Source organism: Cryptomeria japonica, chromosome 8, assembly GCF_030272615.1.
Source record: "Cryptomeria japonica chromosome 8, Sugi_1.0, whole genome shotgun sequence".
In the NCBI taxonomy this organism is placed as follows: domain Eukaryota; kingdom Viridiplantae; phylum Streptophyta; class Pinopsida; order Cupressales; family Cupressaceae; genus Cryptomeria; species Cryptomeria japonica.
Genome location: NC_081412.1, coordinates 474,873,839 through 474,945,927, shown reverse-complemented (window position 1 = coordinate 474,945,927; position 72,089 = coordinate 474,873,839). Strand labels below are relative to the sequence as shown.

At 35.0% G+C, this 72,089-nt stretch overlaps 1 protein-coding gene across 1 annotated transcript; it reads right to left on the bottom strand.

Annotated features, from left to right (window-relative positions):
- Positions 1–36,033: 36,033 nt before the first annotated feature.
- Positions 36,034–38,793, bottom strand: LOC131056721 (probable disease resistance protein At1g61300). The gene has a single exon (XM_057990979.2). The coding sequence runs from the start codon at positions 38,740–38,742 to the stop codon at positions 36,034–36,036; it is 2,709 nt and encodes a 902-aa protein (XP_057846962.1). The 5' UTR covers positions 38,743–38,793.
- Positions 38,794–72,089: the final 33,296 nt, after the last annotated feature.

Sequence of the window (72,089 nt, the reverse complement as noted above, 5' to 3'; positions counted from 1 at the left end):
ATAACAAAGAATTTTTTTTCCATCTTTGATGGAGGAGAGATACTTCTCAGGGGGAGTAGTTGGTTATAACAGTTGGTTATTATAATTGGTTGTATCTGGTATTTGTATTGCTTTGGAATTTGATGTCAAATGGGGAGAGATATCTATGGAAAAAAAAATTATCCTTTGGGGAGAGATTATTCATTGGTGGAGATATTTTTACTCTCTGCATATGTATTTTTATTTCTGGTATTGATCTATTATGGAGATTGTTGGTTTTTTATTTTTGGCATTTCTGCTTTGGTACTTAGATGGTTTTTCCATATTGTGTTGTCATCAATGCCAAAGGGGGATATTGTTGGTATTATTGATGTGTTGCATTGGTTTTATCATTGATGTCAACACTTATCAGCACATATCCTTCTATATATCTTCTGTTATGTTCACCGACAAGTTAAGTGACTTATGCATAGTCACACGTATTTGGTTTATGGACAGGTTATATTGTTCACTGGCACTGAGGATGACTTGTTATCATCTTGAGATCACTTGGTTATGTTGAAGGAATGGTTTGGACACTTGGTTTTTGTATTTTGGTTATTGGAACAATCGTCTTAACATATTTGTTGTTACCGGCAAACTGGTCTAGGTTATGGATCGACATTATCTATTCCAGAACAGCATGACATGTTATGGAGATGATTTAATCATTTGGTTATTGTTGTAATTATATTGAGCCGACATGATGCATCACAACTTGACTTATTTGTAATTGATCAAATTGTAATATTCTTAGTGAGCTAGCCTACACATTTGGTCCTAGGTTTTGGTATATATGTAAGATCTCATTTGTGAGATTAAGATATGGTATGCAATATGGTTTGGTAAGGTTGTGATATTCGATATATGTTGCGAATATAAGTAGAGATATTCACGCAGACATCATTTGAAGATTCAAAAAAGGTTTGAAAGAGATTATAAGAGCATTATCAGTACTGAATCTAGCATTCAAGATGCTACTTTGAGAAGTACATTATCATTGGATTTAATCATCCAATTGTAGTCAGTGTGACTCCCATCTTGTGATTGAGCAGTGAGCTCTAGGAAGTTGGCATTTCTGCATGTGCAGATTCCATTTGCACACACATCTGTAGTAGTATCATCTGATTGTGGGTAAGGTTTCCCACTGTGGTTTTTCCCCTTACAAGGTTTCCACTTACAAATCCCTGTGTTATGTGTTATGGATGTTGTTTCTCTTTTCGTTTCATGCATTAAGTATCACCGGTATTAATATTAACTATTAACTACTATCCGGCATTAAGTTTGGTATACCGATATTAATTATCAAGTTTGATTAAGTTATATTTGGATTAAAATTAATAGACAACTGATTCAGCCCCCCTCTTAGTTGCCTTCGGGTCCTAACAATTCTAACTCTGCTAAATCTTCTCTCCCTCTATTCTGCTGAATTCAACTCACACATGGTCACTCTCTATCAGTTACTTTTTCTTCCGGTTTGTCACCTTTGCATTCTATGTTCACTCTGTCAGCTTGTTCCTTACACTAATTTACCCTAGTTCTCCTTACTGGTACAATCTTCACTCCCAAACACTTCAGATGCTTATCTCTTTGGCTCTCAAACATCAATTTGACTCTATCCTTCACACTTTAGCAACAACTACTATCTGTCTTAGGTTGCCATATTTAAACTGAAGCTTTCCCGCCAAAAACCAATTCAAACAAAGGGCGGATAGGGTTTTCCTCCACCCATCAAATCTTATCCGATCTTCCTTGGATCGCTCACCTACTTTGGAAGGATAAATCATCACGCATTATTTATCTTTCAAAGCATGTTTGCGAAAAATAGTAAACCTAACCCTCATTTTTGGCCTTGAAACCAGTAGACACATTTTTGATCTAGTTGTTTCTTGTCTGAGGTCATCCTGCAATCAGATTTCATGCTTTGATCATGATGCTAACAACTGTCTACTTTTCCTCTGTCATGCAACCTTCATTGAGTAGCAAACACCTGCAATCAATCTATGATTTTTTTAATCATATTAAATGTTGACCTCTCACACCTACCATGCCTTCACGATGCACACACAAACCTCTGTCTTTTTTCCAACTGGAATCCACCTATTAAACACATAGGCAATTGACCCACGGGTATTGATTCGATTCATGCTCATTCATTCAACAAATCCTCATATCGACACAAACCCTTATAGGTAAAACCTTCCCCTGCTGCTATCCGGTAGCATACACTACACTGGTAGCTCAACTTCACCTCCGATGGTTTGTGATCTCTTTGACACTCTGCCTTTTCATCACAATCATTATCACAAACCAAAAACCAACCTACATACCAGTTACAACTTGTCATGCCAACACACAACTTCATATCACCTCTTACCGGTGTTGTCATTGACAATATCAGTACCTACTTGTCCTCGATGCCTTCATACTGGATTTGTCTTCATGTTAATCCTCCTTATGTTGTGTACATCCTCTTGCATGCTAGTAGACACTTAGTTGACATTAGTTGACCATACCAACAAACTCCTACTCACTGGTTGACATCAATGACAACTCAATACCAATAATATCCCCCTTTGGCATTGATGTCAACACACACTATACTAATCTTTCTCCCCCTTTGAAAACAATGGAAAAGGGAACCTTAGTCTAACACCAAATGTTGACATTGTGATTAAACAAGTTCATCTACTTGAGATGATAGTCGATTTTAGTAGACAACTATAAAAATCAAAACTTATGTGTGCAACCGGTAGGACACATTCTTCCCCTATGTCCATACATCATGATTCAAGTGTCATAGGATAATGACAATTGACTCCCTTGAACCATATACCTCTATACTCATTTATGTGATGTATGATGATGGGACAACTCCCAATTTTTGTCTCAAGTACTCAAATATGCTCAAAGGAAGTGGCTATGAATATATCAGCAATCTGCTCACTAGTTGGAACATACTCCACCATTACTTCCTTGTCTACTACCATCTTCATCAAGAAGTTATACTTTATTGCAATGTGTTTTGTTCTTGAGTGCATTACCAAATTCTTGGAGATATTGATTGTACTTGATTTATCATGCCGGATTGGAACAGGTTTTGGTATCTCCACCTGAATGTCTTTTTGAGTTTGTTTCATCCACAATACCTATGAACAACATGTAGGAACTACTATATACTCTGCCTCAACAGTAGATAATGACATTGAATCTTGCTTCTTGTTGTGCCATGAAACGAACCGGTCTCCTAAGTAAAAATTACCTCCACTAGTACTCTTTCAGTCATCAATACTTCCTACCCAATCTGCATCATTATAAGCATGCAAAGAGAAGTCTCTTCTCTTTGGATACCATAGACCATAGCTGATAGTTCCTTGCAAATACCAGAAGATTCTCCTAACTGCATTTAAGTGAGACAATTTAGGAGCAATTTGGAATCTTGCAACCATGCAAACAACTTGTACAATATATAGTCTAGATATTGTTAGATATAACAAACTACAAATCATAGACCTATACAGTATCTTCTCTACTTTTGGTGACTCATCTAGTTTGCTCAGCTTACAACTGGTAACCATGGGAGTACCTATCAGTTTGTTGTCCTCCATTTGAAATTTCTTCAACATGTGTTTAGCATACTTGGTTTGTGAGATAAAAATTCCTTTCTCCTATTGTGAGATATGCAAACAAAGAAAATAGGATAACTCACCCAGCATGGACATCTCAAATTCTATCTTCATCTTATCTGCAAATTCTTTGCACATGATGTCCTTGTCTCCACAAAAGAGAATATCATCCACATATACAATAATTATAATCATGTGATCTCCATTTACCTTGACATACAAGTTACTATTTGCATTCCCTTTCCAAAATCCTTTCTCTTGGAAGTATTTGTCTAACCAAGAATACCATGCTCTGGGAGCCTACTTCAAACCATACAAGGCTTTCTTCAACCGGTATACAAAACTCTGATCATCGTGTAATAGATATCCTTCCAGTTGTTCCATATACAATTCCTCTTCAAGATTACCATTCAAAAATGCAGATTTGACATCCATTTGGTAAACCTTGTATCCTTTATAGGCAGAGAAAGCTAAAAACATTCTTATTGCCTCTAACCTAGCAATCAGTGCAAAGGTTTCTTCTAGTTCAATACCTTCCACTTGAGAATACCCTTTGCAAACTAACCTTTCTTTATGTTAGATTATCTTTCCTTTCTCATTCATCTTATTCTGGTAGACCCACTTGGTACCTACAACAATCATGTATGTCGGTTTAGGAACAAGTTCCCATGTTTGATTTTTCTCAATTTTTTTCAACTCTTCATCCATGGAATCTACCCATTTCTCACTTTTTATTGCTTCATCAAAAGTTTTACGTTCTAATTCTACCATGAGGCAAAAAATTACCTCCTCATCATTCCGAGATAGTCTCCTTCTGCTCTACACACCTTCATTTTTATCTCCTATGATTTGTTCTTCTAGATGGCTCTTCTGGACATACAAATTGGAGTTCTTGCTTGGTGCTTCTTCTATTGGTCCATTGATAGATTGATCTTCATGCTCATCATCTCAAAAATCAATATAGGGTGCTAGTGCAGATTCTTTCTTATGTAGGTCTTCATCTATTCTCACATTTATACTATCAACCATTTTTCTAAATCTCTTACTGTAGCATTTGTAGGCTTTTCTATTGGTTGAGTAACCCAAGAAGATTCCTTCATCACTCTTATAATCAAAACTTCCTAATCCATCAACATCTCTCTTGATGAAGCACCTAATTCCAAACACTCTAAAATGCTTGAGTGATGGTTTCTGGTCGTACCATAAATCGTAAGGAGTCATCCTATTGTTCACTCTAAGTTGTACCCAGTTTAATGTATAGAAAGTAGTGTGAATTGCTTCCTTCTAGTATGTATCCGATATGCTAGCCTCATTGAACATTGTTATAGCCATTTCCTTTGCCGTCCTATTCTTCCTTTTCGCTAGACCATTTTGTTGTGGTGTTCTTGTTGCTGAATATTGTCTCTGGATTCCATGTTTCTCATAGTAGTCAATAAACTCATTTGAAGAATATTCTCCACCCTAGTCTAATCTTAAACACTTTACTCAGTGTCCACTATCATTTTCAACCATCCTTCTACAAATATTGAATCTTTCAAATGCCTGTGATTTTTCATGCAAAAATGTAACCCAAGTCATCGTTGAGTAGTCATCAATGAATAGCATGAAGTATCTCTCATCAGTCAAAGTTCTTGTCCTTAATGGCCCACACAAATATGTATGCACTAATTCCAAAGGTCTTCAATTATTGTACTCTTTTGCAACTTACTTTGATTTTATTACCTTTGATACATTCATCACAAAATGTACTTGCAGGTTTAGTTATTTGTGGAATGTTTCTTACATACCGATTCTTGCTTATCTTCACCAGATCGTTAAAGTTCACATGGCCTAATTTACGGTACCACAACCAGATTTCATCAACCTATCCCATAATGCATTTGGACTCATAACATTTATTCAAATTGCTGACATTACCATCTATTCTCTTTCCTTCTTCCATAACCTGACCGATACTCTTCTTTCTTATCTGACAATCGGTAGAGTCAAATGTGAACTTCTACCCTTTGTCACACATTTGACTTACACTCAGTAGATTATTCTTTAGTAGTTCCACATAGTACACATCATGAGCCTTAAGCTTTCCATCAATATTCAATGTACCATGACCTTTAATCTTGATGGAGGAGTTGTCATCAAATCGGACAGAACCACCATTGCAATCATCAAGCTTGATAAACTTTATCTTGTCTCCAGTCATGTGATTTGAGAAGCCATTATCAACTACCCATAAATTCTTCCTTTTAGTATGTAGAGCAGTCTGCACAATCAAGCTTGACTCTATCTTGTTCTTCTCCTTCTCTATCCAAACCCGTTTCTCTTCTTTCTTCTCCTCTTCTGTCATCTTGTCTTCCATTTTAGTCTCTATCTTCTAATCTGGTATTGTTTTCTTTTACTCGCCAATTCTCAGCTTATAATGCCTTGCTATGTGACCAAAATTTCAACACTTGTAAAATTTTACATACGTACTGAAATATATATCGAAAGAATTCTTGTAGGACATCTACACATTTCTCCTACACTCATAACTCTTATGACCAAACTCATTGCAATTATAAAATGCAATATTTGTACTTTGTAATGCAAAAAATGAGTTTCTACTTTCAAAACTAGGGTTTACATTCATTTTCCTACAATCTACCATTCTATGACCGAGCTTATTACATCGGTGACAATAACCATGAAAGTTTGGAACATGCCAGTTAGATTGCTTTGGTCTTGCAAATGACTGCCTCAACGAGGGTCTTCCTTTTGTGTTGTTGAGTGTGGTGAATCCTTCATGATCGACTCTTGCAATTCTCCTTGAATCTCCATGTCGGTGCATTGAGTATGGCCTCTGGTTCATTGATTGTGTATACCGGTTTGTGTCGCGGTTTTTAATAGCATCTGCATAAGTCTTCTTATTGGTATCCTTGATTATTGTGAATGTCTTCTTCTCTTCAATTTCAATTGAAGAAGAAGACTATATCTCCTTACCAAATGTATCTTTTCTATTTGAACTTTGACCCTCTTCAAATCTGAAGCCACCAGTATCTTTAGATTTCTTTTGTTTCTCAACATCTTGTCTAAAGATTCGGTGTTGCCTTAATATTTGCTTCTCACTTTCATCTCTTCCTTCTCTTTAATTCCTTCCGAAGCTTAACAATTTATTCTTCTAGGTTCTGAAGCTCCTTATCCTTATTACTCAAACTGGTACTAGTAGCTTCACAAATCCTCTTGGCCTCTTCCAATTGTAGTTTTAGATCTGCAATTGTTTTCTTGGATTCTTCAAGAGATTTTTCCAACATCTCTTGTTCTTCAGTTGCAACCTTTTTCACCTTCTTCAGATCTCTTCTTGTTTTCTTTAGTTCTTCCAAGACACTGATGAGCTCTGCTTCAATGTCTACTTCTCCTTCTTTCTCTTTCTTCTTCTTCTCCTTCTTTAGGTATTAGAACCTCTTGAGACATAAAGAGGTTTGCACTGACTTCATCTTCACTGCAATAGTCATCTAAGACACTCTCCTCATATGTGGTATCATTTTACATGTGTGTAAAGACTTCTCTTCTTTTGGTTGCCTCTTCTACCATGTCAGTAGACATTCTTCTTCCTATCCTTACCATATGATCTGATACCACTTGATTGATCATCTTTATTCTTATCACCATAGGGACATTTGGTAGCAAAATTTCCAATCTTTCTATAGTTGAAACATTTCAAGGGAAACTTGCCTTTGTATTTGCTTGAACCTATATTGAGTCTTCTGATAAATTTTGCCATGATATCATCAGAGTCTTCATCAGTTCCATCATGAGAAAAATATTCTTTTCCTTTTCTTGATGTTTTGAATGTAGCTTCTTATTTCACAGCCTCAAAACTAGCAGTCTTCATTTCATAAGCAGTTAGGGAACCATACAACTCATGAATTGTAAAGACTTTCAAATATTATGCTTCTTCTATTGCTAAAACCTTTTTATCATACTTAGGTGTGATGGATCTGAGTACTTTCTTGACTACCACCTCATCTTTAATTTCTTCTCCAAGCCCTCTAATGGTGTTTGTTGTTTCACTAATCCTTTGGAGATAGTCAGCAATCTTCTCTTCATCTGGAATCTTCAAACCCTTAGGCTGTTCTCTCAATGTCTGTAACTTGGCTTCCTTGACTTTAGCATTGCCTTCAAATATTTTTTGCAAGTTATCCCAAGTTGCTTTGGCAAATGAGTAGTTCATGACCTTAAAAAACTCATTACTAGATAGCTCACTAAGAATAGAATTTTTTGCCTTGGCATTGTTCTCATATTCCTTCTTAGCATCTCGATCAGTAAGAGGATTATTAGGGATTGTATACCCATTCACAACTCACATCCATACATCACAACCTAGATAAGACAAATAGGTTTCCATTCTTCTACTCCAAAAGGCATAGTTGATACCATCAAACATAGGGGCTTTTAAGGAGGTCGATTGATTTCTTGCCATTGTGAAAACTTGATAGGATCTACCCAAGCTAGAGAATGCTATGAGAAAATAGGGTACCTATGCTCTGATACCAATTTTTGGACACAATGGATCACTGAGAGGGAGGTGAATCAGTGATTTAAACATTTTTTACTTAATCAGAGCTATACTATTACAATATGAAATAAAAAATGCAGACCACTTACCAAAGAAATGCAAACAAGGTGTGTAGGAGAAATATCTAGAAGAATAATACAACACACACATGAAGATGCAACACATAACACCAAATGTACAAGGAATACCCGATGTGGGAAAAACCTCCGTGAGAATAGTTGTTGGAGATCTTGTGCTTCAATCTAGCCACACAATGAAAAGATCTTATTACAAATTTTAGGGCACCAAACCCTAGACAATTTATAGGCTACAACCTAAAGGAGATACAACCCCTCCACTAAGCACCTACTCAATGAAAACAATATGAAAATTTTGATACACAAATGAGATCTCTACTAGAAATGAAGTTTTTTCATCCCTTCAAAGCTTTGCACTACTAGTTTCTATCTGACCGATTTGTGTTAATTAAACACACACTACAACTTAGCCTTTTTGCTAGTTCAAACTCTGCTAAATATTTTCTCCCTCTATTCTACTAAATTCAAGTCACACTTGGTCGCTCTCTATCAGGTATTGTTTTTTCTAGTTTGTCACCTCTGCAATCTATGCTCACTTTGTCGGCTTGTTCCTTACATCGGTTTACCCTGCTTCTCCTTACTGGTACAATCTTCACTCACAAACACTTCAAATGTTTATCTCTTTGGCTCTTAGACAACAATTTCACTCTATCCTTCACACTTTAGTAACAACTACTATCTGTCTTAGGTTGCCATATTTAAACTGAAGCTTTCCCGTCAAAAACCAAATCAAACAAAGGGTGGCTAGGGTTTCCATCCACTGATCAAATCTTCATCAAATCTGATGTGATCTGCCTTGGATCTATCACCTACTTTGCAAGGATAAATCATCATGCATTTTTTATTTGTCCAAAACATGTTTGCTAAAAATAAAAAACCTAACCCTTATTTTTGCCCTTGAAACCGGTTGACATATTTATGATCTAGATGTTTATTGTCTGAGGTCATCTTGCAATTAGATTTCATGCTTTGATCATGATGCCAACAACCATCTGATCTTCCTCTATCATCCATCCTTCATCGATCCACGAACACCTACAATCAATTTGTGATTTTTCCAATCACATTAAATGTCGACCTATCACACCTACTATGGCTTCACCATGCACACATCAACCTCTGCCTTTTTTCCAACTGGTATCTATATATCAAACATGTCATCAATTGACCCATTGACATTGAGTCGGTTCATGCTCAATCATTCAACAAATCCTCATACTGGCACAAACCCTTACTGGTAGAACCTTCTCCTGCTACTATCTGATAGCATACCCTACACTAGTACCTCAACTTCCCCTCCTGTGGTTTGTGATCTCTTTGACATTCTGCCTCTTCATCACAAACATTATCACAAACAAACATCAAGCCTACATACCGGTTACAACTTGTCATACCAACACACAACTTCATATCACCTCTTACCAGTGATGTCATTGACAATCTCAATACCTACTTGTCTTTCATGCCTTCATACCGGTTTCATTTTCATGGTAATCTTCCTTATGTTGAGTACATCCTTCTGCTTTCTTGTAGACACTTAGTTGACATCAGTTGATCATACCAACAAACTCCTACTCAATGGTTGACATCAATGACAACTCAATGCCAACATATGTTCCATATATGTTTCAGTGTTGCAGTTAGATTAGGTGAGTTGGTTTAGCCTATATGTTGCAAATGAGTTGATTTTGTTTAATGAGTTTCGAGATACTTATGTCTAGTTGATTCAGTAGAAGTTTCAGAGGTACACGTGTTAATTTGATCGAGTTATATGGTCTGGTATTGTCACTTCATTATTAAGTTATTTAATATTGTTAGAGTTTGGTAAATCTATGTGTATTTCTCCAAACTTGAAATATGTTTGTTTTTCACATTGATGTGTCCCTAGTTCAAATGATTTTATGATATGTAAATCTACAAGCAAATCTTTTAGGTTGACAATCGGTTTTGTTGATGCTCTTGAGCTTCGGTAGAGAGATGATGATGATTCTAGTAATATGAGTTTTTATAGTTGTTATGGTGTAATTCACATTTCTTGTGAATGTTCCTAGACTGTGAGCTATGTCTATTAGTGGTCCGCATTGATCGTTGTGTGTGTTATTGAAGATTTTCCTTATCTAGTGATTTTCTTCATGTTATGTGACATTCATGGTGTTGTAGCATGTTGAGGATGATCGAGGCATAATTATTGGAGGGTTTTCATATTTTTGATGGTTGTTTAGGTCCAGACTATGTCTTAGTGGACACTATTTTGGTCTGCATTCATTATTGTAGCGTGTGTGATTATATATTTTTTATTATATAGCATGTGGTGAGGTAGCCTTTAAATATACGTCGATGTCTTGTATAAATGAATGTAATAATCATTGTGTGAGGTATCTATGAGTTTATTCAAATATGTGTGATTGAATATGATAAACTTATAAGGCACTAAAAGGGGGGGTTGAATCAGTGCAAGCAAAAGCAATACAAGTTTGATCACCAGCTTAAAACTTATCAAGCAAAAGAGGAGTATCACCACATAAGCTATTCCCCAATAAAAAAAATTACACATAACAAAAGAGATTATATGTTGAAACCCAAAAAGGGAAAAACCATAGTGGGAGTTAACACCCACAAGATTCACTATCTACAGAATAGAAATCTTGACCAGTTACGGTCTTACAAATATGTCCCGTTAGGAGTAGACCTGGTTAGGAGTCACCCTGTTAAGGGATTTAAATGATTAACCCTATTAGGAGCTTTGACCTGTTAGGATCAACCTCATAAGATGATTTAACACTCTAATATAGAGCTACCCTATTAGGGGATTTACAGGTTAAGGCATGTTAGGACCTACCTGGTTAGGGGATTTTACTACTGCAAACTGTTATGGAAACAACAACCAAATGATCTTCTTATAACACCTATATATCTAATAAGATCTACTTTAGATCCTCAAAACATCAATAACACATCAATACAGAGCTTCACTAATCACCGCATAATCAACTTAACAATATTCACCTTCTATCTCATCAACATACTCATGTCTATCTCATAACTCACCACACTTTTTATAGACATCAGCTTAGTCGGCTACAACCTTGCAAAAATTTCCTAGGTTCAATGAATCTAGACAAACTAAAATTGCATGTCGAACTTATGTCGGCCATTGACATAAGAAATCAAAACCTGTATCGTTTTACCGATTTAAGTGACTATATCACTACCTATTGAGTGTTCATTAGAATGTCTGCTCTATACATGAAATCTCACTTGTCCAGTTGAATCTGCCAATGCGGTTATGAACATAGCTCCAAATACCTATCTCTATCATCGCTGTAAAACCACATCATCCAAATCTTCATGAATCGCCTGTACTGGTTGTAGGAATGCAGCTTTGTTCATAGTTTGCCAATTAACATCCGAATTATCGGTTCTCTGCTAAAGTGACTTCTATACTGATTAGAACTTACCGGTTGGCTTCCAAGACTTAGATGACCACAAAAACATTGTTTCCATCAATAATAACACAAGACATAGTCATCAAATATTAATCTCAATATCTTCATCACATTCACCAATCAATCATTTACCAGTTGTATATCACCAATAGTCTTTATCGGTTCAGTCAAATGCCAACAGAATAAGGGTGTGAACAAGTGATTGATCCTTTGGTAGTGTGGAGAAGTGTTTTGTAGAGAAAATCAAATAGGAAGCTTAACCAAAATTGTACTCAGGCATGTTGAGATGCTATTTCATTAGTTTATGATTCTCCAGATGTAATCTGAATGTTTTTGTATGTCAGTGAGACTTCTTATAAGGTAGTGAACCTTCCCTAAGGTTTGTATCCCTTTGGATTTTTTATTTTAAGAAGTGAGTTCTAGGAAGTGTGCCCTAATACATGTGTGTTTCCCATTGTAATATTTCACTTACTCCTAATAGGGTATTATCTGATTGTGGGTGTGTTCCCACCATGGTTTTTCCCTTAATAAAGTTTTCCACATCAAAAATCCTTGTGTTGTGTGTGTTATTGATGTGGTGTTGTTTCATGCTTTTACTATTAATTATCAGATCTATTTTATGGTCTAAGTTGTAGTAAAATGTTGGTGCACTGATTCACCCCCCCCCCCTCTCAGTTTGTTGCATTTTTGCCAACACTCCTTATAGTTAAAAATAATATATATGTCAATTTATTTTGTAATATGATCATATATAAATCCATCTTCAATCTCACAATATTAACAACTATTTAAATATTAGTATTTTTCACCTCTTAAATTATTCGAGGAACGACATTAGTTAAGATATGGATTAATGTTGATGAGAACTTAAAATGGTGTTTTTAATAACTAAAAAAAAATCATTATATGAGGAGGATTATATGATTTTTATAGACATTATTATCACATAATAGTTGGTAAAAATATTAATACGATAATAGCCAAATTTAATGTTCTACACAGTTACTATTGGAGTCAAGTTGATTTTTTGTTAAATTTGAATCTCTTTTGAAGTGTTTAAGTTTTTTGTGTCACCTTTTCTTGTGAAAAATTACATGTCACTCATTGGTAGTATTATTTTAGTGTAAAATTAGGGTTAGGGTTAAATCAAGATAATAAAATCACAAACATGACCTACTTCACCATTACATTAGGTGAAGATAGAATCTAATAAATTTGACCTTGATAGGTCAAGTTTCTAATCAAATTATATGCCTCCTAAAGGGGCTATTTCTTCCCTAAGTTGAATTGAATTTTATTTATTCAAGACTAGGGAAAGATAGTCAATTATTCAAGCAATATAATAGAAACCATGAGCAATAAATATTGTATAGGGCCACCAACCTAGATCTGAGTGAAATAAAATGATTTGTATCTGCTCCCTGAATTTTGGCTTGATTTTTCGAGACCATTTTGATCCAATTTTAACTGATCCTTTCAATTAATCATCATTAAAATGTGAACCTATTCACCTTTATGAATCCTATTGATCCTCCCAAATGCAACTTTGTGTCTTTTTCCTACACATAGAAAGAAGGGGGGAATTGTTAGGAATAGGGGTTTGACCTACCCCAATTTTGAAATTATCCATGAAATTGAATTGAAAGTGTAAATGAAGTACTATAGTAAAGTACTTTCCTTTTGAGGGAAAGGTTAAGAATGAATTAAAACCTAATGATATACCTTTAATGAATTTTCATTTGTCTCCACCAAGGAATTAAGGTTTCATGTAGATAGTCTTCATAAAACATAGAACATGAATGCCATCTCCAATGCTTGAATCTTGAATTCACTTATGCTCCAATGCTTGATAGAAGACAAATTTCTTGCTCACTTGAATGTAGGGTCTCAATTTTTCTTACTTGACTTGATTATGAATTCCAATTAGGCTTAAAATAAGAGATGTATACCTCCTTTTATACTTGTTGATCGAAAAACAAATTGAATTTCTCACTTGAGCTAACATGAGATCTAAGTCCCCACCAAAATCAGGTGATTGTTCTGATTAATTAAAAAATAGGTTTTCAGGACCCGAAACCTTTATAGCATAGATAGAGAAAAAAGAACAGTGCAATAGAGTCCGCAAACATAAAGACTGGCCAAAAGACTAGCGAACAGAAAGAACAACTTAACAAAAAAACAACAAAGAAACAGGGAAGGCGCTACACAACGATTTTCTTTAGCAAATCCTCCGCCTTTGTCACTAGCTCATCATAGGTGGCCCCAATAGCTTTCAGGTCTTCCAGATCCTTATTCAGTTTCTTTTCCTTCCTCTTGCCTCTGGTGCAGATTCTTGGACTTTGAGCTTCCTCTGTTCCTTTAGCTTCTAGTTTTAAGTCCTGGATTTCCTTTTCATCATCCATCTTGCTAATGAGGGTGTGGGTGCTGTGGGCCGAGATCTTCAAGATACTTAGGCTCTTTTCAGCGATGTTCTTCAGGCACTCCTCAATTTTATCAACTTTGGTAACAGTGTCCCAGAGGGTTTTTTCGCTAGTGTTCATAAGGCTTTTTCTGTCCAACATCTCCTTTTCAATCTTCTCAAACGTGGGGTTGAAAGCATCTTTGATGTCTTCAGCTTTGGCAATGGTGGTTTTTAGGTCCTCAATATAGTCGGCCATTGTATTCCCCTCCCCAATATTAATGGTTTCTAGAATCAAGACTCTATTATAGAGTTTCTTGTATTAATCTACAGCTTTCTTGTAACCATTAATGAGCCACTCCATTGTTTCCATGAAACCATGCAAACCCTTGGGAGGAGGACTAGATGGGGGAGTAGCTTTTCTAGGGGTAACCTGTTCTTCTTTGGGGATGTGGAGGGTGGAAATTGTGTTGGCAGCCCTGAGAGTCTCTTCCATAGTCTCCTTTTCTAGGTTGTGCTCAACTTCCAGGGTCCTTGCTTGCTTGTCAGCTTCTGGTTCCTTGCCAGTCTCCTCTTTTTTCTTGTGCTTTTTCCAAGTCTGGGTTTGGATTTTTGTTTTCTTCTTTAGAAGCCCTTTAGGGTTCTCCTTCTCAGAATCATCCGAGTCCTCCCCTTCTGAGGAGATGCTGATCAGGGGTTTGCTTTGAGGCTTTTTGCCCTTGGATGAAGAGGGTCTTGTTTTTCTATATTTCCTCTTCTTCCCGCTTTCATACTTTGAGTCATCAAAACTATCCTCTGTATCAGATGAAGAGTCACTAACAGATTCCTCCTCCTCAAAAAAGGTAGAATCAGACATCTCTTCCTGAGAATCCACAGAGGGCTGCATTTGAGCAATTTGAGTGGCCTTTAAATGGTCATAAATTAGGACCATTAGACCTTGGTGCATAGTAGTATCACCCAGAGGATTCTGTTTGTAGGCCTTAAGGGATGCATTCATCGAACAAAGCAGGAAATAAGGGAAATTAACCTTATCATTGTGCTAAAGTGATTTAACAGAACAAAGTGATGCCCATAAACTCTCATAAACCTACCATCTAGAGTGATATATTGCATTAAAACAAAGAGAATCTCCCACCAGGGTTTGGCAAAAGCCCTAGGTGGGTAGTAGGTTTTGCTCAACTTTACCAGTCATTTTCTCTCTTTCTCAATTACTGGGTACCTTTCAATAGCTTCCCTGCTGACCTTCCTATCTCTGTAGAAGTTACAACCTTCCCTGGTGAGGCCTGTAGCTTGAGCAATTAAATCTTCATCGATTTCAACCATTTGATTGCCCATTTTTAACATGCCCTTCTTCCAGTTCTTGCAGAAAAGACTGGTTACCATAGCATCTCAGCTGTGGAGTCTCTCCATGAAGTTCGAGAGACCACCTTGCTGCAGAATACCCCAAACTTCTTCCTTCTGTTTCCATTCTTTACAACTACTTGGTTCATATCGCCTCCTATTTCTGCCCATGTTGTCACTACTCAGGGCCAAATTTTGAAACTTACAGAGCTGATTAAACTGAGAGCTTTTTGGAGCTATAACAATTACCCAGAAAGCGTGAGAGTTTATGGCATTGATGTTATAATGAGTGATTTTCTCATTATTAAAATAACTCAAAGTACTCATATTAGTACTTTTCATAATTATCCTATCCATCAAGAGTCTTTGGAGTGCTTCTATATCTCTCATTACCAATGATTTGTCTGACATCTTCGGGGAGTCCGCATTCACCCGTCCATGTGGTAATTGCCTCACTTTTAACTGCCGCATTGGCAGCCCAGTCAGTAGAGTCGTTGGCCTCCCAGGTAATTGTTATGTGGCCTCAAGATGGACCATTTTTAGAGGACCAGGGTACTGGGCACCATGGTCTGAGAAATTAGGGCTATAGGATCAAGGGGACACAGTAAAGACAACTTGGAAAGTAGTGTTGGATAGCTAGTGTGAGTAGAATATGTGCTTCAGACAGATCTTTGACAACACAAGGGACAACAAATAAAATAATTAAGATACAAATAGGAAAATATCACAAAAATATTCAGACTCTCTATTACCTCATACCAGTGGAGTGAAAAGGGTCATCCAAAGAGAACCTAACATATAACATCATGGGGAAACACATTACAAACAATCAAGAGAGGAATGATAATGTACTACACAAATGAAGCTAATCAAGAGAATTATCCACCTCCCAATATTGCTGAACTTAATTTTGGGAAGTTGGACACGATGCAAGAGGAGTAAATTCGAACATAGTAGATGGACCTACCACAAGTTGCAAACAAGGGCCATGCTCTAATGATGAATCACTTTGTCTATCACTAGAAGCTAGGATTAACTCTTTCTAAAACTATTTAGAAAATCTATTGTCAACATTAATAAGCTCATAAATATCATTTGAATCATTAGAATAAACATTGTTAGCATGAACAACATCATTACCCATTTCTTCATCAAGATTAATAAAAAAAGGATCTCTAATATTAAAATAGCATGAACCATCATTTTTATTAAGCATTTTTAATCTTGGTGATCAAGGTTGACCATCGTCCTTGAGATTAAGTGAAGTCTAGAAAAATGAGACCAAGTCAAAATTTTGTGTCTTTGAGGAGGAAATGGTTTGTGAAGCAAGTTTGCGAGCCTTAGCACAAAATTATCTCACACAATGGTTTATTTTAGCTTTAGACAAGGGTTGTGAAGGTTGAGGATCAATGGACATAGGGTTCTTTTCTTCCTTTAAAGCAGGAGGAATAGGAGAAGGTCTAATACATTGTGAAATAGGAGATGCTAAGCACTCTCCCTTGTAAGATATAGGAGGTGGGACTATAGAACATATAGGATGAATAGGGGTAGGAAGGATATTAGTTCCATCATGAGGAGGAGGAATAGGTCTAGTGTCTCTAGGCTTAAAGATAATATCATTTCATTCTTTCACTTTTGATACGATGCAAAGAGAGTATCACTTTGAGGCTTAACAAGATCAAATTGTTTAGGCAAAATGTAATCAAGGGCTAAATTTCCATGCTTCATCGTGGTTTGGTGCATGCTATGATTAATTGTTATGATAGTGCTATTTTGAGGAAATATATTTAACATTTATGAATGGTAGAAGGAATCTCTTTCATGGAAGAGAGCCAAGGATGTCACAACTTCACACGAAATTGATCTAGTGTAGGAATGAAAACAAAAGTCACATTAAGAACATAGTACCAACCTAATTGGGAAGAGTAATAGAACCAATTGTAGTGTAGGAGAAAACATCATACACCCTAACAATTAAAATAGGTTTACTATATGTTACTTGATTAAATTGTAAAGTTTAGAGATATTCGTTAGTGATCACATTCATCATACACACTGGATCAATGAGAAATCCTCATGAGAGTTTGTCTTTCATCTTCACAGTTATATACAGTGGTCCATTGGGTGCATCAACAGTCTTAGTAGGATCAAAGGTAATACATAGGTCCTTAAGAGGTGTAGGTTTATCCACAAGATTCACAACATTGTTAGACTCAACACCGACGTAATCAAGAGAATATGGAAAAGGCTTAGACTCAACCACATTAGAAAAAATAGGAAGGCAAAGGATTAGAAAATATTTGGAGGTTTTGATTAGGATGAGATATGATTTTTTTCCCCTGTCACTCACACCAACTAGAGTATCATATTGTTATCAATGAAGTATTTAGTCTTACTCCTTAAGATATAACACTTCACAGTATCATGATTGGGTTGACAATGATATTGCCAATAGGATTTAGGATCATAATATGATGGAAATTTTTGGAGGAATCAATTGGATTGATAGGAGGAAGTTTCAACATATTATTATTTATCAATTCTAACATTATGCTATGCAAAGAGTCAGAAAGAGGAGTAAATTATTTTCTAAAGTATTTAGATAAAGGGGCCCTACCTGATGTCATGGCTACCACTTGAGGTTTGATGTTGTGATTTGTCTTGATGTATCCCTTGTTTGGTTTGAACTTTGCAAAATATTTTTGAGCACTCTCATTCTTATCAACCAAAGCCATTAAAGAAGATGATTCAAATTGAATCACTTGAAGCTCATAATTATGAAGAACATACAGAATTGTGTAAATTAAGTAAACCATTAAAGAGAAGCTTATCCCTAATGTCTTTTAATAAATTAGAAATAAAAATTAATTGAACATCTTGATCAGGCATAGGATAAGAGAATTGAGAATACAATTGTCTATATCTACCAATAAATTTAGTCACTTTCTCTTTAACACCTTTCTTAAAATGAATCAAATCTGTCAAAGTAATTTTAGGACCAAAATTATTTTAAAACTATTGAATTAAAGCATTAGCTAATTCTTGATATTATGTAATAGAATAAGGAGGCAAATAACAATACCATTGCAAATATTTATCCCTAAAAGTTTGTGTAAACAATTTAGCCATAAGTATTTTGTCATGAATAAAGTCACCTCACAACTTGTTTGAAATGTTTTCACATGAGTCAAGGAACCACTTTTTCCATTGTAATGGGCTCACTACATCAAATGTAGGAACATTAAACATGGATTGGGTAATGGAAGCCAATTATTGTTGTGGGGATGAAACAATTTTGGCTAAGTTATTGATGGATGCTTTAGTGGATGGATTGAAATTGGACATATTTTATTGTGATGGAGGAGTAACATTTTTATATGTAGGTAGAGGTTGACAATAAGGTGGTCCAAAACACTATGATATGTGGGTATGGGAGATGATTGGGATACGAATGTAAGACTCACATAACGAGATATATAAGAATTTTCAGTAACAAGGTTTCCCAATTGACTAACATGTGTAGGATTAACATTTTGTGTGGAAGTAGTTATGATACAAGATGTAAATGTAGGCACATTAGGCAAAGATGTAGGATAGGAATAAAATGATTGGATTTACTAGTGGGTTGAGAGTAGTCAAGGATTTTAGCACAAATTTTTATAAGAATGATATTAAAGTCAATAATATGAGCAAGTCCACAAAAAAAATCAACAACGATTTTATCACTTTGCACCATTCTTTTTAATCCTTCAATCAATGGGATTCCCTCAATTTCATTGTTTATACTTGTCCATTGTTGAATATTTTCAAATTCATTGTCAATCTTCTCTAAGTCAATGGTAACCCTAGTTAGTGATTCATCCTCACCATAAGAATTATGAAAATAATGGGGATCAATGACACCATTTGTTGGGTTGGAGGAAGGACCAACATTCTCATGAAATAAGTTATCCAAATTAGGTTCCATATCTCTAGTAATTAAACCTTGGGAAGCCCTAATTATATAATTTATTCTCATGATAATATTGTAGGTGGGTCTAAATAATAAAAACCATCATGCATAAAGGAGAGATGTTTGATTGCAAAAATTGAAGATTGTGATTAAACAATGGAAAATTTTGTAAAAGTAATTAATTAACTAATTAATTAAGCAGTTTGATTTGTGAATTTAAGACATAAATGCCTCTAAATAATAACATAGCATATCATAAATATCACATCTAAAAATAGAGATGAAAAATTGGGCAACCCACAAGTTAATTTTAGAATTATAAACTAGGGTTTGTGTGAATTTAACCTCTAAATTTATGTAATTCAATTGAAAATTAGATTTATGAGTGCAAATTTGAATTTTCAAATACGTAAAAGCTCTTATCTAAGCTAATGAATCTAAATTAGGAAACTTACAAGTACAATTTTACAATTATCAATTAGGGTTTGTGTGAATTTAACCTCTAAAATTATATAATTCAATTAAAATAAAACTTGTAAATGTATATTTGAATTTGAAAATGCATGCAAACTAGATAAGATAACACAAATAAAAAATTAGGGTGCAAAATGCCATGTTCACCAAAATGTTTTGGTATAAAATTAGGGTTAGGGTTAAATAGAGATAATAATACCTATAGCAAGACCTAATCCACCATTACATTAGTAGAAGATAGAATATAATAGATGTGATCTTGATAGATCAATATTCTAATGAAATTCCAAGCCTCCTAAAGTAAGTTATTTGTTCCCTAAGTTGAATTGAATTTGATTTGTTAAATGTTAGTGCAAGACAGTGACTTATTGAAGCAATTTGATAGAAATAGTGAGCTATAGATATTATATATAACCACCAACTCTAATTTGAGTAGAAGAAGATGATTCAGATCTGTTCCCAAAATTTTGAACTTATTTTTCAAGATTGTGTTGCTCTAATTTGGCCTGATCCTTTGAATTTCTTGTCGTAAAAAGCTGAAGTTGTCTATCTCTACGAATCATGTTGATACTCGTAAATGCAACCCTATACCTATTTACTACACACAAAAAGATGGGGAAAATTATTGGGAATAGGGGTTTGCCCTAGGTCACACCCCAATTTTATATTTAACCATGAATTTGAATTGAAAATGTAAATGAAGTACCATAGTAAAATACTTTCCTTTTGAGGGAAAAGCTAGGAATGAATGAAAACCTAATGATATATTCTTAATGATTTTATTTTGTCTACAATAAGCAATTAGGGTTTCATATAGATACTCTTCATAAAATATAAAACATGAATGTCATCTCCAATGCTTGACAAAAGACTAATTACTTTCTCACTACAATGTAAGATCAAAATTTTGATCTCTTGAGTTCATTATAAATTGCAATTAGTTTTGAAATGAGAGGGGTAGACATTCTTTTATACTTGCTTGTCCAAAAATAAATTGAGTTTCTGACTTGAGTCGACATGTGATCTAGGTCCCTGCCCAAATTAGGTGACCATTATGGGGCCCCAAGATGGCCCTTTTTCAGAGGACCATGGCCTTGGGTGCCATGGTCCTTATTTAGGACCATGGTGCCCAACACCATCGTCCTAGAAATCGGGATTTCAAGATCAAGTTGAGATAGTGTAGATAGAGAAAAGTTGTGATTGATAGCTAGTGTGAGTAGAATCAATGCTTTAGTTAGGACTTAGAGGACAAAATGCTTAAGTGAGGACAATATGTAAAGAAAGTACAATTTAGAATGCTATTGTTGGCAATTTGGAGGAATTGATTATGTCTTGCATTGATGTTTGTCATTGATGTCAACACTAGTTTGTTTTGCTATCTACCAGGTTCTGGTAGAATGCTTGGATTGTGATGTTGATCTAAAGACTATCTCTGATATTCTTCGGTACGTCCAGATTGGTTGAATTGGTTTGGTTTTGTCATTCATGTGCATGTAAAATTCAGTTGGTTTAGGATTTGGTGATCCGGAAGCTATCATTTGTTCTAGTAAGCCTTTTGGTTACTGGTAAGGGTTTTACCAGCAGAGCTTTGTTGAAGATCTTTTGATGGAATTGAGAAGTGTTATTGGTATGACTTCCAGAAGGTTATCTGGATGCTAATGGTTACTGTGTTCATGTTCCAATTGATCGATGGCATTTCATTTGGCTTATGGCGACCCATTTTAGGCCTGGTCTTATTCTGCTATGTTATGGACCAATTTATGTAACGTGTTGGTGGATGCTCTTGGTGCATTACTGGTTGGATTTATTAATTGGTTAATGTTGTTTTAGTCTTAGGCCAACTTGGTTTATCATTGGTTTGCAGGTTTATGTAATGGATTTATTGTATTATATTTAAGGTGTCTGACCTAATTGTTAAGGTCTCGAGTTTGTATAAATACTATGTAAGATCTCTTTGTAGATCATGGCATGGGATTATGGTTATGGGATTATATGTGTGTGAATAAAGTTTTAATCATATGCAGATGATTTGGTCAATCATAAGTGATTGAATTAGGTTTGTGTAAGAGGTTTAAGACCTCTGACATTAAGCTTAACCAGAACTGTACTCAGGCACAGGAGATGTTATTCTTGCATTTCAATCTTCATTCTGGATTGTAGTCCGATGTTTTCTATAGTTAGTGAGGCTCCTTTTGTAATGAGCAGTGTGCTCTAGGCTATTGGCCTTCTTGCATGTGCAGGACCCTTATTGTAATATTTATTCATTTGATCAGTGGATAGATATTGTGGTCTCCAATCCCACTATGGTTTTTCCTCTTTAACGTTTTCCATGTATAAATCTATGGTGTTATGGTGTTCATCTTTGTGGTTGCATTATTACTTATTATTATCTACTTTTATGTATACCAGTTGTCGAGTTGTTGTGCTAATAAGGTTAATTTTTTTCATTCCAACATAACACTGATTCACCCCCTCCCTTCTCAATGTTCTCGGACTGCAACAATTGGTACCAGATCTAGGTGCCTTGCAATAAGTCTAACATCTTGAGGAATATCCTCTATCCGAAATGTATGGAGATAAGGTTGAGGAAGGAACTTCAAGTAGCACTTGAAGACTATGATGTTGAAAGGTTGAGGAACATGAAGCTGGAAGATTAGTTGAGATCTCCGAAGAAATTCATTTTTACTCTGAAAGAGAGGTTGTTTTCTACACAAGCTAAAAGGAAAGAACTCTATGATCAATTATAAATTCAAGATGATGGAGAGAAGAATGGTTTAAAGGAACTATGTCAGAAGTTGAGTCAGGAGAATGGTGTCATGAAGAATGAAATGCAAGCCCTAACCATGAGGATTTCCAAGGAGATTGAAGATCGCAAGAAGAATGAACAAAATCTTGCTAAATCTCTGAAAGATAGATCTGATGAATGCATTTGGTTGGTGCATGAGAATGATGTATTGAGAACTGAATTTGTACAATCACAAAACAATGAGCAAGATTTGGAAAGAATGGTAATAGTCCTAAGAGGTGATCTGGATGTTGCAAATGAGTAAAAAGATAAGTTCAAGGTCAGTTCTACAAAGCTTGATGAATTATTGAATAATAGAAAGGACAATGGAGACACTAGAGGTATTGGATTTGAGCATGGACAAAGCTTCGGTACTACAAAGTAGGATGACACATCTAGTCAGAAGCACAAACAGGATAATCTACTAGTCAACTAGAATCAAAGGTCATCAGTAAGGCAACCCAATGTACATAAATTTAATGGTAGATACTTTGATTGCAATAAGATTGATCATATGGCAAGTCAATGCAGAAATAGAGTCAATCAGAAAAACAATTAAGGTATCAGTCAGTGCTTTAATTGCAAGAAGTATGGTCATAGGATAGGAGATTGTAGAATGAATGCAAAATGTCATGCATGTGGAAAGTTTGGGAATATGGCTAATCAATGTAGGTCAAGAAATAATCAAGGTTATAGAAAGGCAATTCAGAAGAACAATGTCACTTGTTATGCATGCAATAAAGTAGGACATATTGCTAAATTTTGGAGAAGCAAGAACCTACCTACAGGAAATGAAAAATCAAATGAGAATGGAAAACAAAAGGTTGATGACATTCGGAAGGAGCATGAGAAGAAGTGGGTTATGAAATCTGAGGATCAACCAGCTGAATCATATACCCTGGTTACTCAACCAATAGAACTGAATGTTATTGCACCTACAGGAAACTCATCTAGAAACTAAGGCATTAGCCTTGGGGGAGACAAATTATTGACAAATCTTGCATTGCCCCTGGTAGTGGACTGAAAGCCTATTTCTGACTTTGGAGAAGTCGGTTTGAAGGTAAATCGGTGAAGATTTGTTGGATCTTGGATCTAGTTTGGTTTACCGGTAAGTCATCTTATGAGTTATGGTTTGGTCATACACCTACAGTTAAGTATTCAGAATCTGTCATACTAAATGTTGTATCAAAAGAGATTATTCCATTGGAAAAGTTTGATCCTAGACGTGACAAAGGAATACTTATTGGTTATTCAAATGAAAGGAAATCATATCTAATATCTAATGCCCAAAATGGGAAAAATGCTAGAAAAATGCTCTGGTCCTATATCATTAATGCTAGAATGGCTTTCCCAAATGAGAAATGGATTCTATTGGGGGATTTTAATACCCCATTATCTAGTATGCAAAAGGCTAGTGGGATGCCTATTTCAGATGAAAGTAGGTAGGACTTGGCGGATATGAATAATTCTCTGGGCTTGTTAGACCTGGATGTCCTTGGGGCTAAATTCACTTGGTCCAATAGAAGAAGTAGGGGGGGGGGCTCATCCAAGTCATACTGGAGAGAGGTATTATTTCTCTTGAGTGGATTTATGATGCTTCTTGTAGATTAAATGCGTTATCTAGAATTGGATTTGATCATTTCTTGATTTGTCTAAGTATATCCCCTTTGATTGGGAGGAGGGCCTTCCCCTTTAGGTTTGAGAAGATGTGGCTTTTAGGTCCGGATATTCATGACAATATTTCTAAATGGTGGAATGTTGACATTCAGTGAAGTGCAATTTTTATAGTGGCTAAGAAACTAGCTAGTGTCCTTGAGTCCAATATCCAACTCGAGAATAAAGCATGCTTTGGCAATATTATTTAGATTAAAGAGAACCTCAAAAAAGATTTGGATGATGGCCAGTCTTAGATTTAAGATTTGGGGTATGATCTTGTTGTTATGGAAAAAATAGTTGAGTTACTTACCAAGATTCATGATATCGTCTCTAAGGAGGATAAATTTTGGAAGCAGAGGTCTAGAGCTCTATGGCTCAAAACTGGTGACAAAAGCATGAAGTTTTTTCATATGACTACCCTCAAACATAGGTCTTCAAACAGAATAAATTAATTTTGGTGGATCATTGTTGGATTGATAAGTGGGAGGAGTTGTACTAGGAAGCCATTAGATATTTTTCTGCTCTTCTTTCAGATGATGGCCCTCTTGATGTTAATGCTCAAGATGAGATCCTACGGGAGTTTAGCAGTACCATATCATAGGACATGAATAAGGAGATAACCAGAATCCCATCTCATGATGAGGTTAGAGTTGTGGTCTTCTCCTTTGAAGGTAATAAATTTCCTGGCCCTAATGGCTTCCCTATGTTCTTTTTTCAAACCTTTTGGCTCATTATTGGTTCATATGTTGTATGTTGCTAGAGAGTTCTTTGGTTCTAAATCACTTCTTAAGGAACTGAATGCCACCCTTTTTGTCCTGATCCCTAAGAAACCTAATGCCAATTCCTTTCAGGACTTTAGACCCATTAGTTTATGTAACTTGATATATAAAATCTTTACCAAGATCATTGTGTTTAGGCTTAAAAAATTTTTGCCCTCTTTGATTTCGAAGCATAAGAATGGTTTTGTTCCTGGTAGATAGATTTTGGATTCTATTATTGTTGTTCATGAGAATATCCATTCTTTGTCTATCAATAAGAAGTTGGTTTTATTGTTGAATTTGGATCTCCTCCAGGCTTATGATTGGGTCAATTGGAATTTTTTATTTAAAGTGTTTCAATCCTTTGGTTTTGGTAACCATTTCAACCAACTTGTCTATCACTATGTTAAAACTCCCAAATTTTTGGTTCTGGTCAATGGTTCAGTGTTCGGTTTCTTCTTGGCATCAAGGGGTATTAGACAAGGGGACCCTCTCTCCCCATTTCTCTTTATTCTGATGAGTTAAGATTTCAGCAAAATTATCCAAAGAGATATCAGGAAGAGCAATTTGATGGGTTTACGACCTTCTTCCCAAGGTACTATTTGCTCCCACTAGCGATTTGTTGAGCATACATTATTGATGGGGGAAGGTTAGATTAAAGAAGAAAATAATACTAAAGCTATCCTGGATACCTATGAGAATGGATCGGGGCAAAAATCCAGTCTATCTAAAAGCTCCATTTTCTTCATGAATACTCCTAAATATAGAAAAATGAAGATTGCCAATATTTTGGGCTGCAAGATGGGTGCTCTTCCTAATTCATATTTGGGTTTGGCCTTGTGTGTGGGACCTGCCCTGAAATCCTTCTAGTCTAGTTCGATTGATAGATTTCAAATAAAGCTGGCAGGGTGGAAAGGTACATTGTTAAGCCAAGCGGGTAAACTTTAGTTAATTAAGGCATCGCTTCAGAACCTTCTCGTCTATGCTATGAGTCTCTTTAAAATCCCAACCAAATTTGTTGATAAATGGAAAGAATACAGAAGCACTTCCTATGGTCAGTACTGAATCCAAGAGTAGGCTTCATTTGGTTGTCTGGGATCAGGTTTGTTTGCCCAGAAATAGGAGAGGCTTGGATATTATACATTTGAGAGACTTCAACAGATATTTAATGGCTAAGTAGCTATGGAGATGTTTAAAGGAGAATAATGAATGGATTGAAAATTTCAAGGACAAATACCAAATTCATGGTTTCCAAAGAATGCTAGAAAATTATAATCTCCTGACTTCAACCTCTGATCTTTGGAACAACTTCTTTAGCTCCACTCCTATTATCTCTCAGGGAAGTCTATGAGATCTAGGAAATGGTAGAAATATAAGGTTTTGGGATGATTGGTGGAAAGGAGAGCGATCGCTGTCTAATTCGATGTGGGCTTCACAATTCCAAGAGAAATGCATTAATCTGATTGGAACTTGGGTTGTGGATTATATCAATAATGGAGTTTGGGTGGATATCAGAAGCCTCAATGCTTCTCTGTCTCCTTTGCATTATTGGTTGAACCTGATCATTATTCCACCATCTCTGGTGGAAGATGTGGTCATTTGGAATGGTTCTACCTCTGGGCATTTTTTGGTGGCAGATGCTTTCAAAATCATCACCAGGCCTTTTTCTCCTCCCCCCTTTTGGGCTAGAGTTTGGAATAAACTCTTAATTCCTAAAGTTAATATCTTCTTCTAGTTATTCATGCAAAACAAGATCTCTACCATTGATAATCTTTGTAAACGTGGGATTGCCATCACTAATAGATGTTTTTAATGTAAAGAAGAAAATGAAAATGTAGATCACCTTCTCTTACATTGCTCCTATGCTAGGAACATTTGGGCCTTCTTTCTCAACCTATGGAATATTAATTGGGTCCCCCCTGATTCTAGACATAACTTCTAAGACCAATGGAAGTGCCCATATGGAAACCATGCAATTGGTATTTTATGGAACTTATCCCTGCCTCACATTGCATGGGGTTTGTTGAAGGAAAGAAATAATAGGGTTTTCAGAGATATGGAGTCCAATGCTCTTGTTGTGGCTATCAAAATAAGGAATTCTATTAAGGAAAAATTTCTTAATTACTGTCCTAGTAGGAAAAAAGATCCTCCATTTGAGTCTAGCCAGGAGGAGTGGGACACTATCAAGCGGTGGTAAATATTCTAGAGTGTTTCTATCTATATGTATAAAATTAAACATTCCAAAGAGAATGTTTCTTGGAATCTGCCCCTTCCAATGTGGATAAAAATTAACATTGATGAGGTAGCCAAAGGAAATCCTAGGCTGACTAGTTGTGGGGTAATGGCAAGGAACCATTTATGTTTGTTGGTCTATGCAATGGCGCTCCCTTTGGGCACCCATACTAACCATTTCGTGGAGACCAGTGCCACCTACATAGGACTACACATGGCGAGCAAAGAGGGGTTCAATTCGGTTTGACTGGAAAGTGACTTCCTTAACATTGTCAAATGCATTAAGGGATATATGTTACCTAGCTGGACTATTTCAAACTTAATTGAGGATTTCCTTGAAACGATTGTTAGCCTGGAGGATTTCAAGATCTCATACATTTTTTGGGAAGGAAACAAACTAGTGGATAATCTGGCTAACTTGGAGGTTGATAACGTGGTGGTTAAATGGTGGAGAGGAAGGGAAACTTTCTCAAAAACTCTATGCGACTTGGCAAGAAATGATGTCGAGATCTTCAACCTTTCTAATAAATTTAATGATAAAAGATTATGATTGGATTGGAGTCGTTGGTGGGGTATTTCGAATTATTACAACTTTGAGAAGTTCTAGAACTCTCAGTCTGCCCTATTTTTGGTTTTATTTCCTCATAGTTTTTCAGTAGTATTGTTGCTCGAGCTACAAAATGGGAGGTGATAATAATAGGTTTGAACCCATGACCTATGATAAGTGGTAGAAGATTAAGGAGGTTTTGGAGGAAATTTCTGATGATGGGATTGTGTCATTTTTGGAGAGACTACATTGTCATTCTACCATTGTTACGGAAAGATTTGTCAAAGGTTGGAATAAGGGTGTGCTAACTGCCTTCGGTGCAGAGTTTCAATTTGATGAGACCCTAGTTGCCACTGTTTCTGGTCTGGATATGAAAGGCAAGAAATTCTATAGAGACAGGAAGTCAGGTGAGGAGTCTATCACTGCCTTTTATGATAAGAAGAAGGAACAATAGAGGGTTATGGAAATGGTGGACAGTGGCTATAAGAAGAAAGAGTTGATTTCCCTCTGGGCTGATATGGTGGAATTCATCATGAGGTACAACACCCTAGATGGTAGATAAGATATAATTTTATCGCATCATTTTACTATCTTAAATCATTTTAAACATGGTAGAATTATTTCCATCCCCTTCTACTTGGTTTCATCTTTGGAGAATAGTTTAGTTAAACATTTTGAAAACTAGGATAACTCTTTGATTCATGAAGGGCTTATCTTGTTGATTATGAAATATGCCAAAGCTCATAAAGTGAAACCCTCCCCCGAGGACAAAACCCGCATTTCCTCCTCTAACCCTGATGTGCAGTTTGTTTCTGACATGGAGATGAATGAGGATGACAATGGTACTGCCATGGATTGGTATGACATCAAGGATATAGAGGACCTTGAGTATAGACCAAAGAAAGAAGGGGAGCTTATGGTAATCCTGAGAACTAACAGTAGCAGGAAAACCAATTCTCCAAGGTGGGCGACAAGTAAGTTCAAATCTAGAAATAGGAAAATGCAAGACCTAAGGCCCCCACCAAAAAGAAAAGAAAATTAACCAAATCTAGTGGGTCCAAAGTCTTGGACCATGAGATTAGGCTGGACATCCCCATCAATGTGGAAAAGGAGAAACAGGGGTTTGTTAATAAGGAAAATAAAGTCGAGAAAAAGGAGGTGACGTTGTTGGGAAACTTGTGTCTGGAGGTCACTATAAGTCAGGAGAACTGCTGGAAGTGGGTGGATAAGAAAATTGGATCCCTGAAGGACGGGATTAAGGGAATTATTGAAACTTTCATGGATTCCCCTAGGCCTAGTAAAATTGAGAAGATCATGAGCATGATCCAGAAGATATCTCAAGATGTTGAAACTATGAAGGTCTTCTATGAGCGCATCATTGAGAAGCTGGAAGAGTATGTGAGTGATATCAAGAAAATCTTGAACAATCTAGTGGAAATCAGTAGGGAGGCGATGAACAATAGTGTTCATGGTTTAGAGAAAATTAATTCCATGATGGTCGATTATAAAACTAGATCCATTGCCACTGATCCTCCTTGGGGGAAAAGTAGAAAAACAATGCCTTGGAGGGTCGACAAAGTGTTGCTAGTGGGAAGACTAGCTCAAGTCCTTGCACTCAAATGAGGAGCCAGAGCGAGGACTAGGAAACCTCCAAATTCATCATGGAGGACTTGGAGAAAATTAACAAGAAGATTATTTAAAAAAATAATGAGTTGGTGCACTCTCTTAGTTGAGTGCTTTGCCCTGTTTTTTGGTATTTGGTTTATGTGGGGTTTGTCCCCTATTTTTCTTAGGTGTTTTTATCTGGTTGGTTGTTGGCCTTGGTCTATAAAAATTTGGGTTTCATGCCCTTGTAAATCCTATTTATCTTTATCAAAAACAAAAGATTACGGAGAGTTGTGGAGAGTATTAATGTCAGGATGGATGAGCAGTACAAAGGTCAAATCAGAACTTATTAGAGGGAACCAGAAGTGGAAATGGTCATAGCTGAACTAGTAGCACCTGTACCAGAATAAAATGTTGAACCAGTTACCCTGACAGTATCATAAAATTCAACAGTAACAGAAGATCAAAGTAGGGAAATAGAAAGTTGGAAAAATCTTAGGCATGTAAGGTTGAATCATTCAGAAGATCAGATAGCTAGACAAAGAGAAGGTTCACAGATGATGAGGTATCCTTAATTTTTCTCAAATTAAACTGGCATCAGTAGATGAAGCATGTAAAGATGAATCTTGGATGAAAGCTATGGAAGAGGAATTGAATCAGATAGAAAAGAACAACACATGGGTTTTTAGGAATATATTGAATAAAGATGGACAAGTTGTGAGGAACAAGGCTCGATTGGTTTGCAAAGGATATTTTCAAAAGGAAGAAATTGATTATGATGAATCCTTGCTCCAGTAGCTAGGATTTTTCAGGTATGGTTGATGATTTATGTCAACTTCACACTATGTGCATATATAGATGTGGATTGGGTTGGAGATATAGGTAAGCAAAAAGATACATTTGGTGAAGCTTTCTTTCTTGGAAAGAAACTTGTTTAATGGATCATAAAGAAAATATCATGTACTTATTTATCTACTACTAAAGCTGAGTATGTTGTTGCTACTACCAACTGTACATAATTTCTATGGATGAAGCAAATTTTGAAGGATATAAGGTAGTTATTCACTATGATAACTCTACTGGTATTGGCATATCAAATAATCTGGTATTTCATCCTAAGACAAAGCACATATGAATCAAGTATAAATTTTTTGAAGGAGAAGGTGGAAGCAAATGAAGTCAGATTGGTTTATATAAACACTAAAGAGTAGATTGCAAACATATTCACCAAACTTTTTCCCAAGGAATCATTTGAGTATTTTAGAAATGGATTGGGGGTTTCTACCCCTCTGGTAAAGACTTGACTCATATTGATTGGCATCAGTCCGATGTACATTTATCAAAGTTATTATTCATTATGGATTGATGTGATGGTACTACTACTTAGGGGGAGTAGTTAGTTGTATGGTTTAGAGGTTTTATGTTTTTTCTTTGATGTTTATGCTAGATTTCAAGCATTAATGTACAAGGGGGAGAGATATACATGTGAAAAATAGATTTTAACAAGGATATCAGTCAAATGGGGAGGAGAAGAATATCAAATTAGTTGTATCCCATTGGGGGAGTTTGGTTCAGGTCTATGGATGGTTAATTGGTATAGAGATAATTGATTCAAAACTTCATTGATATATCATTTGTGGGAGATTATTGGATGTCTTCCATTGGGGGAGACTTGTTTGGCATTTCTTGGCACTTGGATGTTTTCTGCATCTTGTGTTGCCATCAAAGCCAAAGGGGGAGATTGTTGGCAATTTGGAGGAATTGATTATCTATTGCATTGATGTTTGTCATTGATGTCAACACTAGATTGTTTGGCTATCTACAAGGTTTCGGTAGAGTGCTTGGATTATGATGTTGATCTGGAGACTATCTTTGATATTCTCCGGTATGTCCAGATTGGTGGAATTCATTTGGTCTAGTCATTCATGTGCTTGTCACATTCAGTTGGTTCGGGATTTGGTGATCTAGGAGCTATCATTTATTCTAGTAAGTCTTTTGGTTACCGGTAAGGTTTTTACCGACAGAGCTTTGTTGAAGATCTTTTGATGGAATTGATAAATGATGTTGTTGCGGCTTCTAGAAGGTTCTTTGGATGCTGATGGTTATCATGTTTGTGTTCCAATTGATCGGTGGTATTTCATTTGGCTTATGGCGACCTATTTTAGGTCTCATCTTATTCTGCTCTAAGGTTATGGACTAGTTTATGTAACGTGTTGGTGGATGCTCGTGATGCATTATTGATTGGATTTATTAATTTGTTAATATTGTATATGTCTTAGGCTGACTTGGTTTATCATTGGTTTGTGGGTTTATGTAATGCATTTATTGTATTATGTTTTAGACGATTGACCTAATTGTTTAAGTTCCAGGTTGGTATAAATATGATGTAAGATCTATTTGTAGATCATGGCATGGGATTATGGTTATGGGATTGTCTATGTGCGAATAAAGTTGTAATCATATGTACAGAATTTGGTTGATCATAGGTAGTTAAATTGGGTTTTTGTAAGAGGTTTAAGACCTCCAACATTGAGCTTAATTGGAACTATATTCACACATAGGAGATGTTATTCTGGCAGTTCAATCTTCATTATGGATTGTAGTTCGATGTTTTATGTAGTCAGTGAGGCTCCTTTTGTGATGAGCAATGTACTCTAGGTTGTTGGCCTTCTTGCATGTGCAGGCCCCTTATTGTAATATTTATTCATATGATCAGTGGATACATATTATGGGTCTCCAATCCCACCGTGGTTTTTCCTCATTGAGGTTTTCTATGTATAAATTTGTGGCGTTATGGTGTTCATCTTTGTTGTTTCATTATTACTTATTGTTATCTTCTTTTATGTATACCGGTTGCTGAGTTGTTGTGCTAATAACTTTAAATTTATTCATTCTGGCAGAACACTAATTCACCCCCCTGCCCTCCCTTTTAAGGTTTTTTGGATCCCAACAGCTACAAGTATGCTATTCTATTCAAAAAGGTGTAAAGGAACAATCAATTATATTTAAAAGCAATTTTTTATTTTCTAAAAAATTTCAATTTTCCATTAAATTTTGATGGCTAGAATTTTGAATTCAATCAAGATTCATACCTTTTGAGGGTTTAAATTAATGGCTAGGGTTTTCACATTTATTATTTAGATTCTTAGATCTAAATAACTTTCAATTCTTCATTAGATGGTATCTTTTTCTTATTCTACATTCCTTTAAGTTTGTCAATTTGATTGTATCAATTTCGACAGGTGGATACAATAATTCCTTAGATTCTAATATTTTGTGTATTTATCTATTTCTTGTATGTTTCATTATAGTCATTAACTTGTTGTGAGTTATCACTTTTTCTATTCAAAAATATTTTCCATAAGATAATGATTAGTTCTTTTCGTTATTATGTTTTTCCTTCCATAGGACTATAAATGATTATTTTGACATGCTACACTTGAAACATTAGATTCTCTCAAAAATGGATTCAAAAAAAAAACCTATACATTAAAGTTGTTGTGTTTCTTGCTACATAAGGACCTAGAGTTAACTCTATATCTATTCTTGAATTGAATAGAGGGATGCACTTTTGTGCAATTCTTTATAATCAACAAGTCTAGGTTATGACTTTTGGTGTAAGTAGGGAGAAATTTTATGCTCATAAACTTGTTTTGGTTGCATAGTCACAAATATTTAGAGAATTATTATTTGATTCTATAAAGGAGGATAAAAACAAGCTTGTTATTGAGTAAATAGATCCAAAAGTGTTCAAGATAATTAATTCTTTTTAAATATATAATTTTAATGAATGTTTATAAATATTAAGTGATATTATTTCTTAATGGCTAATATTGGAATGCGTAAAAATTAAAAATAGTAATCTATACAGGTTGAGTGTTTTAGACTTGTGGTTTTTGGTACAATCTATGTACCTTGTATCAAGGTTTGTACTGTATATAGAAATTATTTGCATTTTTCATAATATAATGGTAGTCGTATGTAAACATAATAAGAGTATTGCATAATGAAACATGTTTTCATGGTATTTTTTATGTTTTCATTGTTATTAATTAATATATCATTTAATTTTATTTTTAAATTAGCTAACATTTATTATATTTGTACTTGTGACCATTTACAAAGTATACCACATTTTTTTTTACAGAGACACTCTTCCTAATGAAGATTTAATATAACAAATTCATTATCATTACCTTAAAAAATAGATACATTAGTAGAATGTTTACATGCTATAACACATACATCCAATTTAAAAAGACTACGACATTTTTTGTTGGACATAATGTTCTCATTCATGTCAAAAATAGATACATTGGTATAATGTTTTTATGCTATAACATATATCTACTGTTTAAAAATACAAAGGCTACTTTTGTTGGACATAATATTCTCATTCGTGTCAAAGGCGTTGACATTGATGTCAAAGGTGTTGATAGTATTGTCATTGATCTCAAGGTTTTAAGAGGATTTTTCAATTATTTCTTACTTCTATCATGTCATGTAAGACTATTTAACAATAGTGAATGACACAGTAAAGAATTTATAATAGATCTCTTAATGTTATTATCATGTATCAATATTCATGTTTCTTGATTGTATATTACCCTTGCATAGTTCCATAAGTGTTTGCGACATGTTACTAGGGTCTATTGCTCAAAGATAGTGTGTGCACCTAGTTGGAATGTCATGGATTTTGTTATTGCATTATACCACAATCATGTATTATGGCTTGCGGTTTTGAAGTATAGTAAAGTTGTATATGAAGTATCATATGCCCAAGTTTCATAGGTTGTGGTCAAGTGGACAAAAAGTTATAAGTGACAGAGTGTTCACTTTGTTAGGTTATTGATTGTGTTAATGTTTCAATTGGATGAGCCAGAGAATGGTATGTGTACTAATTAGAGAAGTCTCCAAAATGAGCTGAGGAAGTTTTGGGTGATGCATAGTGTGTTTCTACTCCTTGTGTAATGGGTGGGCTTTAGGAACATACCAACTACAAGTTTGTTTTGTGTAATATACTTGTGGCCAAATTGTACATGTTGTAAATATGTTCTAGGATAACTTGAGGTTGTAATTACTAGTGAAATGCATATTAAACTTATCTATAGTCTTTTCATGTGATAATGAGAGGTTGAAACTGATAACTGTGAAATAATTTGTCCAAGTTGTCTACTCAATTTGTGTTGACATGTGCAAACTAAAATGTACATCTCATGCACATTGTGAGGGTTCTTAGAAGAATATCAAATTAGAGTGATCTTGAAGGATAATCTTTGAAAGTACACATGAAATAATTTTCATAAATCAGGTTGTAATTTATGTTGGTTCCTCATTATCTAAGTTGGTGCTCACTTCTTGAGTTTAGGGATCAATGTCTCCTGAAGGTCAGTGCCTACAAATATAATTGGGGATTAGTGTCTACGTTTGAGATTGTAATTCCTATAGGTTGGTGCCCACATAATATTATAAGTTCTTTGTTATCTTTGGTAGGTTGGATTTGGGTAGTAAATCCAAGAAACTATTCTGATTGTATTTTTCCCCTTTTGGGTCTACATGTATATCTAGTGTTCCCGTGTGTTAATGTGTGATTGTGTTTTTCATTTACTTAGTTTCTTTAATGTTAAAATAAGATCTATTAATGATCCTAATCAAAAATTGGAAGTAAAGTTGATATTTTGCATATACTAATTTGGCCCCACTCTCAATATGTCTTTGTGACTATCGACTATGTGAATCAAAATTATGTAAAGACATATATGTGGATATTGTTGCCTCTAGTCTTGCTTTTGTAGATAGTTACAATGTTAGTAAATTGAAAGATGCATGCCTCTAATTTGGTACAAAAAATATTGTGGGTTTGGATTTCTTCCTTCATTTTGATTGTAATTTGTAATACATGCTTGTGATTTTAAAGAAAAAATCACTAAAAAATTCATTTCATATTTTTTTCCAAACATTCATTATTATCCATCCTTTATACGAACATTTATGTTAACTTCATCAAATAAATTTTATATTGACTTATGAATTTTCTCAATTAATATCACTTTGATCATAAGTTAGATGAAATGGTAACTTTGTATCTACAAATAAAAACAATCAAACATTTTGAATCCATTTCCTAAGTTGATTGGAATGCTAACTAGTAACTTCAAATTAAAATAAACTTTTTGAATTCATAGTTTTAGATAATTTTATTACCCGTAAGAACTTAAAAAAAACATTTGAACTCCGAGCCCTGTGTTTCGTAAAAGGAAATATCTGAAGCTCTTATGAAAGTGGTTTTCTAAAAGGCAATATTACTCTGTTTTGTTGGCATATCTAGAGTAACGAGCTGAAACTGTCTAATAAGTTAAATATCAATACATCATTAGACACAAGCAATACTTTTTTAAAACAAACAGCGTCTGAGTCATCCAAACAATTATTCCTTGCTTCTTACTTAGGGGGAAACTGTAAGTTAAACTTGATAATTACACATGGAAGCAATACTTTGCGAAATAAATAGCGTCTGATTCATACAAGCAATTATTTCATGCTTCTTAGTTAAGGAAAACTATGTGTTAAACATGACAATTATCACGGATTTGCACAATTTCGACATACTTACCATAAAGATGGTTCTTCATCACTTCATCTTCCCAGTTAATTTCATTCCACCATTCCTTATATCCTCTGATCTGTTCGAGAGACTTGAGATTATCAAGTCCGCATGGAAGTACTTTAAACTTCATGCAATGGAATATAGCCAAAGTCTGCAACATGGGCAAAGCCCCCTCTTCCACAGAAGTAGACAGACTCTCCAGAGAAGGTAACATCCACAGTTTGAGCTTGCGCAGCCTTGGAAAGCAGTCTTTCCTCCCAAATTCTTCTCCCAGCTCTGTGAGTAGAAGGCATTCCTCAATCTCCATTTCCTTCAAACTGGATAATCTGCCCAACCCTAATCCGGAAAGAGTGAGCAGTAAATTAGAAGATTTCAACTTTATGTAGTTGAGATTTTGCAATTCTGAGAATAAATCAGGGGTTCCCTCAAGGTGACAGTCATACAGGTGGAGCTTCTCCAGGTTGTGCATGGCCCGCATGTCAGTGGGCAGATGTGTTTGACGGACTTGGGGCATCCAAAGTAGCCAAAGTTCTTGAAGCTCCACTAGATTCCCCACTGTCCGTTCCTCAATTGGCGATTTTAGGGTTAGACGGAGACGCTTGAGACGATGGAGTTTGCATATATCTTGCAAAGAAGCCTTCTTTATTTCTTCACCTGTTTCCAATTCCGGCGAAAATGCAAACAGGGTCTTCCACATGTCAAGCTCTTCCAAACTAGTTAGCTGTGATATGTCGGGGGAAACGAACTCCAAATCATAACAGTGGGCTAACTTGAGAATTTGGAGACTTTTCATCTCCTTTATCATGGATTGAATAGTGATGAGAAGGGAGAAAGAAAGATCTAAAAACTGCACTCTATTCAACTCAAATGTTTGATCATGGAGTACCCTAATCTGGGTATTGGAAAGCTGGAGATATTTGAGATTATTCAAAAGGTAGATGGACTTTGGCAAGAATTTGATGGGCGTGTTGCTGAGATCAAGCACCATTAACATATCCAGCTTATCCAGGAAGCCCTCCGGAACCTCTTCAATTGTATTCGAGTTCAGCAACAGAGTCATTAGCTTCCTGCAAACAAATTTGTCTGGCAGAAAACTGATACGTTTATGGATCAATGATATCCTCACCCATTGTGGATTTGCAAATAAAGAGTACCGAAACTCTGTTAAACTCTGACCTGCACGGAACAAGCTTTTCTGGTCGATCTCAGCGATGTGTACCGCCATATCTCTGAGCAAATCATGGATTTTCACTTTCCAAATATCATGGCCGTTTTCCTCTTTAACCTCAATGTCGACCAAACATCGGTCCGCCAAGATCTTGAGAAAAACGTAGCGCCCTTCAAATCTGCTTTTCACTAGACCCTCTGCCAACCACAACTGTATCAATTGATCCGCGTCGATTTCTTCGTGTTCTCTATAAGCTGCCAAGTACAGGAAACAAAGCCTGAGCTCATCTGTTTCCAGAGCATCGTAGCTGTGCTTCAGTGGCTTGAACAATTCGCTCAGAATCTCTTCGTGAATGCGATGAAACTGGGGATCAATCTCCTTTAGCTCCTTCAGAATGTTTTCCCATGCCGACGGGGCAGTGCTGTGAAGCGGCGGCGTTGTCCGAGCAAGGGTTTTAATGGCCAGGGGATGCCCTTTACACTCCTTTGCAACTGATCTGGCCAATTGTTCTATCTCGCTATCCATATTCTGATCCTCGCCAGCTACGAAGGCTCCTCTGCAGAAAAGATCCCAACCTTCTTCCTCCGTCAGATGCTTCATTGCGATCATCTTGTCTGCTCTCATGCTACTGCACACCTCTTTATCCCTGGAGGTAAGTACGACTTTTTTTGTATTCTCAGAGACAGAAATCCCCAAATTAGAAACATCTATGCTTCTCCGCACATCGTCCAAAATGAGCAGCAGTCGCCTCTCCTTGAAAACCGAAAGTAAGACTCCTGCAGCTTCGTCAATGCTCAAATTGGATCGCCAAGGCAACTCAATTGTCTCAAAAATACGCCTCTGGAGCGCGGAGATATCGGATTCTCCAGACACAGTAACCCAAATCACAAGCTTAAAGAAATTGATTACCTTTACATTGTTGTTGATTTGTTTGAGCAAGGAAGTCTTTCCCAAGCCGGGCATTCCATAGACGCCAACCACACGAACAGAGTCATCTTCCAGCACCCACGTCTCCAGCTCCGACAGCTTCTCCTGAACAAACGCGCCAACCAGCTCCTTCCCCATGGGCGGCATCAGCCTCTCCGGAGGCTCTTCCAGGTCTCCATTCTTAGGAAAATCTGAATCTTTCATCTTCAGAAGATCATCTATTTCCGCTAGAGCATTACGGATCTTTCGACTGGATCTTTTGACAAGGAAACAGTGAGGGCAGCAACAACAGAAGCGACGGTGCTTGTTTTCAACGTACTGGAGAAACACCTCTTCAGCAGATTGGACGATTTGCTCTTGTGTGCTCACCCAAATACTCACCACTGCCAAAGGCTGTCGACCTTTCCAACTTAGCCGACTGTTAATATGATCGACTATACCCTTCACATGATCTATCTCCACGCGGAGGTGCTGGGCATCGTTGGGCACACTAGTTAAATGCTTAATCTCTTTCGCAATTGCCTGCAAGCGATTGCTTATAATCTCTTTCACTTTTCCACTAATGGAATCCATTTGTCCAAAAACAAACAGGCTCTTAATGCAAAAGGAAATTAAGAGAACTGATCGAAGCACTGTTATATAAGTGTAGATTACAACCAAACATATCCTGCTGTGCCTGTCTGAAGATCAACCATGGATCTTTTTTCCTTGAACGTATTTTCTACAGAACCTGACATTCCCTACTTTCTTGCTTTATGCCATCTCTACTATGGACGATTTCCCCTTCTATTCTTTTGCAGTCTCGCAACATTCGATGGTCGGCCCACATTTCGGTTTAAATAATCTCTCTTTTATAGAATGCGTATAGAGATAATAGAAGCATATTTGCAATATTATTTTTATAATTTCAGTCTTGCATTTATCATCATCGCACTTTTTTAAAGATGAATTTCACTAGACGGTTGGTTTAAGAATAGCCAAGAAAGAGGTTATTTTATGTTACTAGATTTCTTCGATCTTAATTTGGGTTTCCTTGTTTTGGAAGTGATCATAAAAAGTAAGTTATTATTCATATATTGTATTGACAAACAACAATTTTATTATTGCAGTTGCATGTTCTTGATCAAGAATAAAGTTACTGTTTATATTTTTTAACTTAGAAAATGTTGTTAGCTTAGAGAATGTTTATTGTTTATAAACTAGAAGGTTTTAAAGATGGGGAAGTAGAGTAGCGGAGGAGGAGGTGTTAGCGATTCAATGTATCGGGAAGGAGAAAGTGTCGATGGTGACTTAAATGAGGGTGGATCTGCCTTGTACTATGTTTCCTTGGGCAAGGCATGTGTGTTTGTGGTCTTCTTTGAGCGGAAGGCTCTCTCGTGGTACCCCTATTTGTGGGGTTTGTGTTTGTGACAGTTTTCTCTTGTGGTTGGTCAAGTCTGAGATAGCTTCCCTTCAGATATGGAAAGGATTCTCGTGGGTTTTTCGTTCAACACAGAAGTGACTATTCATGCTTGATCGGATGGGGGCTATTTCTCCTTCCACTCTTAAATTATAAAAGGATTCTCATGGGTTTTTCGTTCAACGCAGAAGTGACTATTCATGCTTGGTCGGATGGGGACTATTTCTCCTTCTAGCTAGTGGGTTGTTTATGTAGGCTTTCTTTGGGGAGACCTCATAATCTAATTGATAGGGGTGTTGGAGGCCTTCTTCAGGATGTCCTATTGGGGTCATGGAATGGCGGTTCTATTTCATGCTATTGATGGGGTGTATGTTGGTCAATATGGGCCCTGGCTTTAGTGCATGTGGGCTATGGGTGTGGCTTCCATTGTATATTTTGTCAAGGTTATGCTTGCCACTTCTACAACCTTTGTTTGTTGGTGTTTTCTGCACAAGGTCTGTAATTTATGAATTGTTTATCAATAGGTGTGGACAATCGTTGTTAGAGCTTCTAATTTAGTGGAGCTCCTTGAGGTGGTTGCCCCTTGTGGGATGTGTTTCTTTTCCTAGTGTTTGTTGATTGCTTGTGGATTTGAGGCCTTTGTTTCATATTGTTTCTCGCTCATTTTTGGGATCCTCATTCTATGCCTCCTATATTCTGTTTGAGTAGACTATGGACTGTTTTGGCGATAGTTATTGTGAAGGTGTTTGACACCCCTTCTACTAGCATGTGGTGGACCACTCAAAATAGTGCCCCTATTCTGCTATATGCCTCCAACGTTGGTTGTCTTTGGTCAAAGATGGTGAGTATTCAGGATCCCTTTTCTAGAGGGGCTCTTGAGGTGAGTTTCCCTCTTTTTGTTTTGATGGATTTGGGATGAAATATTCTCCACCTTTGGTGGGATTTGATGTGGGGGTTGGTTTAGGTCCTTGGGGTTTTGGGGTATGTGCAATTCTTAGGGGATAATGATCTTCCTTTTGAAGTGGGTTTGGTGTTGTCATTTGTGGGAGGGTAGTGGATGGATGCTGAGGGCTGGCTATTTGAGGAGCATTTAACAAGAGAGAGTTGTGCTCCTTTCTTACCCATTCCTTTGGCGGTGTCAGACCTCCTTTTGGGGATATTGTTTTCTTCTTGGGCTTGTGCTTCTTTCCCTGCACCCCCTCATCCTCCTATGGTTCATGTGGTGAGTTAGTCAAGTGGTCCATTTGTGGGTTCTTACAGCTCCTTTTGGGTTTCTTCCTTGTCTAAGAAATTATTGGCACAAGGTGGTCCTCTAGGTAAAAGGTTGTGGAAAGCCTTTCAAATTCATTATTTTTTTCTGCTCGTTTGATTGTTTTAGATCTAGTGCAAGGGGTATTTGTATGACGATGGTTTGAGGTGCTTTTCTGAACCCCTTTGTTATGATTAGGTGATTTTGTGTTGTAGGGAACTTTGTTCCTGCTAGTTTGGTGTTCTGATCAAAAGCATTTGTCAAGAAAAGGTTTGCCTTTTTTGGTTTTTGTGTCTTAGTGGGCTCATTACTAGTGAGTTCCCCTTTTTGTGTCCTTACATGGTGGTTATGTAATGGCTCTGACCAATCCTTGTTTTATCTAATCAAAACTTAGAAAATATTGTACCAGTAAATATTTTTTTATTAAATAATTAATATCAATTTATTTTTATTAAATGTTAAATGAAGGTTTAATTTAAAGTTAAAAGTGATAAATATTTATCTTATTTTTGTTAGTCAAAATCTACCTTTGATTAATAAATTTGGTATTGTTTAGAGTAGTCATTTAGAAATATGATAAAGACCTTTAAACATTGTGAGGTCCACCATAGCATGCCAAGATTATAGTTCCTATTGGATGGATAATTATTGATTCACTAGGTCTTAAGTTTGTTATTGGATGAATAATATCTCAATTCTAGGGTATTAAAATTAAATGTTCAATCAAATGCTTTGATTATCTATGGTGAGATTATTTTTCGTTTCGAGCAATACCTGTAAAGTTTTTACTTATTGAATGACTTTAAACAACTAATGTATTTTAAATATATTAATGCAAATAATATAATTATTAAATTCTATGTTAAGGTTTCATTAAGTTTCTAGATGAAATTGATCAAATCATGTGCATGATTGTATGTGTTTAAAGTTTGTTTCTCTAAATGTTATCGATACATGGATATATTAATGCATAAAATAAAGTGTGTAGGTTGGTTCCATGCCCAGTGGAATGAAGGTCTTTGGGTAACCCTATTGTGAAAATGTTTGAATTGTTAGAGTTCATGTTGTGAAAATAACAAGTTCCATTAAAGAATCCTAAATTGAGGGTGGCTTGTAAGAAAGCCAACAATTGAGAGGTGAGCTTCCTATTGGCTTGGAAGAAGTTTGTGTTCTTATGTAGGTCAAAAAAGAATGAAACCTTATGTCCTTGGAAAGATCTCATCTAGCCCTTGTTTGAATTTATTTTGTCGTTCTAAGGTGTGACTTATGAGTTTTACCACAACCATTAACTCTTTATTCTCTCACCAACAAAAATTATATTGGTACCATGATAGTACTATAGCCTACAATGTACAAGTTCCTCTATGTCATTGGTTTCCATTCTACAAAACTATCATAGCTAGGAATGAGAAGAATTTGAAATACTAGAACCACCCCTATTTGTCATAACAAAGAAGAGGAAAAAATAAAAGTTAAAGAAGAGTGAAGTTGTGAATGAAAGAGAAAGGGAGAGGAGGAAGCATTAAGGTTTTACGCAAAATGCCTTGACTTCAAGATTGGGCCATCTGTCTATCTCTTTCCACCTTGATCAAAAGAATAAAAGACACTCAATATATTTTTAATGGCTCTTTTGATATCAACAATTTCTTGTTGGAATTTCTAACCTCTGAAGCCAATACCATAACTACAAGCACTTCCACAAGAAGAGAGAAATAATGTTCACTAGAAAATGAATTGTATTGAGAAGTTTTACAAATGTACAATGAGCTTGCTTATATAGGCAACTAAGATGGAGTAGGTGCAACTACTCTCAATACAATGTTAAATACATAATGCTAACTCATACCTATCTAGAAGGACACCTAAGATAACTAACATGAATAATATTAGATGATTATTTCATGTGACAAATAAAGCTATCCTACGTAAAGCTATTAGAGTAAATAGAATAAATCTAATTTACTCTTACGCCCCCCCTTAAGTGCATCTTAGAGAGAGAAATTATTATGCATATGATTCAAGACTAATTATAATGGTGCAATATATGGGTCCCAATAACTAGGCTATGCTAGGTACCCATACCCAACTAGTGATTCAACTAATCTCTTACAAATAGAGAAAAGGAGATAACCTCAGGGGACAAAACTCCTCTCAAAAAAGGAGATATGCAAAATATATATAAGTGATAGATCATGTGATGTATGGAGGTATCACACCAATACCCCCAAAAACTACGTCCATCAGAAGAATCCAATCAATAGTCTGCTCATAAGACGCAAAGTAAGAGACTACGTAGCCCCCCAAATAAATAAATTCCTACCAAAATGGTAAGTGGTTGAAGGGAACATATCATCCAATGCTTGCAAACCACTTTTCCAGTGAAAAATTTTGTGGCTAATATTTGCCAATTGGCTATTTTTTGAAATTTGGGAATCTAATTTTGCTAATAATTTCAACTTTTAAGGTTACATAAATGGCCACAATTTTACAAATTTATTATTTTAATGTTATTTAAATCGCCAGAGAATTTATTTTATTAGTTTTTTTAACTTAAAGATTCGCCACAATATTTGATACATGGTGGGATTAGATTCGCCAACATTTTATAATTGATTGTAGAAATCCAAATTAATTCAGCAATAATATATCATAATTATTAGCTACTTTAGGGTTATATCAACAATCTTTTATTTCCACCATTGATTTAAAATAAATCTAATGCATTACCTTCATTGTATTCCATGAGGTAAAATGTACCTACAAGTTGTAATGCTCGTGGGGTTTGAAATTGTTTTTGAATTGTTGACTTCAATGAAAACCAATGGTCTAAAAGCAATTTTTGGCCCCATGAGTTACAAATTGTTTGTAAATTTTATCTCACAAAATAGAAAGAGGGCTATTAGATTATTTTAAGTTAATGGTAGAAACCAAATAAAGTATAGTCTAACCCTTAAACTCATTAATGATTTCAACGTTCATGCCTTTACTTTTTTATAAAAGATTATTTTTAAATGAAAGGAAATGAAATAGTAATTAATGCATACAATGATCATTTTTCAAGATTCGCCAATATTTTTACCAGTAAAAATTGATATAAACAAATTCGTCAATAAAATTAATTTTTTTTAATAAAAAAATAAAGATTCGCCAATAAACATTATTATTTTTTTTTTTAAAATTAAATATTCGCCAAGATTTTATACAATTTTTTGAAGAGGATTTCTTAAAATTATTAGTGCACTTTTCTCCCCCATTCTCCCCTAAGGAATAAACAAACCATATAGAAATGCAATTTCATGAATAAAAAAATTTGAGGGCCCAAATAGGGTACAATTTCTCAATGAGTGGCGATGAGGTGGTGGCAGCTGCACGCGCCACAAGCATATCAACAGTATAATCACACCTCTTGATGTGATAGGCCCTCACAAAATGAACATCAATGAAATGTCTCTATCAAACCAAAAAATAAAGTTAACCTGCGATAGGAAATTGAGGCTCGAACCAAAAAAAGGTTCGACAAAAGCCATGACGCCAATATGTAATGCCTCGTCCCATGTAATATCGGTGACCAAAAAAATGGAGCACCAAAGGCCGAACTTAGCAGTCAAAAAACACGAACCCACACTGCCAAAATAGATATCGCGCCCCTAATAACATGACACCAATGATATTGTCTTCCCACTATAATTGATGGTTAAAATATTTGAATCCACTAGTTTGAAGACGATATAAAACAAAGCTTCAAGCTCAATAAGAAGGAAATGATGTGATTATATTGTTCTCAGTAATTGGTAAACAAATGAAATCGCAGCCAATGAGAGAGCATTCGATGTTGGAGATAAAGATGGTCGGCTTAAGGCAGGGATGAAGCTAGCAAGATATCGACCTCCTCGGTCAAATATATCGATGCCCCAATGATATCGAATCAATACTTTGGTGGTGGGAAAATATGTATTGTTGCTTATGATGGAATCAATGAAGGAAGGTGAAATATAGCTCAAATCCAAATTTCACCGCAAGCACAAAATTGCAATATGTATATTGCTGCCAAAGCTGATCAAATATTGAAAAATTGCAAACTTGGTCGGAAAAATTAAATGATAAATTGCCCCTCCAATCGTTGTAGGTACGTACGTCACTACAGCTGACAGATACAAAGAGGAAAATTGAGGCCAAACAAAATAAATGTCACAGAAACCAAAATGTCACAACTAGAAATAAGATAGACGGTGCCAAGAATACACATAGGAAAGAAGTAATAAAAATATCAATAACGCCACAGGTGTAACGACAAAATGGAGGTGACTTCTAAAAATTCTAATAATTTTCAATGTTGAAATGGTCCTAGGTCTGCAAACTAGCTTGTGGGAGAGATTGTAATATACACAATCTAAAATATGGTAGGGAATTTATAATGCCCGCCAATGAGCAGACTAGAGAAATACTGTTATTAATCAAGAGTGAAAACTGACACAGATTGGGTGGCGCCGACTGAGGTAGCATAAATATGTTGCTAATCTCGAGAACTCAACAAAGCTGTTGAAGGGTCTCAATTGGAAAGAGATACAAGCAAAAGAGCTCTGATATCATGTTGGAGTTTGCAGCCTTTGAAGTCAAGCCCACAACTGCAAGCAGTTCCCCAAGAAGAGAGAAATAATGTTCATCAAAAAATGAATTGCATTGAGAAGTTTTACAAATGTACAATGAGCTTGCTTATATAGGCAACTGAGATGGAGTAGGTATAACTTCTCTCAATACAATATTAGTTGCATAATGCTAACTCATACCTATCTAGAAGGACACCTAAAATAACTAACATGAACAATATTAAATGATTGTTTTATGTGACAAATAAAGCTATCCTAAGAAAACTTAATTAGAATAAATAGAATAAATCTAATTTACTCCAACATTTCTAAGATGATATTTTAGGATGTTTATTCTTAAGTGAAACAACTCTAGATAATGCATAACCATTACAACTTATGTGACTTAAGATAAGAATTAACTTTTTACCTCCATTGCTAAATTTGTTCTTATATATATTGCTGATATTGTTGATTATTCCTTGAATTTGAAAGTCTATAACTTCACATTAGGCAAAACTTTCACTTCATAAGGATATCATAGAGTTGCACTGATATGGGTGGATAATTTTTATTCACTAAAAATGGTTAATGTTGCGATAGTTACGGAAGTGCTTCGGTTGAGTTTACCAAAATATGGATAGGGAGATTAGAACCCCTCACCTCTACTCTCCTATTTTCGCTCTCCTCCGCTAGGCTATGCAAATTCTTCAAATATATTTGGAGGCCGCTTCTATTTCAAGGCTATTGAACACCCTATAGAGAATTATGGATGGCTGGTGGTTTGAACCGATGACCCCATAGTTACTAGCGTCCACTCCCTACCGCTATACCATGCGGCTACTTCGAGATACATGTTAGATATTTTTGGTTTTGTTAAGGATAAGCCGAGAGTTTAGGGCTCAGAGCAAATCTGAACCCTCCTTCATTTGCAACTATGAACCAAATCAAACAAACCCAATTGTAATAAATTTATACCAACCCAAAACAAATTATTTTGTAAGGCTCAAAATTATAAGAGCAAATAATTTTAAGGGTTGAGTATAATTTTAAAATATTAAGTGTTAAAATTGGGAGATATGAATGATTTGTAAAATCATATTGTTTTCCACCATATTTGGCAAAATATGTGCATAAAAAAGGGGGGTATGTTGTGAGTTTGAGGAGGAAATTTGGTAGTGAATTGAGATTGGAGAAGTGTGAGATAAATTATTTTGGAGAGTTTGATAGTGAATGGTTCATCTTTGTGCATTGGGAGCTTGAATTTGAGCTTGTTGTACATGGGAGAAGGACTTTTGTAATTCATTATTGTCTGAGGAGACATAAGGAGTCTTTGTAACCATTGAGGTGCTTTGTAACAATTTTTTGGAACTGAAACAAGGATCGGCCACTCCATTGGAGGGTCCCAGAGATGTAGCCAATTGGTGAACTCCATTATCAACTTGTGTTTTGTCTTCTCTCTTCTTTCTCTCTTTTGTTCAATCTAATGTTGTTTGATTATTACGTTTATTTAAACAATTTGATTGTAATTTTAAGACCTTGATTTAATCGTTACAAAAGTTAACATCTCACGTGCAATAGTCATAGATCCTAACATCAAATCAAGTGGTGTCAGAGCTTGTTTGACTAGTGTTTGCAGAGGTGGATGTTAACGCGATCTAAGAGCCAGCAAGGTGAAGGCACACTTGCAGAGTATAATCCTGAGATCGGTAAACGAAGGACATTTCCACTAAAGATGTTGGAAATTGTAACTGAACAAGAATACCCAGAGCTTAGTGAAAGAGACTTTTGGAAATCTTTTTTTGAAACGAAGGTTATGGTAGAAGTGCTATACAAAGAGAGGCAATAACAGATGAAGCATGAAAAAGAAAAGTCATTGAAGGACCATGGATATTGAGAGGACAAAGAAAAGCGAACGAAAGGTGGTGATTCACCACCAAAAAATCCTCCATCTCCTTCTCCTCCTTCTTCCCCTTCTTCTTCTTCTACTTCTATTAATCCTTTCAAGAGCATATCTAAGCTTGTAATTAAATTAGATGTAGAATTTGAATTACCTAAGTACTGTGGGGAGTTAGATGCTGAAAAGTTAGATGATTGGGTCCAACAAGTAGAAGTGTACTATAGGATTCAAGGCCTAGTAGAAGATACCTCTAGGATCTAGTTGGCTACTCTCTGATTGGGAGGAACAACTCTCACCTAGTGGGAGAGTAGGACTCGAGCAAACATTTCTCGCCATGGTAATGTCAGTATGACTTGGATGGAATTTGTTGCTACTCTCAAGAAACAATTCTACCCTTTAGGACATATGCAACAATTGACAATGAACTGGCAAATCTTTAGGCAAGCTAAGGGTTTGTATGTCTAGGATTACACCCCTGAGTTTAGAAAATGGGCTATTGCTTTGAATGTGCCATTGTATACTCAAGATACACTACTTATGTACATAGGTGGTTTGCATTCTTATCTAAGACATTCTATTTTGATGTTGAATCCTAGGAATTTGGATGTAGTCAGTGTTCAAGCCACACATCTAGAGTCCAGGGGTAAGAATTTCTGTAATGATAATTTTTTACAAAAGTCATCTAAGGTTGGAGAAACAAAAAGAGAAAAGAAGACAGCTACTATTAAGAAAGAGTTCACATGTTTGCATTGTGACAAGAAAGGTCATGATGAAGAACATTGTTGGCGGTTGCATCCAGAATTGAACCCTAAGTGGGCTCAAAAATATAAAAGTAAGGAGAAGGCCGCAAATGTTGTTATGGATCTTAGTTCACAGTCTGAAGACAAAACTAATATAACAACAATGGGTTTGAAAGGTACAACTCCTATTGCCAGTGTTTCCTTTGATAGTTGTGCTTCTACTTCTCATGTTAATGACGTCCCTGAAAATAAGAAAAGAAATAAGCTTTTTCATGTAAGGGTTTTTTCTAAACACATTAAAGTTGATGCACTCATAGATAATGGATCCCAAACTAACTTAATCTCAGAAGATGTAAGAAATTTGGGATTGAAAACTACTCCACATAAGAAACCTTATCCACTAGGTTGGGTTTGCGAAAACAACAAATTGTAAGTAACAAGGCAATGTACTTTAAGGTTCACAATTTCAAGTAAGTATGTTGATAAGGTACAGTTTGATGTGGTTCATCTAGATGTTTGCGGAATAGTGTTGGGTAGCCCTTATTTGTATGATCGGAAGGCTATTTTCTACAGGGAATTGAATCACTATCATTTGTTTAAAGATGGCATCAGGTATATTGTACACCCTCACAAGGTTAAGACTAATGAGTCTTTTGCAAACACAGGGCAGTTGAAGAGGGTGATTAATGCAAGTAAAGATTTGTCTCTTATGTCTATTAGGTCAGGTGATCCTAAGGATGAACTTGAAGCAATCAAGGCCAATCAAGATCAGATGTTGTGGGATATGCCAACAGTACAACGTGAGGAGATAACAAATGAAAGCATTCATTATCCAAAGCCTCAGCTTGTGGTTGGGAGTTTGGAGGTTCCCTTGGTAAAAAATGTTCCTATTGTAAAAGACAAACATGTTGTTGATTCATTCACTTTCGTATCTGCATTTTTATTCATCTTAATATTAATCAATAGTTATTGGTTAGTAGTTGGAGCAGTTTATGTAGATGCTTATGGAAGTGATACAATTATGCACATGTTCAACAATATTGTTGTAGTCTTGATTGTGGTGATGAGAGAGGTGTAAAAATGGATAGATGATACATGACAAGTGGGGAGACAATGCCCTCACTTAATTTATGAATAAATACAACTTTTGGAGGTCCAAAAGTTCTCCAGTGGGGAGGATTAATCTAGGTGGATAATTTTTATTTACAAAAAATGGTTAACGTTGTGACAGTTTTGGAAATGAATCGGTTGAGTTTACCAAAATATGGATAGGGGGATTAGAACCCCTCACCTCTTCTCTCTTATTTTAATTCTTCTCCACTAGGCTATGCAGATTCTTTGGATATATTTGGAGTCCTCTTCTATTTCAAGGCTATTGAACACCCTATAGAGAATTATGGAGGGTCAATGGTTTGAACTAGTGACCCCATAGTTACTGGAGTCCACTCCCTACTGCTATACCATGCGGCTACTTCAGGATACATGTTGGATATTTTTGGTTTTGTTAAGGATACGACTGAGAGTTTAGGGCTCAGAGCAAATCCGAACCCTCCTTCATTTGCAACTATGAACTAAATCAAACAAACCCGATTGTAATAAATTTATACCAACCCAAAATAAATTATTTTTTAAGGCTCAAAATTATAAGAGCCAATAATTTTAAGGGTTGAGTATAATTTTGAAAGATTGTGTTAAAATTGGGAGATATGAGTGATTTGTAAAATCATATGGTTTTACACCATATTCGGCAAAATATGTGTATAAAAAGGGTGGGTATGTTGTGAGTTTGAGGAGGAAATTTGGTAGTGAATTAAGACTGGAGAAGTGTGAGAGAAATTATTTTGGAGAGTTTGATAGTGAATGGTTCGTCTTTGTGCATTGGCAGCTTGAATTTGAGCTTGTTGTACATGGGAGGAATGTTGTAATTCATTATTGTCTGAGGAGACATAAAAAGTCTTTGTAACCATTGAGGTCCTTTGTAACCATTTTCTGGAACTGAAACAAGGATCGGCCACTCCATTGGAGGAACCCAGAGATGTAGCCAATTGGTGAACTCCGTTATCAAGTTGTGTTTTGTCTTCTCTCTTCTTTCTCTCTTCTGTTCAATCTATCGTTATTTCATTATTATTTTTATTTAAACAATTTGATTGTAATTTTAAGACCTCCATTTAATCGTTGCAAAAGTTAACATCTCACGTGCAATAGTCATAGATCCTAACATCAGATCATGCAGTCTTTAATTCATTGATATCATAAATGAGGAAAGTAATTGCTTATGTGTGAAATTATCAAATTAAATTGATAAAGGGCTGACTTAAAATTATCATTTTTTTTGCATTGGGGATTGATTTAAAAATTCTAAGGTTCACACATTATCCTCCTAGAATTTTGGCTAAAGTCCATTGGACAATGTTCAATGATTGACATAGACTCAACAAAATAAGTTTAAATTGTTAAGGTTAAGAGATAATAGGGCCTTGGTATTGGATATGCATTTTTTATGAAAATAATGATTCTTAAGTGAGGGGAAAATCGTTTTGAGATTTAAAATGGGGTAGGAGTCATATAGAATTAAAATGATAAAATGTAAAGGGTACACTTTAATATAAGGGCCCTAGTAAGAGTGAGATGAGATTTAAATAACTTGAGTTAAGTAATCATCTAGTGTTAGAAAAGATCCTATAATGTATAAAGGAGTGGGAAACACTAAAATTCTCATTCTAGGAGAGTGTGAAACTAGGCTCCGTAATTAAAGGAGTATAATTTACAACACTACAACCTCATCATCTATTTAGGTTTGTATTTTATGAATGCACTATCATCCTATATAGAGAAGGTGTGGGACACTAACAGGTAATTTTAGCACAAGTACGATACTACATCCAATATTTCGAGGATGTCTCCTCCTTCACAACCATATATAGGGGTTTTAAAAAAAAATTAGAAGATTATATATAATAGACAAATAATATATTATTATATTGTCCAAAAATACATGGGTAGCATAGCTTTCCTAGTAGATAAAGACTTTACAACATTGGAGGCCATAGATTCCTAAATCTCATGGATTCTTAAAATATCTTATGAAGTTTCAGTGTCAAAATTTAATTCTATGCAAAAAATTTACTAAGTCTCTTGAAGGGCCCTCAAGAAAAATAACACCCAAAAACTCAATAATTCATGAGGTCGGTGAAAAAAGAAAAAACTACCAAGCATATGGAGGAATCAAAAAAAAAGACCATGCCAAGTGGGAATTTGGTACAATGGAACTAGAGTTATAGTTGGAGACTAGCCCTAAGAGATCCCAAAGAATACAAGTACAACCTACACAAGGTGAAAGTAGCAAACCAAGGAAGAAGCCATCCCCACCACCCTTGAGCCACAAAGGGAACTAGTTAAAGGAGAAGCCTTAGAGGCAAGTTAGTACAAATAAAAGTGTATTTAGGAAACAAAAATAGAAACAAGGAAAAATCAAACAAACTAGTCTCCCCATAGGTAATTAACATGGAAGAAGAAACAAGGGATGGTCTAGAAGATATGTTGGGCCAAGTACCATAGAGACGAATTGATGAAGATACACTATAAAGTGGGCTATCTGACAAGAAGGTTATAAAGGATACTCTCACAATTTACCAGGAGCTGACTACAACTAATAAGGTTTAGACAAACATAAAATAACTATATGTTTGGTGGCCTCCAACAAAACATTGAAAGATTTGATGCATACATTTTCCGATGCTTTAATTAAAGCATTAAAAGAATGGTAAGAAAGAGTGGAAAAGGAGGAAGAGAAACATAAAATATATGAAATTAGTGAAGTGAGCCCAACAATTACCTCCACTAAATAAAAGACTTGTGGAGATAGAAACTAAATAAATCAAGACCAAACAAAGATTGGATATGTTGATGTGATAGAATCCATTGATCATAATCAAAATTAGGGAACATATAAGGGAAGCCTCCATAAAGGCTTATAAAAAATTATGCAAAGAAGAAGGAAAATATAAATCTACATCTTCAAAACAATGTTCTCAATCTCCAAGACCTCCTCAAACACACCATCATCTTCTGCACAATATTCCATATATAATATTAAAGACATTTTAGCCAAAAAATCAACTAAAATTAGTATCCCCTTCAAAGTTATTTCAATTGTCTTTGGTCAATTCATGAGTTGAGTTTAGTAGTATCTCACTATTATATTAGTCTTAGTTAGGAGATATCTTACAATAGAGAGCCTAGGAGAAACTACTCAAACACTATATGGACATTAGAGATAAAATAGAATATTTAACGAAGGAAATAAAACTTAAGTTCCCTCATCTTCAAGGTCACCCATCCCATCGATTGTTATAATATAGTGAAGCATCTTATAGAAGAAGTAATCAAGTATACCACACTACAAAAGGACAATTTGTGGCAATAAGTGACTACCGAGCTTACCAAGGCTAGAAAGGATGAAAATAGGTGAAAGTGTGTTGCTAATGGCTTTGTATTATGAAGGCATGTCAACACAATCAGGAATATTTAAGAAGATGTAAAAAAAATATCAATTTTCACTACAATGGCCAATAGTAGTGGCCCCATTGATAGCTGAAATGAATAACCTAGATTTGGATATCATTACCAAATCCATTGACTATGATATACTAACAAGAAGGGAAGGTTTGGATATACATAGAAAACATGCATGGCTAATACCAACAACTATAAGAGTAGAAGGGAAAGACCTAAAACTTGTTTCATTAGTTAAGAGATGTTTTATAATTATACCACATTATCGACATAGTTTAGGATGCGCAGCACTTCTCCCAAACCCTCCAAATACCCACCATAATTTTAAACTTAGAAAAAACTATTGTAGTTCCAAATCTAGATCCAATAACTATAGTTGGACACAAATTAATGAAAAATAGTTTTAAATACCTAGTAGATATATAAGGATATTCCTCTAGATAAACAAGGATGAATTGAGTACAAATCAAAGTTTAAAAGGAAAAAAATTGTTGGCAAGAAAGGTACAATAGATAAACTTTCAGACATCATGTCACATCAAGGGCACAAAACATAAGAGTTAGAACATATAAGATAGGGTAAGGGTACTATGCATGATTTATGTCTCATATTATAGATATAAATATATTGTAAGATGCATTCACTAGTAGAATGGTGAATATAGGGGAATATAATTAAGCCATAAGGTGTAAAGACGTAAATCAAGCTAACTTCAAATAATAGCCAAAATACTCTTTATTCTTAAATAAACTCATATATCAATTAATAAGTCTATTTCACTCCATTTAACCATCCATAGCTTCATTTGATCATTCCATTTAGATCGTAAAACACACAAAATTTCTAGTTAAGATAAATATTCTTTATTCATTAAATCGATAAAAGTAATATTTTGATCATGCAATACTTACGCATTTCAAGTTGTCGCAAGTTCAATAATGAAATAATACAAAGTAAAGGGTGAGATGCAACCATTGATCTGTAACCCAAGCTGTCACTAATGCAATCTTTAGAATGAGGACAAGAACAAGATTCAAGCACTTTTTCCGCCCAACCTTGAAGCTTACGCTTCCCCGGAATTCAATTTGATTACTCGACCGAGTATAATGCCATGCAGAACAAAAATAGATAGTTGGAAAAGCAACTATACTCTCTATAATCCACATTCGGCACCCGTCCTGGAAGGTAACTTTCCACAAGCACAAGTCTATCTAGCTTTGTTCACATAATTCATATAGAAGACAATCTTTTGCTTTTTATTTCTAGCTTCCTATTTCTTGCAAGATAAAAATACTATGCTAAGAAGACAATATTTTGTTTGAATAGAAATAAATCTTTAATTTAAATCCAATCCTATCTAACAGGAAACAATCTTTTATGGATAATCAAATATACATCTAAAAGAAGACAATCTTTCCCTTCTATCTTTCAAGCAATTTAAAGACAAGATTAAAAATATTAAGAAGGTGTAACACATGTATGTATCTTACATATAAAATTGAATAAAATGAGTACACATTCTTTTATTCAATTATCAAAACATAGCATACTCATTAACATGCATTCTATTTCTTATGGTTTAGAATTGTAAGTTTATCTCATCTAAACTCTCTCTATCTTTCCAAGTGTCATGGTTCATTTACCGCTTTTCTCAAAACCTCATATCTAGTTTAATACTAATTTGTGACCTTTCATGATTTTAAACTTAACACACCGACTTCACTAATTTGCCATAACGACAATCTAATATGATACAAGTTCATAAAACGCCTATCTATAATACTTTTCAAATGAGGCACTTGATAACCATCTTTACTTTTCATGCAAAATTCCAAAGTGTAAGTCTTTCCTTCTGATATCAAAATAACTTCATTATTTAATAAGTCGCTATCCTATTATTTTATCTTCTTCGTGGTTCAATCTCATAGTTTCTCTCTCTAACCTCTTACTTATTCTTAGAGGATTGGATAATCTCATTTATGAGAGTTTTACTAAGTTTATCTACAACCTTTGAGAAATTATTTCACTATTGTATCTCTATTTACATGAATGTAATTTTTGAACAATTAACAACGATTCCTTTGTCGACTCTAACTCTTCCATTAGTATATTGCATAGGTCTAAAACTAGATCATCCTTTAGAGAGTATGTAAAGCAACCTATATGCAATTCCTACTACTTTTTAACATTTTCCATACATGTTCTTAGTTATTTTATCATATATACCTCATCATACATTTCTCCATAAGACTATTCAAAAGCGAGTCCAAATGATTTTGTTCTAATCATGGCTTGACTCAATCAAACTTCATTCTAATAAACATTATATAACTTCATGACTCATTTACTATCCTTGCATAATGACCAAATAATTAAGGTAGATCCTACCTCCTTATGCTCTTGGTACTGGCTTGAGGTGATGGATTTGCTTCCCTCTTCACATTTGCTTTCTTTCTTTCAAGATGGTACACAACCTCTTTGACACTCTCCATCTGTCGATTCTTCTATTAACTCTATCCTTCCTTTCTATCTTTTATTTCTAAACTTTACTCTGAAATTGGACTCTAAATCTAAGATGATCATGATTGATCTTTTACGATTCGATTGAAAACTATTCTAAATCTCACTACTTTTCTCTTCTTCATCCCATTCTCTAATCCTCGGTTGCATCTCCTTCTTTTCCCCTTCCATCTCCCTTCTATCAAACTATTCTTCCTCTCTATCATTACTATTCTAACCCTCCGTTCAAAATTATTGCTCTTCTAATCTCGTGTGAGAAAGAATGACCAAATGAGTGTGTGCATACATCTATTTATTCTAATCTTGGCTATGTTTGCTGCTATCCTCTGGGTCTTATTTATTGTTCCACTATGTGGTTGTAACTATAATCTCCACGCAGTCCTATGAATTAAATACCACACCACTAAGCTATTAAATTCATAATTATTGGTTATCCATGTGGCTTTTAATTCCAAGACTATGTCCACTTTACTAAAAATGACTTCCCTTAAAATATGCAAAGTTTAAATAACTAACTTATACATGTCGATCAAGGTGTTTACGTGGGATGATAACCCATGTCTTTTATTAATTCATGCCACCTCATGTGTATAATCATCACAGTTTTTGTTTGCAATGTGGTCGATGTGAAACCAAAGTTGAATATAACTGAAATAATCCCTTAAACTACGCCTACTTCCATATTGGATCTGCACGTGGAGTATCCTTTAATAGGAGTTTCATGCACATGGTGTTTGGTTTATACATACGGAGGAGGTTTTCACGTTGTTTTATGTTTTGATGGAGGTAGTGGTGGTAGGCGGTGGTCTCTCTCCCTTAAGCTACGCCCACCTAACAACTTTGCCTCCACGATAACTTGTGTTTAAAGCTTTAACAACAGCTACCGAGGGTGGAGGAAGACGGTTAGCAAACCTATCATAGCGGCTATCGTGGGTGGAGGAGTCTACATCGACCAAGGCAGCTCTTCCATTTGTTTCAAACAGTCGACCACCCCGCCACCTTATTTATTATTATGTTTAATACAGTGATATTTAATATGGTATGTTTTATTAACATGTTTAATAAAGGGATCTATTACATTATATGTGTAATATAGTTTATTTTATAATTTATTTATAAATGACTCTTTTTTTAATATTAAACTTTAAACTTTGTTTTTTTTAATAAACCCTTTCTTTGATATATATATATCGAATTACTTAGTTTAATTTCATAAATACAATATATTATTTCGAATGGTCATGATCATAAATCAAGAAGATAATCACTTAAACATAATTAAATATTCAATATATAAATGTGTATATATATATATATATATATATTATGGATTATTATAAAATAGTTTAATTCCTCAAACCTATATTTGATAATTACACTCTTATCTATAAGTCTGTGATTGAATTATCATTAGAATTTATATACACATAATGCATATATATTTTTGATCTCAAATGATTACGTATATGTATAAACAGAAGTCTTGACGAAATCAAATTTCACTATAATTGGACATTGATATATGTATATGATTGAATAAATTTCTCATATATATATATTAGACTATTATTCAATTTACAAAACTTAAACTCGTAAGTACTCTTTTCATACATTTACATACTTGAACAAGAAGGACATAAAAACCTAGGGTCGATATTCATTTTCGAATCATTTACACATTTATCTCTTTTAACCATAAAACATACTATTTCACAATTACTCAGACAACTTATATTTATTTCAAACACTACTCACATCATGCAATTAATGCACATATATAAACATTTAAATCAATCTACTACTCATTCCAATTTCATCATTTCAGTTTGAACAAACACTCAAATAAGATCATTTAAATCATCCACACTTTCAAGATGCAAATTATAAATCCTAATGTGGTGTGTGAAAGATTCCATCTATCCTAATGAAATACAAGAGCTAAGACAACTCTACCTAAACCATGTTCTCGCCTTCATCATTGTTCACCTGTTCCTGCATTCACTTTGCACTCAATCGCTCATTAGCAATGACAATCCCAATTTACAATAAAAATTATTACTGATCATTCAATTGTACATAATTCATATCAGTACATTCGATATCCTTTCTTATTTCATTATCAGTTCTATTTTCATTTCACATTATTTTCCTAATTAAATAATTATGGAAAAAATAGGGTTCGTGACATAAGGTAGTATAGAATATAATCAAAAGGAGACATATCCTATGAATGTATGAGGTGATATAAGTGTATATGATATTCTGAATGAGTATAAGAAATATAATTAATTTTGGGTTTCAATCCTATATTTATGTATGTCATTTGTATTCTATTAACTATGTAGTCAATTATTTGGTTTTTATTAACTGACTTCCCTAATAGGATTGAGTCCAGGGTGTGAGACTACAATGTAGAAACACATTGGGGCTCCTAACTCTAATCCATCTACATGGATTTATTTCTATCACTTACTTCTAATAGTTTGGTTCACTCAATATTATTTTGATATTAATTTATACATTTTATAGTAGGATTGACACTCTCACACTTTTGTTTATTTATGTTGCTAACATGTTGATCACAAGGAGTTACTAATCTGCCATAAAAAAAGTGAAAACTAATTTACATGATATATTTACTTTATGTAAAATAGGGGCCTATTCAATTAATTATTGAAGATTAATATTACAAAATCATATTTAGGTATCTTCAATGTACAACCTAAGTATGCTCTTCCTATGCTCTCTAGATTTCACATGATTGACTATAAGCCTACACCCAACTCAAATATTTTGAGCAGTCAAACTTGAAAGTAATTTCTCCTCACACTTTATTGATGGAATTTTATAGGAACATCTTTGTGGGAGTCTCATCTACTTGGCTCTTACAAGAACTGACATTTCATTTGCTATGTTAATTTTATCTCTATTCATGGAACAACCACATGAGTTAGATTATAAATAAACAAAGAGGACCTAAACTACATTTAGTGTACTCATAGTAATGAGATTTAATATGTAATATCTAAGGAAAGAAAAACCAACCTCAACAACAATATTTGAATCTACCACCACACCCTTTTAACTCCTAAAATCACAATGAAATCTCAAACACTACATAAAAGTACCACAATAGCACAAAGAAAAAACAGGTTGGTTGAGAAAAAAATGAGAAAAAGAGTGGGGAGAGGACCTATATATGCCTGAAAGGGCTCATTAATTGCAAGCATTAGGTATAGGTGGGACCATCAAAGATTGGGGGTCAGGGATCCTGAGGGTCACTAGATAGCGATTTTGGGATCATCGATCATTGCTCTTGAATTGGAGAGAGGCATGGGCAAGGATGATAAGATCTATGATCCCCACTAATCAAAAGAAGAAATCACACAAATCAAAGGTAAGTGTTGAGGATCGAGCTTCCCCTATCTCTGAAAAGGGAAAAGGAAAATGGAAACCCCAATATTTGATCCTTAAAAGGACAAAAAAATAAAAGAGAGAAAAGGAACAAGGAAAAAGAATGAAAAGATAAAATGAGAAAAGAAATCAATAGTGGGGAGAGGGGAGACAAAAATGACAACAATGAGTAAGAGAAAAGGGGAGAAACAATAAAAAAGGAGGCTTCCATTTTCTCACTTCAAGGAAAGGGGTGTGAGTTGTGGAGGCAGAATAGGACACCATGTTAGGTCTCAAAGACAACTGAGGGGGGGGGGGGGTGAATCAGTTGTCCAATATAATTAAACCAAAAATAAATTAATCAAATTACTGCTTAATATCGGTGAAATAGTTTAGTATACCAGTGGACAGATTTAACAAATAAATGTAATACCGGTAAATATTAATGCATGGTGGGAAACCTTACCCACAATCAGATGATACTACTACAGATAGTAAGTGTACATAAATGGGGTTTGCACATGCAGAAAGGCCAAGCGCCTAGAGCTCACTGCTCAATCACAAATGGTAGTCACACTAACTACAGATGGATGGTTAAATCTAATAAGAATGTACTGCACAAAATAGCATCTTCATATGTTGGATTCAGTACCAGTGTAGTTCTGATATGCTTTCACAAAAACCTAGCTTCACCTTCAAATGATATCTTCATGTACAACTTTGCTTAATCTCATATATACCTTCACTCAATTCTTTTTCGCATTCCACATTTGATCTTACAAATAAGATCTTACATTTATACCATACCCTAAGACCAATTTTAGTTGGTCGACTCTACAAGATATTACAATAAAATCATTTTACAAATAATACAATATCCGATGCAATAATTGATTGAACATGTCGGCTTAATGCATTTACAACAATAATTAATCATCTCCATAGCGTGTCATGCTGATCTGGAAAAGATAAACCTGCCAGTGTAACCCTAGACCTATTTGCCGGTAACAGCAAATATGCAAATACGAATATACCAATAAACAACTCTACAAGATAAGATGTCCAAACAATGTCTTCGACATTACCAAGTGATTTCCATATCATTCCAAGTGCCGGTGGTCATTATTTCCTACTGGCGTACCATATACCAGTGACTGTGCAAAAGTCACTTGCTTGCTGGTGAATGTTGCTAGATCTCCAAAGTGCTAGAGTTTTAGTAGGTGTTGACATCAATGACAAAACCATACCAAAATACCAACAAATACCTCCCCCATCTTACATACACTTATTATATTAGGGGCCTTTTACTTTAATCATCCTACAATGTTCTTGCATTTATTATCATGTTCCCGTAAGCTACATTAAGGATAAAATACCTGCCCCACCTCACATACACTTAGACAATCCTTATCAAATGTATAAGATTTAAATTTTAACTTTTTTGTACCTACACTAGAGACAAATCTATATATTCCTTAATTATTATTTATACTCTATATATTCTTCATGTTTTATCATTCAAGTTATCATTTTTTACATTCTACATGAGATTACATACTTCTATTACCTTTAAGTTTTGATGTATTATTTTCCCTCTCTAATATCTTGATTCAAGATAGACATGACCAATGGAAGAGGGCATAAATATTATTATTCAACCTTGTATGGTGAGATTACTTATAGTTTATTGTAACTATATAAATAATTATTAAAATATTGGGATGAATATTAATGGCATTACATAAATATTCTTTAAGTGGGATATCATATTAATGTTGTTGCATTAGGTAACACGTTTTATTACCATTTTCTATATAGGCTAAAATTACTTGTATTACTCACTCTCTCTTGACCTCAAGTTTTTTGTAATGGCAACTCATTTCATACCCTTTCTAAAATTTTAAGGTTCCAATGGAGACATAAGATTACAAAGAATAATATGCAAACAATTCAAGATGGGTATATTATTTTTCAATTAATTTATATCAATTCATGTTTTAATATTTAATTTTTTATATACTTGATGATGTTTTTATAATTTGAAATATATGATCTTATTTAAGGATTTACATGTAGCTCAATGTCAAATAAAAATACAAATATGAAATTTTAGGCCAATAAAAATTATCATTTCGTTTTGGGTCATTCCATAGAATGACTTAATGTAATTTAATATTGACAAATGAACCACTCTTGTGATAAGTTTGATTCATTTATTTACCTAGTATTTCATTTCTATTTAGACGTTCTTCTATTTATTTAACCATTTCCTATTTCTATTACACACATTCACATATGTTTAATTGTCTTAGCTATTCAATAGACCTACTTGTGAACTAAAATCCATACATTTAATCTCTACCTTAACATAATACCCTTTTGTGCCATTTCAACCATATTGTGCTTAGGATTTGTAGTGTCCTAAAATTGTGACCCTAGCAATTTTTTGACCACATTATAATCCTCAAGCATGCGAGATTGAATACCCTAGCCTGATCAGAGACCGGAGACTGCTCAACCCCTGAAAACTACTTCTCCCTTACCCTCCGCACCACCCTGTCTGCACTTTGCCCTGAAGGAAAGGGCAGGACAGGGGCATGGCTCCCTTGTCCCCTCTAGGATAAGGGTGTGGTAACCCTATCCTCCAGGGACAGAGGCATGGCACCCATGTCCCTGCCCTATTTTGGGGCAAGACCTTTCCTAAGTTTGCATAAAAGGTTGTGCAGTGAGTGAGAAAACTTCCCCGATGTCGGCCTGTGATGAAAATCAGTTTCATTAACCCTAATTGACAAGTACAAAAGTTGCATTTACCCTCTCATTTTCAAAGGTTGGATGAGGGGAAAAGTTACATCTAATCAAGCATTTAAGAGCATTCAAGATTTCCTTTCCAACATTGAGCATTCTCAAGTCTCCCTTCAAGGCTAGGTGTTGCATTCAAGTCAAGGATTCAACCATTGAAGAGGAGATTGATTCCAACATTCAATTCCACACAATAGAATCTACCTACATTCTACAACCTCCCTTGAGGTGATTTATATTACAGTCTTTCAGTTACATTTACTTGCAATTAATTTCTTTCATTAATTGGTTAATTCCAAAACTGGGGTTTGATCTGAAGGCAAACCTATTGGCAATTGACACTCATCGGATTCATTTTGTTGTCATTGATGGAAACAAAATTTTATTAAAATCATTTACTGGCATTAGGAGGCATATACCGACAGACACGGGCTTTGGAGCATTCAAGGCTACACCAACACTGGCACCGACACTGACATCAATACTTCAAGGAAGTCGAAATCAAGGGAGATTTATTTAGAAAATAATTTTGTAATTATTTTCGTTGCCGACATTGTATATCTTTTGTAATGCATTGTAAGTCGACATTAGGAATATTACTTGTAATGGGTATATAGGTCAGTGTACAAGGTTATTTTGAAGTGTACGATAAGGAGTGACATAGGAGAATATTGCAAAACTGTATAAATGTGAAATATGTGTATGTAGATCATTTGTATGTGAATGTTATATCATGCAATGATCTGTAGATAGTTTGGAAAGAATTTTTGGAGGAGAAGAGATACTGGTAATAGTGTTTAGGGTTTATGAACCGGTATAGAGAAGAGCTAGAACTAGAACTCTATTTGGCATAGTAGATGCATTTTTGAGTTCATTTTTATTGTTTTACTTCAACAAAATCTTGTATTCAGTGAGACTCTTTAGTGATGAGTAGTATGCTCTAGGCAGTGTGCCTTCTTGCATATGTAGGCCCCCATTATATGTAATATCCTTTCATATGGCTAGTGAACTGATATTGTGGGCCACAAATCCCACCATGGTTTTTCCTCTTTGAGGTTTTCCACGTAAAAATTCTATGTGTTATGGTGTTCATTTATGTTGATGGTTTATTTGCTTCATGTTATATGTTTATTTGTTTACCGGTTTCTATGTGTATGGTATAAAAGGATAAAAATTTGTGTTACTGACAAAACACTGATTCACCCCCCCTCTTAGTGTTCTTGGATCCCAACAATTGGTATCAGAGCCTGGTACCTCGAAATAAGTTTAATAGCTTGAGGAAGATCTTGAAACTGGAATCTCAGAACATGGCTATGGAGAAGCAACTTGAGATGTCTCTTGAGGATTATGATGCTAAAAGGTTAAAGAAGTTGAAATTGCAAGAAGAATTGAATTTTGTAAATGAATTCATTCTTATCCTACAAGAAAGGTTATCATCTTCTCAAGACAAGAGACAAGAAAATTTGCAAAACTTGGATGATGAGGAAAAGAATGCACTTAAGGAACAATGTCAGAAACTAATTCAAGAAAACATGCTCATAAAGAATCAAATGGAAGATCTGACTATGAGATTATCAAAAGATATTGAGGACAAAAATAAGAAGGAAGATAATCTTGTTATATATTTGAAGAACAAATTTGATGAATGTGGCATATTGACTCATGAGAATAATCTGTTGAGAAATGATTTGGCACTCTCCCAGAAGAATGAACAAGAACTTGAAAGACAAATAACTACTCTGAGAGATTATCTGACTACTGCAAGTGAGTATAAAGAAAAATTCAGGATTAGTGTTGCACAATTGGATGACTTATTAAAAAGAAAAAGGTAGATTGATGATTCTAGATGACTTGGATTTGTACAAGGTGAATGCTTCGGTGCTGCAAATGAAGATCAGACAACAGGTATGCAGAACTCATCAGAACAGAGGAAACAAGTAAGGCAATCTAATGCTTATAAATTCAATGGTAGATATTTTGTTTGCAATAAATTTTGGCATATGGCTAAACAATGTAGAAATAAAGAAAATCAAAACTACAATTTTATTCCTGGTCAATGCACAAATTGCAAGAAATATGGTCATAGATCAGAAGATTGCAGAATGAATGTTAAATATTATGCATGTGGAAAGTTTGGACATTTTGCTAATCACAATAGGTCAAGGAATGACACCAAATTTGTCAAAGAAATTCTAAAGAACAATGTTACATGTTATGCATGCAACAAAATAGGTCATATTGCTAAGTATTGCAGAAGCAAGACTCAACCGGTTAGCAATGATAAAGATAATGACAAAGGAAAGTAGAAGGTAGATGAAATACAACACGATTACACCAAGAGATGGGTTATAAAATTTGAAGAACTAAGTGGAGATGGATCTACACTAGTAACTCCACTGGTAGAACGGGGTATTCCTCCACTGGGAGGAAATTCCATCGGTAACTGAGGCATAAGCCTTAGGGGTTGGCAAAGCCATTACAAAATCCTACATATTTCCCTGGAGGAGATCTAAAGAGATCTAGAGATTTGTGTTTATCATTGATGAAGGTTCACCCGACACAAGACTATGAAATCAACAGTAGAATCGGTAGTGGCTAGTACTACAGAGGTGAAGAATCATAAAGCTTACATTTCTAACATCACTTCTGATTCTGACCCTGAGGACAATGAACCTCTAGCTTTCAGAAGGGTACAGAGGAAGGAAGTAGATAAACCACCGATAGAGGAGAAGAAGGTGAAGCCTAGGAGGAGACTTGTCAAAAGGAAACTAAACCTACTGCACCACCACCTCTAGCAAGGAAGCCTATACAAAAGAGAAAACCAGTTACATCTACTCCGACAACCACAAGAAAAAATAAGAAGAGTGATGACACTAAGTCTAGTAAGACTAAAATGACCTGTATTGAGCAAATTGATTAAATTACAAATAATGGAATTTTGAAAAATGTATCTATGTATTATGAGAACTTAGAAGAAAATGAGAAAAATGAAATAGAAGAGGCTATTTTGTTACATGTAGACATTTATAAGAAATCCTTAATAGAAAATTTGAAGGACATACCTCTATCTTTGTATAATAAACTTGATGCTAGAAGACTTGACACTGTCAAGAGAGATAGGGAGATTAAGGAAGTAGAAATTTTGGAAATGTGTGGTTCTATAAACAATAAGGAAATAAAAAGATGCATTGAAGTTGTAAATAAGATATTTTTTAGTAGTAAACCTCGGAAGATAAGCCTTATGATGGGCAGAGTAAATGAAGTGATAAATAAGACTAGTAAGAGTTGGACCAAATTCTGCCAGAAGAATCCAAATTTTCTCACATCTCATGAAGAATTTGTTAAGGCAACAACTTCCACCATTGCAGATAAATCAAAAGGGAAAGGTATTTTGGATAGTTTAGCTCCAATTTTGTATACACTGGTAGTAACTATAGATATACCGATACAACCAGCTAAGGAAAGTGTATAGTCTGTACTGGCACAAACTATTTTTGAGCAAGGAGTCTTAGAGGATTGGTGAGTCCCATATTGGAGAGAGTGCATGGACATGATTGTTAAACCCACACCGACAGAAGTCAAGAAGAAGGAAACACTTGCCAACTTACTAAGTGGACTAGCATCCATATCTAACACCTTCAAAACTGGATGGGATACATATCTTTAGTTGTTGTATAAGGCTTACTTAGAAATTTTGAAGTTGGTCAAGCTCTAGTGAAATTAACAGTATTCATTTATTCTTTTGTTCTAAATTCTTTCAATTCTTTCACCGAACTTTGGCATTGATGCCAAAGGGGGAGTATGTATGTATGTGAAAAATATCAGAAAATATCACATGGGAAGGATATCAGGATATCATAAAGAGTGTATTGCTCAAGGGAGCATATTTCAGTTAAACCGACAAAGAATCCATTGTTCACATGAGTGTTGCCATCAATGCTAAAGGGGGAAATTGTTGGAAATTGACACTCATCAGATTCATTTTGTTTCCATTGATGGAAACAAGATTTGATGGAAATAATTTACCGGCAATAGGAGGCATGTACAGACAGACACCGGCTTTGGAGCATTCAGGGCTACACCAGCACCAACACCGACATTGACATCAATACTGCAAGGAAGCTGACATCAAGGGAGATTTATTTAGAAAATCATTTTGTAATTATTGTCATGGCCAACATTGTATATCTTTTATAATGCATTGTAAGCCTACAAAAGGCATATTGTTTGTAATGGGCATATAGGTCAGTCTGTTAGGTCATTTTGAAGTGTGCGATAAGGAGTGACATAGAAGAATATTACAAAACTGTATAAATGCAAAATATGTGTATGTAGATCATTTGTATACAAATTTTATATCATGCAATGATCTATAGATAGTTTGGAAAGCATTCTTGGAGGAGAAGAGATACCAGTAGTAGTGTCCAGGGTTTATGAACTGGTACAGAGCAGAGCTAGAACCTGAACTTTATTTAGCATAGCAAATGCATTTTTGAGTTCATTTTTATTGTTTTACTTCAACAGAAGCTTGTAGTCAGTGAGACTCTTTAGTGATGAGCAATATGCTCTAGGCAGTGTGCCTTCCTGCATGTGTAAGCCCCCATTATATATAATATCCTCTCATATGCCCAGTGAACTAATATTATGGATCACAAATCCCAGCGTGGTTTATCCTCTTTGAGGTTTTCCACGTACAAATTATGTGTGTTATGGTGTTCATTTATGTGGATGGCTTGTTTGCTTCATGTTATATGTTTATTTGTTTACCGATTTATATGTGTATGGTATAAAAGGATAAAATATTGTGTTACTAACAGAACATTAATTCACCCCCCCTCTCAGTGTTCTTGGATCCCAATAAAAGCCACAATCCCAAACCCTCGTCCTTTCTTTTCTATGTGTAGGTTGCAGGTGCGAAGCTATACTTTCGAATTTGGACTCCATTTGTAGAGGCGGAAAAACCCTTTTCGTTTCTCGGATTTTTTGGAGGACTATGTACACTTTCACCACGATTCAGGAAACTTTTCCTTAAATTTACAAGGCGGCTTTGTCTTGACATATTACTACTAAATCTAGGTGCATAGCTTCATCTCACACTGCGATCTTGAGTTATTATTAGTTCTTCATCTCTTTTGCACTTAGTCTCTATACATAATTCAATCAATTCCTTTCCATTCCAAGTAGAGGAGCAAACTAACTTATCATTCTTAGTTCATTCATAATTTTATCTTCTTCTTTGGAGGTTGAATCTAGGGAATTTCCCCACCATCTTCCAATGTAATGCGTGAAAAGTGTTTGAAGGGAAATCTGTAGTGAAACTTTGATCTCTCCTTGGAGGGAAAGGATAGCTTTCCTCTTGATCTCTCATTCACACATTTTTCAACCACCATTATATTTTGGTGAACCTGACTTCTTGCAATCTTTCCTTTGAACAAAATTGCATTTTTTCTTTGAAAGTTTAAATTTTCTACAAACTTAGTGGTTAAATCATTAAAAACCCTAGTTTTTAAAATTAAAATTGAACTTTTGATTTGTAAAAATTCCTTGTGGTTATCTTAGATCTGAATTTTTTTTTGTTTGTCAAATTCAGTTTCCTCATTGTCTTGTTCAATTTGCAAATCAAATTTACAAAATTAAGTGGTTACTTGTTAAAACCCTAATTTAAAAAAATCATTTTGAACTTGTGCAAAAATTGGATTTCCATTTAATTTTCAGATTTGTGATTGTTCTCAGACTTGTTTTCATTCTTACAATTCAAATTTTCAATTTCCCTCCTTTTTCCCAAAATTCAAATTTCAAAATTAAGTGGTTAGGTCATAAAACCCTAATTTTCAAATTTAATTGGATTTTGCACAAATTTCAATCAATTTCATCAAACTCATATTTCTAAACATTTTCCAAGGTGTCCCTATCCATTAGGTTTGGCCTTTTTCTCCAAAACCCTAATAGGGTCTTATTTGTAAATTTGAACCATAATTTTGGGGTTAGAGTTGAAATCATCATAATATTCATCCTTGAAATTTTCAAAAGAAGTTGGTTGGACCATGTGCATTCCTGTCACTATCCTCAACTTTTTTCCTGAAATTTTAGAAGACTATTATGACTATATTTAATAGCCTAAATCCAAAAGATTGGTTGATTTTATCGATTTTTTATCCCTATAGAATCGTAAAAACCTCCAAAATTCAACATTTCAAATTTGAAGATTTTTTTTAAAATTAAGAGGTTAATTATAGTCTACCCTAATTTTAAAAATTTTTATTTTAAAATTAAGTGGTATTCCCTTGGCCCTAATTTTAAAATTCCAATTTCCTTTCATTTTTGGAAATTGTGTCATGCTCTTCTTCCAACAAAGTTCAAATTGTTTAATCAATATTTTCTTAAAATTTACATTACTCAATTTTGTAAGCTTTGTCCGTATAATTCAAAATTCAAATTTTCCCTCTAGTGCATGAGTTTTACCACTATTAGTCCCACCTATACTTTCCCCCTTAGATGAAGAATTACAATTAAGGCCTCTCAAGGTTTCATTACCGAGGACATGGAGCCTAATTTGGTTGACTTCTTTAATGAGTATCATGCTAATTCTTCCCATCGTAATCATGTTCCTATTCACCCCATGATGAAGAAGAAGCTTTAACTAGAGTCTCTATAGATCAACTTTCCACATTGGACAATCAATTTGATAACTTTCACCACTAGATGTCCCAAGAATACCCTAATAGTGATGCTCTTCCATTAATTGAATGCCTTAAGCACATGATTCAAAGTGATACTTGAATGGAATTGATATATTGTGTGGAATTGCACATATTGTTGATTATAATGTCATGCCTATGAAGAGTTGTTTTGAAACCCTAGGTTATTCACAACCTTCAACACAAGTCAATCCTTCAATTCATTTGACTACTCTTATGACTAGTATTCTTACTTTTACCTCCAACATCATGGCTACTTCAACTCAAGATGTCATCCCTACAACAATTAGTCATTGGGGAAATTTCTCTTCTTCATTAAATCCTCCATCTTTACCTGTCTTCAATAAGTGTTCCTATTATTCCTCAACCAATCAATGTGACACAAGGGGGCAATTCCTTCAACAAATTTGTTCCTCTTTTAAGTGTCCTTTTCCCTACCCAATCATCACCTATGCCTACTTATCATAATGTCCCATCACCTTATTTTCAGTCCACGCCTTCTTTCAATAACACCACACCACCTTCTCAATCAACTCTGTCTAACATCAATTCTTGTATTGAAGAGACAATTAATAATCTTTCTCAAACCGTGTCTTCCTTACAACAACAAATCACTTCTATGAGTCAATTCAAGTTTAGTATGCCCACCTTTGATGTTGCAAGCCCACTTTCTCTTGATATTGTTAAATGTGTGCCACCTAAACATGTTGAGATCCCTCAATTAGAACTCGATAATGAAAAAGGTTATCCTCTCACACATGTCAAAACATTTTAAACCTTGTGTACCAATATTTCTTATGATGAAAGATTGCTTGCAAAGTTTTTTACAAGAACACTAAAAGATAAGGCTTTACAATGGTATTTCTCTTTGCCTTCTTATTCTATCACTTCATTTTAACAACTGGCAACTGCTTTCATCTAACAATTTCAAAACAACATTGGTCCTAAAATCACTTTGACTGATTTGATGCATTGTAAACAAGGTGTTAAAGAAAAAGTGACTGATTTCATTGGTAGATATAAGCATTTGTGTGCTCAAATTTCTTTTCATGTACCTGATAATGATAATCAATGAATTTTTATTTTTAATTTGCAAAAAGATATCAGGGAAAAGCTTCTTTTGTCTGAGTTTAATTCCTTTCCATAGTTGTGTGAAACACTCCATAATTATCAACTAGTTGTGGGTCAAATGGAGCAATCCACTCCTATGGCTCTGAGTGATAAGGGGGGAAGTGTTCAATAACCATTTGTGAAGTTCAAACCAACAAAAGGTTTCATCAATTCAATGATACAATCAACAACAACAATGTGAATGCTACAATAGGCGTGCCTTCCATTTCTAAATTTTTCCAAAGCAAAAGATAGTTTACTCGTTTGAATGAATCTTTACATAGTATTATGTCTCATTTGTTGCAAGAAATTGTTATCAAACTTACTCCTATAAAGCCAGCTGATCCTTCTAAACTTGCATCCCCTTATTTTGATAACAATTCATTTTGTCAATTTCATTGTCAGCATGGTCATGATACTGAGAAATGTTTCACATTGAAAAATAAGATTCAAGATTTTATTGATAATAATACTATATATATGGTAAGTGTAAATGATAAAGGGAATAAATCAGTAACTCCTCCTAATCAAAATCTTAAGATTTTCACTCATCCCTTGCCTTCTCATACCTTTAACATTATTGAGATTATGCCTACTTCTTTCTCTTTTGAGGAATTCACCTCTATGGCTCCAAACTTGGTAAATATGGTAGGAAAACAAGATATGCCTAAGGATCCTTGTATTGCATTTGACCCTAGTAAGACCATTATAGCACCTGATGGCCCTTTATACATAGTTACAAAGGTTAAGGATATACCTTTCCCTAGTGCCCTTATTGTTCCCTCTTGCATGGTTAATATCATAACTGAAGAGTATCTTTTTACTTTACAATTGCATAAATAAATATATGATGATTCTAATGTGGTTGTGAAGTTATTTGATGGATTCTCTTATCCTACCATTGGCTCTCTCACCCTTCTTGTTGAACTTCATACTAAATCTATGGCTGTCCACTTTGTTATCATTCCCTCTTCCGAGCAATTTCATGTCAAGTTGGGCTATCCTTGGCTATCTTCCATGAAGGTTATTTCTTCTCCTATCCATAAGTGTTTAAAATTTCCTCACAATGGCTAAATCATAACTATGTACATTACCGACAGTATTGGTGTATGCTCATACTACCACTAATGTGGGGGATAAATGTAGTGCCATAAAATTTAATCCCTAGAAATTTGTGACCATATTATCATCTTCACGCATGTGAGATCGAATCCCCTAGCTTGATCAGAGGTCGGAGACTGCTCAACCCCTAAAAACTACTTCTCCCTTGCCCTCTGCACCACCCTGTCTGCACTTTTCCCTAGAGAAAAGGGTAGGACAGGGGTGTGGCACCCCTATCCTCCTAGGACAGGGGTGTGGCACCCCTGTCCCTACCTTATTTTGGGGGAGGACCTTTCCTAATTTTGCATAGATGGTTGTGCAGTGAGCGAGAAAACTTCCTCGACATCGGACTGTGTCGAAAATCAGTTTCATTAACTCGAATAGACAAGTATAAAATTTGCATTTACCTTCTCATTTGCATAAGTTAGATGATGGGGAAATTTACATGTGATCAAGCATTCAAGAGAATTCAAGAATTCCTTTCTAGCATTGAGCATTCTCAAGTCTTCCTTCAAGGCTAGGTGTTGCATTCAAGTCAAGGATTCAACCATTGAAGAGGAGATCGATTCCAACATTCAAGTCCACATAAGGAAATCTACCTATATTGTACCTAAAACCTCCCTTGAGGTGATTTACATTACAGTTTTTCAATTACATTTACTTTCAAGTACTTTCTTTCATTACTTGGTTAATTCCAAAACTGGGGTTTGACCTAAAGGCAAACCCCCAATCCCAACCCCTTTTCCTCTCTTTTCTGTGTGTCGGTTGTAGGTGTGCAACTATACTTTTGGATTTGGACTCCATTTGCAAAGGCAGAATAACCCTTTTCATTTCATGAATTTTTCGGAGGACCATGTATACTTTCGCCATGGTTCGGGCAAATTTTCGTCAAATTTGCAGGGCAGCTCCATCTGAAAATATTACTAGCAAATCTAGGTGCAAAAATTCATCCCACAGTCTGATCTTGAGTTATCATTTCTTCGTCTCTATTGCACTTAGTCTCTATACATAATTTAATCAATTCATTTCCATTCCAAGTAGAAGAGGGGATTAACTTATCATTCTTAGTTCATTCATAATTCTATCTTCTTTTTTGGAGGTTGAATGTAGTGAATTTCCCCCCTCATCCAATGTAATGCGTGAAAAGTGTTTGAAGGGAAATCCATAGTAAAACTCTCATCTCTCCTTGGAGGGAAAGGGTATTTTTCCTTTTGATCTCTCGTTCACACATTTTTCACCCACCATTACATTTTGGTGCCATTATAGGATTAGTGTTGATTTATTTGAGATCAACTTTTCATTTTGAAAATTTGAATTTTAAATTTGACAACTCTTACTTATTTCATTAATGATTTTGAGCTAAATTGTGTTATTGGTGTGACTTAATACTCCATCTAAAGGCATACCTGCACATATAAAATTCTCTTTAGCTTTTCAATTTCCATCCTTATGCAATTATCTTATTTTTTTTATTGAAAGGTTAAAGAACATTACTCTGCATACACAAGTATCAAGAAAAGCATGCAAGTAAAGAGAAAAAGTTGGTTTCTATAAATGGCTAGCTTATAAATGACCATTCTTACATCAACTCCAACCTTATCAAGTCCATGCTATTTTTGGTGTATACATAAACTCTATTTTCTAAGTCTTTGGGTCACTTTATTTTATTTGTATAGAAAGTTGAGAGGAGTTTCGGTTATAATATGACATTTCTTGTATCTAAGTTGTTGTAGGGAAGATTTGTGAGATGGTTGTGAAGATGGACGTTGAAAAATTAATTAAGGAGGCAAAGTTTGTAGTGAATTTCTATGTAGACTTATTGTGTTTCAAGAATAAATTCACACGTGTAAGGGTTTTCTACAAGATGCTAATTAAAAATCTCCACATTAGGAGGGTGTAAAGTAATGGCC

Coding starts and splice junctions, on each gene's coding strand:
- LOC131056721 (XM_057990979.2), bottom strand. CDS start 38,742: ATGGATTCCATTAGTGGAAAAGTGAAAGAGATTATAAGCAATCGCTTG.